We start from the raw sequence: 60,948 nt of genomic DNA, 5'->3' as shown, positions 1-60,948 counted from the left end.
TCTGGACCACCTCCTTCCACTCCCTACTTAGGCACAAAGAGCAGCCCTGGTGCCTTTCAGGGATGTGAACACCTTTCAGCCACTCTCCCAGAGCTTCAGGGACCGGACACAGAGGTGTCCTGCTGGAGGCTGGGCAGGAGGAACAGGCAGGGAGTGGGGCTTCCAGCTATGCCTTCACTCAGTATTTTCCTGCTGACCTGCTCCCAGCAGCAGCACAGAGTCCCTGGAGCCTGCTGGGAGGTCTCTGGCTCTCACATGCACTCCCTGGAGCACAACCCGGCATCAGCTCTGCCTTTTGCTGCAGGAGGATGCACAGATGAGTGAGGCAGGGCAGGGCTGGGCTTCCAGGGGCCGTATCTAGACATCATGTCTAGTCATGTTTTCTTCTGGACTGTCCCCAGAAGAAAACATGGACTAGACATGATGTCTAGACCCATTTGTGCTACAAATGGATTGTCCAGTCCAAAGCTCTTTTCCTAGTCCTGCTCAAATTGCACAAATGTCTTTTGTTTAGCTGGAAAGCTAAATGTGATAAAAGCACAGGATTCCTGAAAGCCTAACAATTCTGGTTTGTCTTCTTGAATTGTTTTTAACATGTTTCATCTTTTCAGGCAGGAGATAAGTTGTACAAATAAGATAAGCTGTAAATGTTTTAATTGTATGCCTGTTGTGTATATTGTGTTAGCTTCAGTCTGTCTGTTGGCTGACCCTGGTGCCCTCAGAGCTCTCAGAAAAAAACAGTCCTGCTATATTTGAATCTCTGCAGCTACTTCATATTTATTAAAGTTTCTTCTGCTTTGGCTAGAGGATGATACAGGCATTTTAATTCCATCCGATCTGTTTCCCAAATGGGACACAGGGTGACTCAGCCCCTCTGGCTCCTATAACATCTCATTAGGGAGCCAGCCTGATGTCTGTGACATGACTGTAGGTTGCTTACTGCTAATTCTTAAACTCCATCTGCTTTTGTTGCTGTTGTTGGGCTTTCTTTCTGTTGTTTGCTGTTGGGGTTTTTTTCCCTATCCCTGCTGAAGTATTTCAGTTTTAAGTACAGCATGTAATGAGTTCACTCCTCATCAGAAATGGTTTCAGAACTCTGGAAGCTGAGTCCCTTCCCCAGACCTGTGTGAAATGATGTCGTTAATGGCCTTATCACTGACTTTGTTTATACTCGAAGTCAATGATGCACTGCAGGTTTCCAGTGGCCTGATCAACAAGGCCTGCTGCAAATGCAGAGAGGCAGCACAGGATCTCCGGGAACACCTTTTGTGTCAATACGTGGAAGTGCTTCCCACTGATGTATGAGTACCCAGTTTTAGCCTAGGGTGATGTCTGAAGGATGTCTTATTCCAGACATCTACTGTGACTCATCTGCCCATGAGTTCCTTGCCCTTTGTTCCCTTCATAACAGGGGGGAGTGATGAAGGCTTTGGCAGCAGGAGGCTGGAGCGGGCATTTAAAGTACTGGGATGACTCTGCCCTGGAAGTGCCTATTGTGCTCTACTGTTAATTTAAATTAACATATGTAAATGTCCTTAATATTAACTTGAGTTAAATTGCCCTTTTTCCACCTCGAACCTGAAGGCACCAAGAACTCTTTGAATTTTCTGCCAATCTGCATCCTTTCATGACCAAAGTGATGCCTATGACAAGCAGTCACTACCAATTCTTTCTTGTGTCTGTTTTTTGAAGTGATGCTCTTCCCAACATCAGCCTTCCTGGAAATCATTCATCTGTGTTGGTTCTGTCACTGCTTTCTCATAACACTGTTTTTAACTGGATACTGCAGGGAACTTCTGCTCCGGGGTGACAAGTTAATGCTGATCCCTTTCTTTCCTGTTTCTCTCCCCTGGAAAAAGGGCTCTCTTTGCTTGGGTACCATCTGTGCAACTACACCCTGACCAAAAGTGTGTTTAAAATGGTTACCTACCAGGAGTCCTATGAGAAGAACACATCCTGTGGAGGGTGGATCCCGTGGATGGTGTGTCCCCGGACACACTACAGAACACAGTTTCACATGGTCCAAGTCCCTGAAACCATCACTCTCACAGATTGCTGTGAAGGATATGAACAAGTTGGACTCTACTGCTCTCTAGGTAAGTTTTAGTCAGATTAAGAGAGGAAATAAATGCTTCTTAGGGAAGAAGATTCACTTCAGCTGAGATGTGTAAAGGCTTAATTCAGTCCTAGGCCACAGGTTCCTATTCACTAAGTAAATGAGTCTGCAAAAATGTACAGTAAACTTTGTCCAGCATGGCAAGGAGTAGACATAGCAGATTAAAGCTCCTCATTCTTGCTCTTTGCCACCCCTAGTCACAAATTCACTAAACTTCCAGGGGAGCCTGAGGAAGGCACCTGCTTGTTACCCCTCCAAGGGCTCATTACCTGTCTGGGTTCAGGCCAATATCCCTGGCCAAGAGCAATAATTCACTGCCTGGTGCAGTGTCTGCTCTGAGCCTGCCTGCATTTACACCAGGAGCTTTCTCCTCAAAGCTAATTCAGGATGCACTTGGTATAACATCTCCTTTGATGTGGAGCAGGGTTTGTTCCCAGATTACAAACCCAGTTTTGGTTCAAATTTAAAACAACTTATCACCTCAGGGCAACTTGGTACCAGATGCTTTCCAACCAAAACTGCACTAGGACCCATTTTCTTAGGGCTTCTGTGGTTACCTGGGACTATGTGGGAGGTCTGAAAACTGGTGAACTTTTTGGTGGATCTGATCTAACATCTGAGTCTTAATGAGACTGCTCAGGAAGACTTAATCACCTTTGTCTCAAGATGGGAACTTTTTCCCCTTCCCACATCAGGGTTACCAGTTGTCAACCAGAAATTCCCAATTTTATCAGAACTTGAGATGTAGATGGAGGGGATTCCTTGGGGAAAAGGAACTTTCTTTCTCTAATGGATAAATTTAGATGCTCTTAAGCTGAACAGGCATCTTGAATTATCTAAACTGTTGAACTGTTCTGTCATCCAGAAAAGTTCTGCAGGACATAGTTTTGTCTCCTATTTTCGTATGACATTGCATTTTCTCTATTTCCACTCTACAGTAGGGCCCTGGGCATTTCCACAATCACACACAGGAACACCAGATTGAAGGGAAAGGTCCTGTTGCAGCCCTAGCCCTTGTTTTGGGTCATAAGACTTGGGTGACTCAGATCTGTGGGAATGTCCCCAAACCTGCTCCTGCACCGAATCATAATGTGGCATGAGGGGGGATGAGCTATATGTCCTGTCATGGGATCTGTCAAGAGCAATGTGTTCATCCCACATTTAACTTGCTTCAGAGCATTGGAAAAATGCTCCAAACTTTTTTTTTTCCCCAGGCATTTTCTCCACAGTCACAGGTAGAATATTGTGTCTAGCAGGATTTTAACAGAAGGAAGCAAACACAGAAGTGGTCGATGTGTTTTACTTGTTCCTAAAATGATTTGCTAGAGAAGAGAAATTAAAGCATTATTTTTAATTTACTGTATCCTGCCACTGTTTGGCTCCGTGGCTGTTGTGGAGTCTCAGCAAAGCAGAATTTGAGCTGCAGGTTACTGTGTGTCCAAGCAGATTTATCAGACAGACAAAGGACCTGCTGTTGATCATCTGTATTTTCCAAGCATCAGTTTCACGCTGGGGAAAGTCTCCAGTATGTCTAATTATGGTTGAAAAGTTACTTCAGTGAAGTCTTTTGGATATACAGGCATGTGCATACATGTGTGCCTGTAAGCATCAAATGGCAAGACTGAGGTAACCAGAGAAAAAGGCTTTTTAATGCTGTAGTACAAGGAAAGAGCTGTGCCAGCTAAATGTGAAAGAGTCACCGTGGTTGTCACTGTTTGCACAAGAAATTCAGGTGTTTCTGAACCTCTGAAAATCAAGACCATCTTCTTGTGAGGAAAAAAAAAAAGCATCCTGTTAATGCTTGAAATATTTTTCTCCCAGTATAATCTGTGTCTCTTAAAAGCATCTCTAGGGATATTTTAGGCTTGAGAGCTGTTGATGATTCTGTTTCATATAGCAGGAACAAATCTGTAAATCTCTTACTGCAGAATTTCCACCCTGCCCTTGCCATGTTGTTGATACACTGGGCAAGTTTGTCCATGAAATACTGTGGTCACCCTGACACTTTTTCCTGTCAAAGTTAATTTGGGAATATTTTAAACCATTTAAGGATTTGTATGGCTTCTAGGTGATTTCCGTGTTTACATTATTCTGGTATCTTTGCTTTTCAGGGCATTAGTCATAAATTCTGTGAATGGTAATGCACTGTCTAGACACAGTCTTAAATAAATGATGAGAAGAGAAACTGGAACTGCAGAAATTACTGCACAGCACGCTGTTGAACTACGGTTATTTTCTTCTTGATGTTATCCATGCTGACGTGCTCTCCATCCTGCCAGGAGTGGAAAGGTCTCCACGACCTTTCACAGCAACCTGCTCCTGGCCACTGTTCACCTTCTCTTCCTAGAAGGAAACATTTACCCCTGCCTGGGATATGGCAGGCCCTGCTTTTATTATTTCTTTACTGTTGGGGAAAAAAATGTCCAGATCATTGGTCAAGTTGCTGTGGTATTTCTCACTAGTTGTGTGTCTATCCATTGGGATAGTGTTACAGATACATACACAAATGACTTTGACATTTTGAAATAACAGCTGGAAAGTTAAGTATCTAAAAGTTAGGAAGTGCTGGAATTAATTCTAAAGGTAGAATTAAACAAAACAGCCTTCGTTTTCTCTCTTTGTGCCCGTGCTCGCAGATTAGTGAGTTCTTTTAATTATCTCATCCAGCTTTGCAGTGCCCCAAGGACCACATTTCCCTGTGCCCAGGGATGATGGAGTCCCTCTAAGGAGCTCCTCAGAGTGTGCCATCCTGACCTCCACATTCAGTGCTCTGCTCAGCCTCTCACTGAGTAGAGAACTATTTATCACCTCTTAAGGTGAATCCTGGGGAATTCACAGGCAGCAATTTGTCTTCATGAAGCCTGTGGGAAGCGAGGGAGCTTCTCTGTCTTTCACAGATGGGCACCTGTGCTGCAGAGAAACTGAGATCAAACCATTCTGTGTTGGTTTCAGACCCACTTTCAGACACCTTGGGTGCAGCTTTAATTTTTTCATAAATTTATTCTGATTTTCATGGTGCTTAGTGCTGCTTTTAACATGTGTGGTTGGGGCACAGGGCTGCAGGTCAAGCTTGTGGACCTGTGAAACCCACAGCTCTGAAAGGTTGTTTCACCATACAAAACTTCTCCCTGCATCTTGTCTTTTAGGTAGAGATAGGATCCAATTCTCCAGGCTTGCTTTCAGCTGCTTGAATGGATGGTATGGTTACTTCTCCTGTGACTGGCTTGCTGCCCACTTTCCAGCATAAGATGAAACCAGAGAGCTCCTTATCTGCCATCTAACCCTGCCTGATCCCCAGCTGGGGAGGGAAAGAGTGCATCAGCACGTGATGAAGGCTCGTCTTTAAGCACACATGTACAAAAATACCTTGAAATAAGAAGGCCCAAGACAACTTTAATTGTGGAGTTTTTTGAGAGCACTTGATTTGCATTGTTAAGGTCACGCTTTAATCCGAGTGTGCTTTGTGTGCACAGCTTCCTAAGGTTTTCAGAAAAATGTCTGCAAAGTAAAAAAATGTTCATTGTAGGTGCCCAAGCAGCTCCTCAGCAGTGCTGGGACCTTTCAGAGCTGGCACACAGATGTTCCCATGCTGACTGTAACCGGAGCAGCAGGAGCTGGGGCACAGCTGTCCTGAAAGCCAGGGACAGTGGTGTCACATATGGGCAGCACTGCAGCTTCAGCCTGGCGTGGGAAAGGTGCCACAATGTCCTATGGGACTTCACCCAGAAGCAGGTGGCTCTGGTTGCCCTGCAGTTTGGGTCCCTTGTGTGCCCCCAGCAGCTGCAGAAATGGGATTGTCAGTGTCCCTGCCTGTTCCCAGTGGTGTCTGCTGATGGGAATTCCTTCTGGGAATTGCCTTGTCCCTTTCTGAGCCCACTGAAGCTGTCTGCCTCCACACGCCCTGTGCTGACAAATTGCAGAAGTTCCCTCCCATTTGGGTAAAGAAGTGAGTTCTTTCACCCATTTTATTCTTTGGTGAAAACCGGCTCTGCCTTCACCTTGCCTTTGGGATTTTGTAAACCTTGATCACATCCCCCTCAGCCTTCTCCCCTCCAAGGCAAAAGTCCCATCCAAGAAGGGTGCTAAGTATTTGTCAGATGCTGGACCAACATAAAACTCTGTTAGCCCCTGGAGAGGCAATCAAGATGGAAAATGTCCATCTGAGCAAGCAAAGCCTACCAATGCTCAAAGACCCCAAAACCAGGGTTGTATGATGAAAACTGCCAGCCTGCCTTTGGAACAGACTTTCCCAGGAGCTTTCTCTATAATTTCATAGATTTGCCTCCCCCTTCTGATACCTGAGACAAATGCAGGGTGCTGGTCCCTGGCTCTGCCACACCTTCTGGATGAAACCATCCCTTCCAGATGGAAGGAGGGAGAGGGAAGGGGTTATGGCTGAGTTAATGTTGTCCCTCAGCATCACTCTCCTGGGAGATGGCCCATCCTGCAGTCACAGCAGATCCAGCAGCTCTCCAGTGGGCAGGCTGGCAAGTGACCTTTGGTTGCTAAGCTGCAGTTCTGCTTCCATACATTTATGTAAATAACGGAGGAGAAAAGCCTGTACTTCATCCAAATGACAGAGGAGTTGGCTGGCTTGCTCCTCAGTGCTTGCTTGGTAGGTGACTGTCCCCAGCATGATTGAAGAGGAGGGCATAAATTGGATTTCCAAAGTGCATCTGGTACAATTAGGCAGAAATGTGAAGTGAATCCATCTCCGCTTCCGCTGATCCGAAAAGGATGACCTTTTGATTTCAGATAAATATCTGCTGTGGCACCCAGCCAGGATTCAATAGTGTTTTCTGAGATTGCATGTGACTCATTAAACCATTTACACTGCAGTTAAACACACCAAAAAAAGAGACCCAGGTGGGAAAAAAAGCTGCTTTGAACCTCAAACCTGCTTGAACTGCACCTGAGTCTCAGAGCTGGAGGAATTTACACGCCTGGGTCCAGCTTGCCAAGATCCACCTGGTTTGAGCAGTAAGGAGCACTGGTGAACAGGGAATTTCCTAACACAGGGCAATCCCTTGGTGCTTGTGTTTGTGCAGGCTCCAGTGTGAGAGGCTGCTTAGCTCCCTGCCCAGGAGGCTGAGAAGGAGCAATCACAGGAGACTGGGAATGCGTGTGAGACTCAGCTAAGGGCAACCGAGGCTGTATCACACCTTAATGGGGCTTTTAAAATCAGGAGGGATATTTCTAGGAGAAGGACCTGTTTGGGGGAACCACCTGTAGTGCCAGCCCCAGAGAGAGGAGGACCTGGAATGTGCATGTGGCAGCAAGTAATGTAGATTTAGTTTAAATCTTGATTAGTCAAGATAATTTCCCTCATTAAGAAGGTTACTTTGCTGAGGCCAAAAGTGCTAGATTCACTATCCCCTCTGCTTCTCAGAAACCTCACATTTACTCTCATTCAGAGCCTTGGGATGACAGAAATTGGAAAGCCACAGAACTGACTGTTCATGATAGATTTATAGTTTGCAGTGAACCTTTCACTTGCTATGGGCTTTATGACGTCAAACGTGGTTTTCCTGCACCACAACAGTTTCTATTGCAACAATCAGGTTCCTTTCTCTCCTGGCTGACTTTAATTGCCCAGTAAAGGATCAAAACCCTATAGGTGCAAAATGAATGGAAAAGAGAATTCTTTCAGGTTGATTAGAAAGACCAGAGCTGAGCATTACTTGGAGCTGTGTTTGAGAGTGTGGGTAAAGAAATGAGTTTGTAGGGCTTGGAAATATTTTCTCTTTTCACAGAAGAGATTTTGTGCTGGCACTGACCCAGGACCACTGTCTGCCCTTGGCTTGGGAAGCAGCAACCTCCTGCCTTAGCTGCCCTCTCTGCAAGGCTCTCTGGCATGGGCTACCAACCTCCTGGAGTGGCCAGCTGGAACAGAATTACTGCAACTAACATTAAATTTGTGCCACAAAATGTTAAATGAAAGTTCCCAATTTCTATCTTAGACAGTACCTGTTTCCTTTATCATTATGTATTATTTGGATTAGTCACAGCTGACATCAGGCACATTTTCTGTTTCACAGTGCTTCAGTGTCTCCACATTTAGAAACGTAACTGTCCACCCATCCATCCATAATTATTAATGGAAAGTTATAAATTCAAAATTTCTGTAACAGAAACATCATGGACAAGAGAAAAATCTGAGAATATTTACACCCTTGGAATGAAATAATGATATTTTAGGCTGCTGTTTTCTCCCCATTAAAACCTCGGAACAGACGTGCTTCTAAAATGAGGAGGAGGTGTTTGCTATAAATTAAATATCACAATTTTGTGGAAACAACTTTCTGTATTTTTGTTCTCAGAAATGTTTTTGTTACTTAGCACTCAATAGATCCAGTGTATTCTCCTCAAGACCTGGTATTTGTCCAGTGAAGGATATGGAAACATCTGATTTTCCTTGCACGTTCGATACTGAATGTCCAGGACTGAAAAAATGCTGCAGTTCTTCCAAAGGAGCAGGCTGTGTGGATCCCATGCCAGAGGGTATGTTACTGATAAATTCAACACTGCTTCTAATAGAAATATCCTTAATTTTCCCTTCTGAGGGTGGGAGTGGGCAGGAAAACTGTTACCATAGCTCTTCCTAAAACAAATATGGGAATCTGCCTTGGTTGAATTCCAGGATATTCAGCTTCAGCGCTTGCACCCGTGAGCACTGAGTGGTGTGTGGGTGCTGTGGGTCCAGCAAACCTTCACTGGCTCCCTCCCCTTGGCTGGCTCCTCTGCCTGTGGCATATGGCAAACGAGGCCCTAGCTGGTGGCTGTTCGTGGGCCCTTCACATTTGCCAAGTTAAATCTTGCTTTGTTTCCTCAGAGACTCCCTAAAGCTCTGTCGCCTTCTGCAGCACCAGCCCTCAGATGACTTGGCTGTTTTATTTCCTACACTGCAGGGAGGACGTTCTGGTACAACGTGACAGTGCTTGTGAAAGTGGATTTTAATGAATTAATCCGGGTGGATTCCCACCTTCTGAATCATTCCCGCCTTTTGCACTCCGTGGTATGTACAAACACAAATGCTTCCCTCGTTGTGCCCATGATTCTGTTACTCAGGGGCCACTCTTTGCTCCCCCTTTGTTCTGCCACATTGATTTTTTTTGGCCCTATTTCTGATTATTTCTGTATTTCTGATTACTGAATGCCAGCTGCGTCCTTAAGCAGCTCAAGTATAATGAATTTATCAGCTTCTTTAGCAAATTTTTCAGGTCTCTTACCAGGGCAATTTAAAGACATGCTGAAATAAAGGGGTTTTTCCTGCTTAGGTGGTGCTTGCTCCAGTTCTGTCTCAGTTCAGTTTTGGGACTATGACAGACTGGGACCAGACTTCAAGACCTTCAAAGCACGATGTTTTCTGATATGGAATTCCCAGTTAAAGTTTTCCAGAGACAAACCTATCTGCCATGATGTGCTGGCACTGATGGGCAGGAGAATAGAAATGTTAACAAAAGCATGGGTGTAATTCTTCCTCCTATTTGATTTCCCCTTCTCATATCCTAAAAAAGCAAGAAAGCCTGGTCCTGTTGCTGTGTAGTAGGGAGTAGAGGACAAGGATCCACCAAGGCTTTTATATCTTGGTATAAAACAAGCTATGTGAAAGACAAGCACTCAAGAAATGGGGAATTGAGGTGGAGCTGTTCAATAAGCTTCTTCTCAGAGTGTCCTGCTGTCTGTTCCACTGACTCCTGATGCTCAGCCCAGCTGGTCCCTTCTCTCATTCCTGACTCTCAGCTGGGATGGTTTGGTCTCTCTGTCGTCTCTCTGTGGCTCTGAATCCCACCCCTCATCCTGAGTCTATTGCTTTTCCTCTTTTTCTTTCTATTCAGTCCTTCTGCCAAAGCATTTTGAGTTCAGCTCCACACCCCCCTTAGCTTGGCATGTCTGTAACATAAATCTGTTGTGAAATGGGGTAATAAGAAGAATTCACCTTGCATAAATACAGGCCTAACTGTTACCACTTTGCCATGGTGTCTGAATTTCTTTCTACACTCAGATTATGATAATAACCATTCCATAATTCATGTGCTGGGAAAGGAACAAGGTGCTCCAGTGTTTGCTGCCCTGTTTTGCAGATTACTGGTGCACTGCAGCACCTGAACACCTCTGTGCACCACATCCAGAGTAATTGTGGGGAAACCTATGCTGGGACAGTGGCCTCCCAGGTTCTCCTTGGAATGCACCATCCAGCTCCTCTGGCAGAGGTTTCCTCCTCCCTGAAGGCCATGGTAAAGCGCGTGTATGAAGTGATTGACGCTGAAGTGCAAGGTCCTTGATTGTAATTCTGTCATATTTTAGGGGTTTTCATCCCTCTTCGGTTGGGATCTCATTTACATGACCATTAATTTGCTTTCAAAGATAGCATAGAGGACCTTGCAAACTTTGCAAACACGGCCCTGACCTTTCTGTTAGCAGATGGAGAGTTGATGATTATTTTGGAGTGAGTAGTTTGGAAGGGAATGCTCCTGAACCCTCAATTAAATTTATTTTCTCCCAATAACATAGTTTTTCAGGTGAAAAAGCAAATAGGTGCATATTTGTAGCACAATCATTAGTTGTATTAAACAGGCTCTTAAAAAAATCTGTTTTCTTGGGAAGCAGATGGACTCTGTTGCCATGTTACTTCCAGTAGCTTGCATGAAACAAGTCATATTTACAGTTTGTTAATTACTATAGCATACTACTACATACTACATTTCAATAGATTAATTTTAAATTCTGTCAATTTACTTATTGCTCTGTATTTATCTGAACATTTTCACTTCTGCAGTGCTTCATAAGCACCATTTTCAACTCTTCTTATTCTGTGTTTACTCAGTCCAGCTTTCAGTGAAATCACTGGGTAGTTCTCCTTCCTCCTGTGCTGACATCTCAGGTTTGGATGGCATCCTACAGGTGCAAGCAGGAGCTGCCCCTAACTGTCCTTCAATTCCAAAGAATTGGGGTAAAAACTGATTGGGTGATAACATCCAGAATGGCTTTAACAGCATTAGTGCAGATTTACACTGAATTTATCATACCCAGAGCCTGATCTACACACATCAGTCAGACGTGTGATCAATCTTGATGCTGCTCTCAATATCTGTGCAAGGTGTGCTGTTCTTCCTAGATGTCAATGAATGCTCCTATGCTGAATTCAATGCTTGCCCTGAGAAAAGCAGCTGTGTAAACCTGGAGGGTCATTACAGCTGCCACCCTCAGCATGAACATGCCGGGGTCACCCCTCACCAGCTGAGCTCAAGAAAGGAAGGTAAGAAATGGAGGTCTCACCTTGGGAAATACTGAGGATGTTCCTGCAGGACTTTGTGCTCCTTCACAGGAGGCACCTGCTGGGATTTCTCGAACACGAGTGCCCCTTCTCCTCCTGTTGGGAGAAAATGCCACATAAACCTGTTACCTATTTCTGATTGAAGAGCAGGGTATTAATTTCACAGTTTGCTGTTTCATCTATTTCACCCTCAGCTGTCCTCACTCACCTGCCAAAACCTGTTAACTCCAGACCCTGACTGCTTCTCAGAGCAAGTCACTTGTTGTCAGTGCACCTCCCCAGCCTCCTGAGAAACAATTAATGGCATTATTTCTACTATTTTCTTTTTTCCTGTTTTGACTGCAGCCCAGACTCAGTGGTGGTATGGTCCCACCCCAAGCTGCTGCACTGCTGCTGAGCCCTCTGCTGCAAGCAGCTGGAGTTTGGCACTGGCTGAAATAATTCCTTGTGGTACCAGTTCAGCAAAATATACTTACAGCCCACAGACATCAATGGGCCTGCTAATAGGCTTGAAGCTAATGAGATTAATAACTGCTTGCAGATTCGATGCTTTAGTTAGAAAACAATTTTACAATCCCTTAATCTCAAAAATTAAGGTAATGTATTACTTCATGCTTTTGTGATGTGATAATACTTTTATTTTCTATTTATATTACTTCTATTGCTGCTCTTCATGTGGAAAACATGAATGGTATTATTTTGGATTTGCTTTCTTAGAAATACTCTAACTCTTTGATAATATAATTTTCCCCTAGGCATTGCAGCATTTAGTCCAAGTTCAGCAGTAAATGCTGTTAACACTGGCAGTAGCTCTCCTTCTGTAAGGAAATCAAATCTCTTGTCCATAACCAACCAATCTACAAATGCTGGGTGCTGTAAGTAACCTTGGATTTTAATGAATGTTTTCTTGATTTGTGATGGGAACAAACCTCAGTAGATTTGTGCTTCTACGGATGATCCAGCCCTTTCAGGCAAGAGTTACCACAATCCTTTTAACAACACCCTGTTCTTCTTGTGGGAGGAAATAGCTTTAAGTGGTTCTTTGAGAGTTCAGAGAGACAGACTGGATATTCTTGATCTTCATCCACAACTTCTGATCAAAGCTGAAGCTAGAGGAATTAAACTGAGGCCCCTCTAGTGCAGGGGGGAGTGGCTTTTGAGGCATTTGGCAGCTACTTGGCTCAGAGTGCCGGAAATAACTGTGTTCTATTGAAGCAATTTATGAAAACAACCTTTTTTTCTTAGTCTAACCGTCAGCATGAAAGAATTGGAGCTGTGGCAGCAGCATGCCCTGGTCTCTGGCTTAGCACGGGATGTGATGCTCATGTTGGCTGGCCCCAGCTCTCTCCAGCAGAAGTGTCTAGGCTGGGCTCTCTCTCTCTCTCACCAGACAGACTGGCTCTCTTGCAGGGCAACTCACCCTACCCAGTTTAGACACCTCCTCCTCCCAGGAGAGGAATCATCTCTGAAGGGCCCTGTCTTTTCCCATTGACATGACAATGATTGCACTGGACTGGAGTGGAATAAGAGGTGAAGTTCTGCACGCCACTCTGCCCCCAGCCTCTGTTAGTTGGGGTCTGTGTGGGTTTTCCAGGATAAATCCAGGCAACCTTTGCCTGAACAGGTGCATTTTGATGATTAAAGTGACAGGAGGCAAAGCAGGTGTCAACACATGTAGAGTACACAGAGTCACTCTTCCAAGCTTATTCCTGTTGCTTGCACCTGTAGCTCACTGGTTGGTTATTTGTGTGACTGGAGATTTGGAGGAGATTTGGTTGTCCAGAGGAATTGTGGCTGCCTCATCCTAGGAAGTGTTCAAGGCCAGGTTGGATGGGGCTCTGAGCAGCCTGTCTAGTGGAAGGTGGAACTGGATGGGCTTTCAGGTCCCTTCCAACCCAAGCCATTCTAGGACTCTGTGATTCAGTGGAAATGCATATACTAGAAGGAAATAAAAAGATTAAGCTCTAAATCAGTCATGAGGGGACCTGGTAATGTGAGAGGGGAAGATTCTGTCCTGACATAAAGAGGACCTTACCCTATTGACTGTCAAAGTGCTTGTGTGTAGTGGATTCAGAATAGCACAGTTTACAGGAGAAATGTTGCTTTTTCTGTGCCAACTCTTCCTGGGACTGCAGCAGATCCCTCTGCAGTTACAAACCATCGAATCCTCAGCGTTACCAGCAACAGCTTTGAAATGTCCTGGCTTGTCAGTTCCACTCTGAACCACACTTTCCAAGTCCGGGTGCTCAAGGGCAATGAGACTGTGCAAACCCTGAAGACAGAGGAAATGCAAATGGATGTGTCTCACCTGGAAGCAGGTGTGATGTATTCAGTAGAGATCAGTTATGAAGCCTGTGGAAAAACCATCATCTCCCGTCAAAATGTTAAAACAGGTAAAGAAACACTTAAAAAAAAATTTAAAAATATATATACATTTTTTCTCCTCCCTTCTCCTCCCTCCATCCCCACTCACAGTTCAGCAATGATCCTGTGCTCCTCACTGAACAACATTTCCCACCTTCTTCAGCACTTTTTATCTCATCTACTCCAGCATTTATCCAACCCAGAATATCAGGCAGCAGAACTTTGGCCTTAGTTGATAAAGCACTGCTGGAGCTGATTAGACTATTACAGATATCAGGCTAAGCTATAATTATTTTTTTGACATTTATTTCTTTGGTGCCTGGCACTGCTTTCTGCTGCCACCTATCTCCCAACAGGCCTCATTTTTTCCTGGTTGATGGCTGTGGCCAGTGGGAAATGCAGGCAACCAGTTTGTCAAGGGCTCAGCTGAGCTAACAAGAGTGCCCAGAGGAAGGGCAGATTCTGCTGAATAGAGGATTAAAGGGAATTACAAGGGCTGAGTAAGAAAGCTGCAGACTACCTGCCCAGTTCGGTTCAATTAACTGGTGATGGTAGCTTCCTGAGGCCCTAGTGTGTTGATCAAACATAATTTTGCTTTTCCCCTAGTCTTAAATGATTTCCTAAGCCTCTGTGCAAATAAAGAAATAAATCTCTCCCCATTTTTTTCAAAAAGCAAGCAGTGAACTATTTATTCCTGACCACAGTGAGAATGCTGCTGTTCATGTTTATCCCTAAGAGCCTTCCCTTTGATCAGATGAGGGATGACTCCAGTTTGGGTCAGAAGGGAATTACTCCTTTTGTGGAGGGAAAGTAGGAGGTCTAGTGGTTATGAAAACAGAGGGCTGAACTTCAGAGTATGAAGTTGGAGCCCTTGAAAAAAAGAAAAGTTTTCCAAGGATCAGTCCAAGGAGTAACAGCCTCGGGGTGTTTATACAGGACAAAGCAGTTAGAGATTCCTTGGCTCTTGGTTTTGGCTCCTGTGCTCTGTACATTATCTGTCAGGGCTCACCACACAGACAAGGGGCATGCACTGCTTTTTGTTGTATTTTCAGTTTAAGAATGTATTTACTATCCCCACTACCAAGATCAGGAAAATAAATAAAAATTGTGACTGGTGGGCCAGAGATGAGCCCACAGGCAATTCAACCCTGAGTGTAACTTCAAGGCAGGAGCTGCGTAGGGCCAGGCCCAGGTATGTGTAAACCCACACATAAAGGTATGTGTACACCCAGTTCTCATGCAGTTGCAATTAGGCACCTAAATATCTCTTTAGGCTTGACAAAAGTGCATGTTCTCAATGTATCAGAAGCTTGTAGGACCCTATTGGCTTTATTTTTTTGATTTAATACCGATCTTTCAATCTTGTCCTCCCTTCTTCCATCGTCAGACATTTGTTCTGGCTACATCAGTTTAAACTGAATCCTTTCCTACTTTGTCAGTGTGTTTTAATGTTGTGTCTACAGAGGCCAAGATATTTGCTGTTACTATGAGGATTCTCAACTACAACTTCACTGATGATTTCCATAATTCCAGCAGCTCAGCATATGAAGAATTTTCAAGACTGTTGCTTACAGAGGTAAAATGAAAATATCTCTGGGTGATGCAGATTTTTTTTCAATTTACAATTGATTTAATCAAACAGAGGATTTCATGCCTGGATGAAATATTCCCTCAAAATCATCACACTGTTTCCTGTGACCTTTCTTTATAATTAAAACAAAATTCAACTGACTAGACAGATCAAGCCCTTGGCCTTGTTAGCAATGAAGCCAGTGAGAATTTTCCCCTACAGAAGAGTGAAGGAATTATAAATGCAGGCATGCAACAGAGGCTCCTTTCCTTGGATCTTTAATTTGGCAATAAACTACCAGTAAATTAACTTGAGGCTTTTTAATGGATTATTGAAATGGCATTCCTGGCACTCATTTCAGCACAGTCTTCTCAATAAATGTCTTACTTCTCTCAAAGCTCTTTCTTCTTTTAGGAAAAGTGTCTGGACCAGGCTTTCTTCTCCAGCCCCATTCCTTGCCTGCACACATGTTGCCACTGTCCACAGTCAGGTGTAATCAGCCAGAAACAAAACTTGAGTCATGAAGTCTAATACCAGCTCTCAGCTTCCCAAAAAAAAAAAAAAAAAAAAAGCTGGAGCAATCTCCTACAGTTTTGTTGCACAGAACAGGGCCCATACAGTGGAACTGGGGGGATCTCCATCCAAAACAAGGCTTCCCCAAAGCAAAGGGTGACTCATAATCATGTGTGAATTTAAATGCAACAGAAAACCCCAAAACAATAATGGAGCTTTACAGTCAAGGGCAGCAGAGAAGAGGCATTTGCCCTAAAGAAATTGCAAGTTGAACCTCCCGACGTGGTTTTATTTCCCATAGTTGCAAAGTGTTCACTTTTGTTGTGTAGGAGGATTTTGGTGAGTGAGTCTTCTCTGAGATTAATGCAGACCTGATGGGCTTCATCGGGTTGGGAAGAAAAAGGAGCATCACCCATCTGTGTTGCTGCTGCCTCCTTGGGTGTTGGGGAGCGCAACATCCCCTTCTCACTTCTTCTCTCCTCATTTTCTTGCCTTCCTACCCTGATATGAGCCTGGACCAGTTAAACAGCTTGTTTGTAGGAATCTTTTTGAGCAAGCTCTGACTGAATAGGAACAAAGCTGTGCTGAATTATGGCTCTGCGATTCGTGCTCCAAGGCATGCTCTGAGGTGTATGCAGGAACAAAAGGCTCAAGCAAGGAGCTGCCTTCTAGACATGTAAGGTAAAACTGCCAGCTCCTGCACAGCTCAGATATTGACAGCAGTGTGCCAGCTTTAACTTTCAGAGTAATGCCATTTGTTCAGCTGAAGTGTCTGCTCACTGGTTTGGTAATTAACCATGATGAAAGTGTGATACTGCCTTGAAGCTGGGCTGTCTCAAACACTTTTTTTTTTAAGTTACCCACCTCCATTTTTCTGGTCTCTCATCCTGAGATTTCTTTGTTTTTGGACTCGGCTGCAGGCTGAACTTGAACTGGGGAGTTTCAAATGCTCCCTGGGAACTAAAGCCATGCCCACACTTGTAAATAAAACGTGTATGTGACATATAGGGATAACATCAAGGCTCTGCTGCATGCACTTACCAGAACAGTTCAGCTCTGTTGCAAGCAAACAGGTCCAGGGGGAATTCTGCTCCCTTGAGCCAAAATTTGGAACTTGGTTTGTGGGACCAGTGCTCAGATGGATACAGTTTTCAAAGGTGTCATAGAATCATATAGTCACAGAATGGTTTGGGTTGGGAGAGACCTTGAGGATCATCTAGTTCCAAACCTCTGCTATGGGCAGGGACACCTTCCACCAGACCAGGTTGTTCAGAACCCTGTTAAACCTGGCCTTGAACACTTCCAGGGATCCACAGCTTCTCTGGGCAACCTGTGCCAGGGCCTCACCACCCTCGCAGTAAAGAAGTTTTTCCTGATATCTAATCTAACTCTACTCTCTGTCAGTTTGAAGTCATTCCCCTTTGTCCTGTCACTCCAGGCCCTTGTAAATAGTCTTGCCTCATTTTTCCAGTAAGTTCTCCTCAGGTACTGGAAGGTCACAATTAAGTCTCCCCAGAGCCTTCTGTTTTCCAGGCTGAACAATCCCAATTCTCTCAGCCTTTCCTGACAACAGAGCTGTTCTGATCTTGGTGCCTCCTCTGGCCTCCCTCCAGCAGCTCCACATCCTTCCTGTGCTGGGCCCCAGGGCTGGGGCAGCTCTGCAGGTGGAGTCTCACCTGAGCGGGGCACAGGGGCACAATCCCCCCTTTCCTGCTGCCCAGGCTGATTTTGGTGAAGCCCAGCACAGGGGGGTTTTCTGGGTCCCAGCACATACAGCCAGGGCATGTCCAGCCTCTCATCCACCAGCACCCCCAAGTCCTTCTCAGCAGGGTTGCATCAAGGAGACTCATATTACTTTGTGCCACAGTAATCTCTGAAAAATAAGACTTCTCAAACACTTTGAAACTTTTCTTTTTACAGCATCTTCTATGTTCTGTTTATATAAATATTTAAAGAGGTACCTGTTGGCTTCCTCATTCTCAATGCTTCTCTCCCTTTGTTCAGCTTGAGAATTCATTTCCACCCAATATTTCTGCCTTGTACAAATCTGGGAAGCTGAAAATGAAGATTGAATCCCTGGCAGCAGGAAGCATCATTGTGAGGCTCAGGATCACCGTGCAGGATCCTGAGTTTCCAGTGGACGCCTCCACGTTTGCCCCAGTGCTTTCCTACCTGCACAATGGCTCTGTGCTTGTGGTGGATGAGCAAAACACTGCAGTAGAAGGTAATCTTTATTATTATTTTTTCAAAGAAGAAAGCAAGGCTTGTGTTTTGATCACGTGCAGTATCACCAGTATTCTCCACAAAATAGAGAAACAAAGGATGTGGTTAGTTGAAGAGAAAACCATGGTGCGAGAATTCTTCCAGGGGTTCTATCCATAAGCCCAGAAGGGCCAGCCAAAGGGACACTGGCTGTCCCCAGGTACCTGCAGGCACTGCTTCCCCTCACTGTGTTTAACCCAAGTGGAGCCCTTGGCTTCCCTATTCATTTTCCTCCCTCTCCTCTCTGTCCGTGGCTGGAAGTTTGCCATATCTTCTGGTGCTGAATGGCAGACAGGATTACTGTGGAATATTTGTAGCCTTTAGATACACACACCCTCTAGACAGTGTTGTGCTCCAAGACTGGGGGACTGTATTTGGGCCAGGGTTTAAGAAAAGAAATCTAACATCTTCACTCTAGAAACCCAGCCAGAGAAATTCCCAAATGTCCTTACTGTGAATAGGACTGAAGAAATATGCATGGAATTTACATTAAACCAGGCCTTTGTTTGATCTTCAGTAATCAACACTTTTATCTTCAAAGGACTGAGTTCTGTCCTCAGGTTTCCCAGCTGGCAGAGACAGCAGAGTTCAGAAAGTTGCCTAAGCCAACAGAATGGGTTATTCTTCTCTCTCTGTGTATTAAGCCTTTAAAAGCTTAGTTACTGTGAGCAGGAAAAACTCCCTTTGGAGTTGCAGAGCATACGGAGGTTAAGGAGAACAGGACAGGAAAAAACCAGGAGACAAATTGCACTCGAAGCCTACAAATATCACAGTGGCAACAGAGACTGAACTGCAAGATGCTGATGTGTGCCAAAATACTTTATAAATGTTATTGATCCTGGGACCAAAAGGCTGAGGAGGAAGAAGGCAATAGCTCTGGACTGTCACTTTAGCTGCAGAAAACCAAGTGGCTTCCACACTTATCCAGGAGCACAGCCAACAACTCCACTCCTCCTTAGGGGCTGAGAAAAGGTGTTGCAGTGCTAGGTTTGGTTTAGCAAGCTGCAGCTTTCCCAGAGAGCACAGCTGGGCTGCTTAGGGCAGGGCAGATATTCTGCCCTCCTGTAGTCCTTTTGGTTTCCCTGAGCTCCTGCTCTGGCTAGCTGGTCTCTGCAACACAGTGATGGCAGAGGAGGCGAGAAGGGTCTCTCCATCGGGAACCTTTATTGTTTCCTGTTGTTGGCTGGTTCCCAGAACCAGAGTGCCCAAGAGAGGCCTCGTGGTCGGGCAGCAGAGGGGTTTTCTCAGGGGCCCAGGGGCAGTACATGGGCAGAGCTGGGGTACAGGAACCAACAGGGAGAACCCGAGGGAGTGGCCAGGGCTAGGGACAAGGGGAAGGGGAGGAACAATGTGGAATAAGAAAAGCAGTGGGTAAATAGACCACCACAAAAAGGGGTTTATTTCTTAAGTCTAACCAAAGAAGAGTTTCTTCAACGTGAGTTTCCTAAGTGGAAAATAAGGAGTGAAACACACGAAGGAAGGACTTGTATAATGGGGTGTTTTGCTTCCTGGCCCCGGAGAGGCTCAGGACATGACGTTTGGCAATAAACCCACCCAGATCCTGTCCCCTGGATCCTCCCTGCAGCCTGGCCACCACTAGGCTTTGTGCTTGGTTTAGTGACAGTCCATTTATCTGTCAAAAGCAGGGATGAGAAGTCAGAAGGGACAGCACAACAGAAGGGAGTGGACCAGATCTCTTCGAAGATTCATAAATTGTTGACTGCCATGATGAAGAGAAACAATAAAATCTGTTGCGTGGGGCATGGTAAGAGAAGAGAAAGGGATGTGTGCTGAGTCAGGCCCAAGATCCTTCTAGCACAATGTCACGTCCTCAGTACCAGCCAGGAGCCAATTCCTGGAGAGGCATCGCCTACCACTAATAATCCCTTAGCCAACAACTGTTTTCAGCTCCAGTACTCCCTGAATCCAGAGGGATTTCTTTGGGTTTCTCCTCCATGAATGTCCCCCATGAAATCAGACAAATCTTTAGCATCTGCAACATCATTTTGGAGGGAATTTCACAGATTTTTACCCTTTGCACATACCCCTTACGGGTATAATATGTAATCAGAATGTACGCAAAGGTGGCTTTTTAAAAAATTTTTGGACTAAGACTGTTGGTTGAGGTGTGTGTGTAGAGAAGTGCCAAAGGTGAAAGGCCAGAGAGGTGCCAAGAGCACAGAAAGAGAATCCAAAACACATCTTGGCTGAGATGTGATGGTTTAGAGAGGAAAAAAGTGCAGTGTGTGTGTGTGTGTGGACGTGCACAAGTGATGCACCAGTCAGCACCAATGTTTTGACCCGATGCATGATTGAACGTGGCCATCAGAGGTGAAGGAATTTGCTTAAAAAGCCGTGCTAAGTGAGGAGAAAGGAAACCCTCAGAGACAATGGAGGCAGTGAATGTAAATGATTTGGCAATTAGCATCTCTCAGATGGTGTTGGAAGCCAGCAAGAGTCACAATTACTTCATAGCGAAGTAAGGAATTCAGGAGATTTCATCTCTGGTGTTCAGTCGATCCCGCACCCTTCTGCATTCCCTCTAAGTGGCTTAGGCTGGAATGTAGTATGGCAGCTGCTGGCCACAGGCACATGAAATTGTCTAATGGAAACTATCATGGACACAGCAATTACCCAATGACAAAAAAAGTAAAAAGAATTGAAATACTAGCTGGAAGGCAGGAAAAGCAAGCAGCAAGATGAGTGCATGTATGTGCATACACAGGGAATGGGGCACTCCTTTGTTTCAGAGAAATAATCATCCTCATTAATCTGCAGGTTTGCAGGACGAGGACTTAATGTTAATTTGTTATTCAGAACAATTTTCTAGGCTCTGATCAGAATGATTTGTCCCAAGACACGGTTTTTAGCCTCATTTGCTGCTCTCCCTCTCTCAGGGCTCTGAGGCAGCGAAGGTGAGTGCACGAGGGAGTCACACAGGGAGGGCTCACCTGGGGTTCACTGGCATTGTTCCTGTTCAAAGGACTAACTCAGCCTTTGCAACTTTTCTGGAACAGGGTGTGAATGGCAACACAAGACTCCAGATATAAATTCCTCAAAGGAGAAGAGACTCAGCAATAAAATAGGTCTACAACTGCATGAAAAGGCATCTCTAACTGATTCAGAGCAGCTGAAATCAAACATAAGGAACACTCTTAGAGCATCTTCATGCATTGATGAATCAGGATGTCTTTTCTGATACTACCAGAAAGAGGCTCACAGTTTTACAGTACAACTTTTGAGAAGAAAAATTGTATAAAAAGAGATTTTGCCCTTAGCACTTCCTCTGTTAAGAACAGAAGAGTGCTTCCCGTGGGAGTTACTAGCATTTACTTTTTATTTGAAGCAGAAGATTATTTGGATTAAGTCTCTATTTAACGTTGTATCTGCTGGTAGCTAGTGGTAACAGATCTATTAATTACCTGATACATCTGGAGGTGCTGTACACAGAGTTTGGTATAGTGAGTGCTTTTGATATAATTGTAGTACAAACCTCGAGCATTTTTTCACTTTAAATGTGTTTACTTCTAAAAACAATTATTTAAAAAGTCTTTACTCAGAGAAAATACTTTTCAGAGTACAAGAACAAGAGAATAACAAAACATAGTGTTCTGCATCACTCAGAACTTGGCTGACAGGTAAATGATGAAAAAGGAAGACCACATAAATACATTTAAAAAGGACTACTTAATGATTATTTCTAGCTTAATGCAGCCAGCAGGGAGGCTCTCTGACCCACGTTCTTGTTTTGGTCCCACAGACTGGGATGAATGTGCTTCCCAAGCTGAGAATGACTGCTCTGTGTTTGCAGAGTGTATCAATTTGATGGGCTCCTACCTGTGCAGATGCAAGACAACCATGGATACCAATCCATCCCAACCTGGAAGAAACTGTGAGGGTGAGAAAAAGGCTGGCATGTAGTTTTTCTTTGCCATGAAACATCGGAATAAGTTGTGGGTTTTCACATCTGCTTTTATTGCATCTGTTCATATAATTGCACCTTTGCAGTCTGTGCCTGAGGGATTATATATGACTGATCTGTAACTTTACTTATTTATTTATTTATTTATTTATTTTATATATATATATATTATATTTTCAGATGAAATCTCCCTGAGATCCTCCTTGATAAGCCTGATAACTTCAAGGAGTACTTTTCCCTCTTTGCTATGTCTGTGGCTAATTTCCTCCTGTTGAGTTGATCCACGGCCTTGCCAACCAGACCCAGGAGACCCAGGAATCAACTCTGCTTCTTTGTGTCAGCACAAGCCCATAAAAATCAGATTCAACCCCATAAAAATCACAAATTCTGCAATGCGTTCATGAACATCCAGCACCTGTTTTTGTAATGCTGCCACGGGTGCTTGAGTGGCCTTGGGGCCATTTTCAGGCCAGGCCCTGGTGCCTCCTCACCCAGTTTGAGGTCCCATTTCAAGGAGTGTTTACTGTGTTGCAGATGAGATTGTGGATCCTCTCACTGAAACCATGGCTCCTGAAATAAGAAACAGCACAGACTTCACTCTTGAAGAAGGAAGCCCTGCAGGCCCTGCTCCCACTGCCACCACCGGGACAGTGGCTGCTGCAGACCCGGAGTCAAGCACCGTCACACTCCTCCCTGCTGTGCTGCCCCTGGGTGACAAACAAGCATCCCACAGTCCCACCAGTGCCCCTCCAACCCCTTGGGAAAAAGGTCTGGCCCCACAGATGGGTTTCAGCAGGGACAGCAGCCCCACGGCCACGGGAGTCACACCCAGCGGGGCACTGGCCATGGGCACAGAAACCACAAGCCCATCACAGCAAAGCTCCGTGGCCAAGGCTGCTCTCCCAAATGTGCCCATGGGCACGGCCAGGCAAGAGCAACTCAGTTCAGTTTGGCTGTCTCCAAATCAAACAGCCTCTGCTGCCACCAGGACTCACACGGGAGGTGGCCTTGACACAGCTCTGCCGGGCACAGGGAACATTCCCACCCTCAACGCCACTCTCAGAGCAGATGGAGAGGTGGGGAGAGAGAAGAGCTCTTGGTCTGAGGAACACACTGGAGCCCTGGGGTCACCTGCTTTGCCTGGCACCTCTGCAGCCCCCAGCCTGGACCACAGTGAGTACACATCCCACGGGATCTGCACATGTGGGAATTCAGCTGGGGGAGAAGCGAAGCCTTGCCCAGAGTTGGGAAAAAGGCATCTAAAACTATTTTTTCAATGTCAAAATAATTTTCTTGTTGTCTGCAATTTTTTCTATATCAATGATATTTTCTGCAGGAATTGGCACTCTCTCTTTTCTAAATCAGCTTGTGAAAATGATTCCTCTTCCTGGCAATTTAGCAGTTGCTTTTATTGCTGTTACATTTCTTCAGCTCAAAGAGGAGGAAGCACATCAAAGAGTGCACTGCGAGTGGCTCACGGCAACATTTGCTGCTCGTCCTTTTGCCACACATCCTGGTTTTTCCTGCAGCCTCTGGCACCAGGGCACTGCAGCAGCAGCTGTCTATGGAGTTAACTTAGGCAGCTGGGGAGGAAAAGGACCTGCCTTCCCATTCCTCTCAGCAGAGGATGATTAGTCAGAGTCCTTCACAAATCCCCTGTGAGGCAGGAGCTGCCTGGAAACCTGTGAGACACAGTTTCAGGAGCTGTAATTGAGAGCAACCAGGCTGGCAAAGGTTTCATCTGTTTGGGTTTGGGCAGATGTGTTGCAGCTAATGAGGGGATTTTTCTGTTGATTGGAGCCGAATCATATTTCAAAGAATCAGATTTGGTCTTAAAATTATGGTTTTGTTTGGGATAGGACAGCTGCTGTCTCTGCCCATCACTAAATGTATTTTTTTTCTGTAGTGTGTCACTATTCAGTTTGGCTCTATCAGTTCTGATTCTGCTTGTCTTTGTTGTGTCTCTCATGCCCTCCACATCTCTCTGATCCCAAGTCACACTTCACTCTGCTCTTTTCTCTCCCCCTCCCCTGTGATCTCGTGTTCCTGGTGGTCTCCACTCATCCAGCCCCACTTCTGGTTCTCCTTCATTCCTTTCTCCCTGGAAAATGCCTTTTTCAGCCCTGTAAGGCCAGTTCTGCTGCTTCTCCAGCCTCTCTCCTCCCCCAGCCCTGCTCCCCTCCTGCCACCCTGCCCTGCCTTGGGCAACTGTGCCAATGCCCTGTTCAGCTCCTGTCTTCTCTCCTCCTAAAAAAATGTGTTTGGTTTTTTTTAAATGAAAACAAAGTGAGTTTGGGGTTTGTTTGTTTGTTTGTTTGTTCTAAGTATAAAATTTGCTAATCGTAACTGACAAAAAACCCCCATAAAGGTTGTTTTCTCCCAGCTGGAAAACAAACGGAAGGATTCTACACAAAAAAAAGTTCCGTTTATAAAAACTTGTTTTATATTCCTTATGAGTCAAATATTTATCCAAGAGCTTTTGCTGGGAAAGAAGCTTGTGAAGGGATTATGCCTAAGGAATAAGAGCAAGAGCCACCAGAGTGGCACCTCACTAGCCCAGGGCAGCAAATTCAGAGGGCAAATGCCCACATTTGGTGAAGTTTCATGTGCAGCTCCTCCTTGTGGCATCATCTCTGACCTGGAGGCTCAACCTCAGGCAATTTTTCATAGTCTGGTCTTTTAAATACCAGGGGTTTTATTATTATTTGAGAATTGTTCAGAACATTTTCCCCTCTCACCTGAGATGTGTTTTATCCCCTAAATACCTGTGTTCATGTGACAGGACAAGCGATGGCAAAAAACCCTGCCCAAATCCTTTGATCTGACTGGTGGTGGTGAGGGCTCCTTTGGGATCAGAATTATGCTGGGATAAAGGAACCCTCCTTCAGTGGCTTGCTTCAAGCGGGCAATTCTCCCCTCCTCTGCAAAGCTTTACCTGATTATTTTTTCCTTTTCTCCAGTATCTGTCCCAGTTCAAATGATTATTTTTCCAGTGTGAGTAGAACTCTGATGTAAAGTCATCCACAGAGCTTACGCAGAGCTTTATAATTCCTGCTGCTTCAAGGAAAGCAGCTAAAATGGGAGATGAAAACTGAATATAGGAGTCTGACAGTGTCAGAGCTGGAACCTGGTGCCTGGTATCCTGTGGAGATGCACTCAGGTGTGTGCAGGGAGGAAAGCTGGTTGCTACACCAGAAAGTAAAGACCGGTAACTTGATTCACAATTTTAAACTGAATCCTTAGCCAGATGACAGAGTTCTTGAAGTTTTGGGTGAAGACTATCCTATATTTATATAAACCATTGAAACATTAGGTCTTGCTGTGCCAGGAGTGATGATTTGTTAGCAGCTGGGGGCAGAGTGAAGGCAATTTGTTGGCAATGGTCACAGTGTTGGGTGATAGCAGTCATCACTAAATGGATGCCAGGGGTACAACCCATGCCTTGAGAAGCCCTTTCTCTCATCTCTGATCACCTCCAGTGTCCACAGTAACAATGCCAAACCCAGAGATATTGGGAAACACAGAGAAATCAGGAAAGAAACTAAAATGTTTGAGTCTGCCTTAGTGCCATTCAGCAGATGTGAATTAATGGGGATGTGCACACCCAGTTGGGATTCATCTTGTCCCACCACAGCTGTCCAAGGTGTGGATGTCTAAGCCCAGGCAGCCACCCAGCCTTCCTCTGAGGCTGCAAGGAGGACTTGGTGCTGCAGTGGTTTCCCTCTGGAGGGACTGGTGGGACAACCAGCTGAGCCTGGGAGAGCAATTCCAGTGCCCGAATAGAGCAGCATTTCAGACATCCCAGAGCATCCAAGGCAGAGCTGGCAGATATAAGACCTACAGGAGGTCAGTGCCTTTCTTGAGAATCATCTGGGGCTCTGACAGGGCAGACTAAGATGCCGGATGTCTTCTTTTTAGACTTTTGGGGTTTTGGCTACATTTCAGAGGGCTGGCCTTCTGCTGCTATGAGTTGATGCGTGTGGCCAGGAATGCTGGACACTGTCACACACCTGTCCATGCACTACAGTCCATAAAACACGTATTTAAATTGTCTTTTTTCTTACTTTGCAGCCTTCCAGAAGCTTAGTGGCACAGTTTGGATAACAAACATGGAATACTTTCCAGGCTTTAGCAATACAAGCAGTGAGGAATATCAGACCTTTGCACAGCTCTTTGTTGATGAAGTAAGTGGGGAAGGAGGACGTGACCTGTTACCTGTCTCAGTAAAACCCCGTGTATGGTCTTTTCCCCCAAAGCCTGGATAACTCATGTGTGTCACTTGACATACCTGTAGGGTCTGGCTTTCCCTGACTGCCTGAGATGAGTGTGAATCTTTAGAGGGAGATCAGGATTTTGGGATTCTCTGGCGCCTCCATGTCCTCTGCTTCTCATGCCTGGTTATACTGAATTATTGATCTCCTCCAGGGGTGTGGTGGAAAGTTAATGGAACTCACAGAGTGCTCTGATACCCTTGCCCTGAACAGCACTATACTAATTAGCTGAATGATTGTTGTTATCTTTTGCAGCAGTACCTCCAGGCTGGGAGTTCTTGTAATCATCCTGGATTTTGTAGCCCCATATCTGGAAAGGGAGTGGTTTCTTGAAAAGTCACCTCTGCCCTCACTTCTAACTAGAGTGCAGGATATCAAAGCACAACATAATATCTGCTGTGCCTTTAACCCTCTCAGGATTCTCGGGCATTGCCTTTGACAGAATCTAATATTGTAGTGAATTTATCAGAAGTTTGCTCCTTCTGGTGCTCCCTCAAACACATCCATGCCTGGAAAACTTCTGGTTATGCTGGGCTGCTTTATTGCCTTCCTTATCTCCCCTTCACTGTCTGTGTTTTCAGAGGCCTTGATAAGTGTGGTGATAAATCCATCACTGGCAATTTTATGGATTTTCAAATCCTGCAGAAGCCTCCCCAGACTTACTGGGGACAGAGCCACGATGTGCCACTGGAATACAGCTGGCACAGGGGCACAGGGCACAGGCCAGCCCAGCCTGGGGTCACAGACAGCTGCAGGGAGGGAAGAGGGTGATCCATTTATCCTTCTTGGACATCAGTTTCCCACTGGTCCTGACTGGTTTGCACCTTTCTGGGTGTGTTAGGAGAGCACAGCTTTCCTGGAGCTGTTTTGGCCCCAAGCTGTCACATCAGAAAAACTGTGACAAAACGAGAGTGACGTGATTAGCAAAGTGAAAAGGGAGCAATTCTCCATTGACCTCGCTCTCATTCAGCACCAGGCTCTGCCCGAGGCTGTTTCAGAACAGCACAGTATTGAAATGGACTGAAATTAATGTATTTTCTTCGTTCAGTCAGGTATCTTAGTCCAGAAAATCAGGAGTATTAATGTAGTTAGGAAAAATTGTAAAATGGTTGCGTAAAGGAACAAAACGAAGTTTTTTGTCAGTTTTACCTGGGTCTCAAGTTTTCAGGCAGAAAGTGATTGCTTGTGATTATAAGGAACTAACTCCTTTTCCCAGCACTCTGGTTTTGTGGATCAGCTGGAGAGATGTGTTAGTGTTGATTCCTTCCACCTCTGAGCCACTGTATATGGGCTATAATTGCATAGCTGCTGTAAATAATATTACAAATATTGCATTTCTAGATGCCAAAGAAAATTCAGGAGACTAGAAAAATCTGTATATTTTCTTTTCAGGTTATGAGGACCAGAAATGGGTCTTTTAAAGTAAATGAGGAAAGTTTTATGAGCTTTAAAAGCACTCTCAGGTTCCAGTTAAATCCAGTTTGGCAGAGATTTTTTTTAAACTTTGGACTCACCATCTACAATTCAGAGGATTTATAAATCCTAATGTGTATAATGTTCTTTAGCCCCAGCACTTAAGTGCCATGTGGTTAAATTGGCAGCACAGCAAATGGAAACATCATCCTTTAAATAATGAGTAGATGAGAAGGAGGTAAAAACTTGATGTTACAACTTGCACTGTCATTGTCCAGGTCAGTTCCACCACCTTCCTTGTAATGCAACTTAAAAAACAACATGGCCAAAGGTAAAAGAGTATTTAAGTCCTGGGATTCATTCAGCTTGTGTTTTACAACACCCCAAAAAGAGTACCATGGCTTGTCCTCAAGAAAATCAGTCGGGAAAGCAAAAGGTTTGAGTTGAAAACACATTCACTGAGGTGCAATAAATTCCCAAGTGGAAAGCTTGTTTTGAATTTGGGTGTCTTAAACTTAGCTGAGTGACAAGAGGTGTGAAACTAATAAATGATAATGCCTTATGAAAGTGACCACCTCATTTGGAAGGCACAAAGCCTACGTTTGTGTAGCTGAATGCACCTAAAATGATTGCAGTTAAAGCCATCTGAATATGGGATGAGTGTTGGTACAGGGATTAAGGAAGTTTCACTATTCCAGTGTAATTTCACCCTTTTTTTTTAGTTTGAGTTTGCCCACATCCACATCCTGGAAGCTGCTGGTGATGGTGGCTGGGCAGATGTCTGCTCCGGTTCCTTCTTCCTGAAGGTGCAGCCAAACCACAGACAGTGGGGAGGGATTTTTAATCTCTGAGTGAAAAAACAGGCTTCATGCAGTTTTCTGTTCAAATTAATTTACCTTTTACTGACTTATTCCCAGTTACCAGACTATCAGTGCATTCCCTGCTTAGGTTTCCTTTGTGTGCTACAGAAATTGCAGGTACAATGACAGACCTGAAGATAATTTCTCTTGTAAGAAAACCCCATACTCAAGAGTATTATATATTGCATATTTCTGTCCAAAAGTTCAGTTTCCCCCCTTTTTTTTCTAGCCCTGCTTCATCAAGCATTATTTTGACAACCCAGGGTGTGGTACCTGTTGGGAAATCCTGGAGTCTCTTGGCTAAAGGGTTTTGTAGTGTCACCTAGTGGCTAAATACAAATACTGTGAATGTGCCCCGACGCTTTTCAAGCTCCGAGTCCTGCTTTGGGAGGAAAAATAGGAATAAGGACAGAAACAAACCAAACAAACAAACACTGTAGCCAGCTGGGGGCCGGGCTCTGCTCCCAGGGAACAGGGACAGGAGGAGAGGGAACGGCCTCAGGCTGGGCCAGGAGAGGCTCAGGGTGGACACCAGCAGGAATTTCCTCCTGGAAAGGGTGGTCAGGCCTTGGAAAGAGCTGCCCAGGGAGGTTTGGAGTGCCCATCCCTGGAGGTGTCCCAGGAAGGGCTGGATGTGGCACTCAGTGCCCTGGGCTGGGGACAAGGTGGGCATTGGCCAAAGGTTTGACTCGATGATCTCAGAGGTCTTTTCCAGCCTAAGTGATTCTGTGATTCTGTGAAAAAAAAGAACTGATGAAATGAAATTTCAGGATAGACAGTGAAAGAGGATGAAATCAGGGTGGGCTAAGAGGATGTCACAGCTGTCTGTGTTTAAAGTTGAGAATTTCAGACAAAAACTATGAAAGCTGAAAACTTAGGTCTGACCTCCAAATTCCAGTACCTGCTTGTGAAACAGCAGAAAGAAAGAGTCAAAGGAGCCCAAGAGGCCCTGTCTTAGTGAAATGGGAGATTTTGGGTCTGACAAGGCCAACCTACATTCTGCCCAGGTTTTTAGACAGGAGTCAGCTGTCTCCATCCTCCCAGCTCTGCCTGCATGCTCCGCGGGGCACTCCAAGCTTTGCTGTGTGGGACTTGCAGGCCCATGGGAGCCCTTTCCAGGGGCACACGTGGGGTTTGCTCTGTGCCATGTTACCTTGGCACTCAGCACGAGAAACACATCAGCTCTGGTGACTCAGGAAAGGGCTCAGGAAAGGGCTGCAGGACACCTGCAAATCCTGGCACCACCTCAGGGCTGGGTATCAGACAGCAGGGAAGTCAGGGCTGGGTAGGGCACAGCAGGCAGGGCACAAGGGGTGCAGAAGCTGTGAGAATCCAGCACTAAATGCACCAGGCTCTGTGTGTGGGTGCAAGGCAAACAAGGATGCTTCTCCTGATGCCTCCCAGTGCTTTGCCTCTTCCCCGGGCTCTTCCTGGTGGGAATCACTGCTGGCATCCCCGAGCATTACCACTGAAATAAACTTGGCCTTAAACTCATGGCTGAAATCCAGCCCTGCTGCTCCAGAGATTTCCTGCAGGAATCATGCAGAGGAAGATGTGGTTGGAGGTGGCCACAGTGTAGCCCCCATCTGCCCCCTTAATACCCTGGTCTGGGCATTTAAAAAGAGGTGGGTTTTGCTTGGCTCTGGTGAGAAATCAGCTTTAAAGCAAGGCTTGAAGGTTACCTGCTCTAAGTCGTAACACTTCTGGGCTGAGAGAGCCCTCTGAGGCAGTGTGGAGTGTCAGGAGAATCTTTACTTCCACCAGCAATTCCTTGTACCGGATTGCTCTTCTCCCCAGAGGCGTTGTGAGAGGCTGAACATGGGAGCGTCCCTGCAGCCTCCTCCCTCCCTTTCTGTTAGCAGAGGCAAGGTCTTGTGCCAAATGACAGATGAGATAGCTTAATCACTTGGCTTGTTTAATATTCATGCTTAAATATGCACCACATCCTTCAGCTGCTCTGGAATGAAAATGTTACAAACCGAAAGGTCAATTTTCTGCTGCTTTTCTCCAGAGAAGGAAGCACAACACTCATTTCTGGGCAGTGTACACAGCCTGAAATGTAATTGCTCCATCTGCCCACCTCCACATACATTTTGTTTTTATTCCAGGTGCATAAATCTCTGCCCCTTGAGGTGCTTCAGCAGATGGATGCTGGTCTGATTAAAGTGCTGGTAACGGGTGTTACTAATGGGACCACAGTGGTAAGTTTCAATCTGCTGGTTGCAGAAGATGTGGATGTCCACCATGTCATCACCACTATTCGTGAGGCCTTGGAACACAGCTCCTACTTCACCATCGACAGGAGCAGCCTCTCCATGCACAGTAAGGAGCAGCTTGTGCCCCAGTAGCTCTTCAGAACTAGACAGATGACAAAGGCTATTATTAATCTGTATCTTCTGAGGTGAAAGCATCTGTAAAACACATGGATGAAAAGCCTTTCTCTCTCCTTATATTGCTCCTGCTTATCCATCCAATAAGTTTTTCAGAGAACACCCATAGGTGATGTAGGAAGTGAGGTACCACTGATCCAAAAGGATAAAACCAACTGGTCTTTTTGCCTATATCCAGAATCAGTTTTAGAGAGAAAAAGGTAAGGGGATGTGATGCCTTTTCCTGGTCTTAAAATCAAGAATCAAACACGGTTAGGAGGGAAAAAGGGATTTTATCTTTGTATTTATTTTAAGGATCCTTAGGTGCACATGTCCAGGTTGAATGCACTCCAATGCACACTGCAGTGCACACACACAATAGATCAGGTATAACATTATAGGTGTTACTAATTAGCAGATCTATCGAAGATTCCCCAATGAGAGGCTCGAGTGAGCCCCCCTCCCCAAGGAACCTTCCCCTGGATGGTTCTCTCTTGGTTTACAGAATGTGTTCTGGAGAGGACCTTGGGCTCTGGGGCACACTGATCCCTGGCTACGAAGCTTCTAAAATGTTGAGTCTCTCAGCTTGACAAACAAGTCCAAGAATGTAGGCAAAAAGCACTAAGAATACAGAAGTTGTAAAAAAGGTACAACAGGGGTATAAAAGAAAAGGCAAAAAATCATAATGGCATCAGATGTTAGAAAAAGTGGTCATGACTTGAGGGGTTTATAAGCTACCAGTGGAAATGGGTCCCTGAACACAGCTGTAACTAGCACTGTTTAAAATCCTTCAAGAACACATTATCCTGTGCTTTGCACTGATAATTTTTCCATGAGACAGAAATCCCAAGAAGTAAATGAACATGTGAATTCTTCTGCAGTGGGAGTAGTTGTTTCCCTCACACACCTGTGGGTCTTCAGGTGAAAGCCCACGCTTTGCCAAGCCCAGCATGATGGCTGATTTTACAACTTCTTTCCTTTTGTATGTAATTGAGGTAAGTAACAAGAAACATTAGTCTCCTGACTAAGAGAATTCTGCTGAATTCTGTTTCACAAGTCACCTCCAAAAAAATTACCAAATCTCTGACACGACCCAATTGTTCCAAAGAATGTTGTTATAAGCTGTCAGTAAGAATCTCATGCAAAATTACTTCAGAAACATGTTTATGCTCTGCTCCATATTTCTTTTTGCCTGCTACACTCACAGCTGTAAATCTGGAAATTACCTATCGTGGGAATTAGTAGGATCACAACTATCTTGTGGTAGTGCTTTGTAGAGTGCTTGCCTCCTTCAAACCTGGGCTAAAATAAAGGGTTTGTTGCAAGGACAGGTCCCCATAGAGCAGTGGTTGGTGCTGCTTTCTGAGTCCTGCCTATGGTAAGGTTTGCTCTGGTTTTTAGACTTTGGAAAGAGAAAGAGAAGTAAAAGCATGTTTCTCCTCTCAAAAATGAAAATTTTGGCCAGGTAAAAATTAAGACAGCAACTAGACTGCAACCTGGACCAGTCACACAAGCTTTCTACTTCGCTCATGCTGGGCATTTACTCAGCATCTCCTCAGGAGTGTGAAATGGGGAAAAACTGAGGAGGCCCCTGGGGTTAGAAGCATCCCCTTGGGCTGTTGATCACTTCAGGATGAGAATGTACTATATTAATATTTAATGCTGTAAGGTTCTATTAACAGTTCTGTTTCTCATATTTGCCTCAAAAAATAGACAGGATTGCCAAGATTATTGCTGATTTTCATTAGCAGAGGCAGAGGGGACAGAGGAGGTAATAGAGAAGGTAACAGAAAGTACTTGATAGGTGGCTTGACCTCTGTATTGCAGCAGGGAGGAAATGCTGGTATTACAAACTACCTTTTTGTATGAGCTGATTCCTCTGGCTTCTCTCTTTCCTCAGGCCATTTGTTAGCTGATGTATGATGGGTCTTTAATCTCCTAAATTCTCTTAGGCTTCTTCAGTAATTTATATTTGGTTTTGTAACCACGGCGATAAAGAACATTTTTTACTGAAGCCACAGCGATTTGTCAATTGACACCAGCCTTTGTTCAGTTTTGTTTAACTAAGATATTAATGTGATAGCAAGTTTCTGGGAGATCCAGCTCTGCAGGAGCTCCAACTTTATTTTCTTTCCTCTATTGTGCAAATCAGCAACTTTTTCATTTGGGGCATTTCTAGAAGCTGGGCAGTTCCAGAAGGATTTATGTATGTGTACAGATTTTATATATTGTTTGGGAAAGAGATGGTATTTTTATGTTTAAGCCACTAAAATTATTTAAGGGAAGTTTTGAGCGATGAGACACGTTGTTCATGCTTCCCTGAAAATGGAGTTTATTATCTTGATTCTCTCTCAGTCAGTAATGGGTGAATACTCAGGGTGTAACCAGGGAATTACCCCAGACCTGTGCTGGATGTTGGGTGTTGGACACACACATTGATCTGAACCTGTGCTTCCCTCTTTGCCCACTTTTTCTTCCTGGAACCATTACTGATTGCTGCATTTGTTCATCAGTCTGAGGAGACACTTGTGCAATATGGGGCTGCCACAGGAGGTTTGTCCCACACTTCTCCCAAAATGGGTTTTCCAAAGCACTCAAGGTCCCATCTTTTGGGTAGTAACTGGTCACAAACGAGGCCAGGTTTTTTATCAAACTCCTTTCTATGCCCCCAGCCAGAACTGGGCAGTTTACTACAGCTCCAGGCAAAAACATACAAGCACTTGTTGAGCAACTTCCAGTGGGGGGTACTGTGCAAGTACTGATCTTCCAAAAGCTGTATGTACATGTGTTACACATTAATTATTGCAGCTGCCAGGAAATAAAGCACTTCAGCTTTACTGATGGGCACTTTATGTGTCTCTTGGGCTCCTTTTTTAAAAAAGCCCCAGCTTTGGCAGTAAGTAGAGCAGGTTAAAAGAACCAAAGAAGCTAGTTTCCTGCCAGTAACCGTGAGTTTCCTCCTAAGAGTTTGCTTTTGCCTGATGAGACCAATCTGAACTTGTAAATTACAACAGTTCCTTTATTTTTGGCACTCTTCAGCATTTCCCGTCAGCCAGAAGGCAACAGTGACGGATGAGAAACCTGTGAGCAGCACAGTTCTGCCTGTGACATCTTTGCAAACCTCAACTCGTGTTTCCTCCCCTGCTTCACTGGACTTCTCTCCTGCTGAGCATGAAGCTCTGGAGGACACCATGTTCTCCAGCACAGTGCTGCCTCCTCTCACCATGGATCCCATGGCAACTCTTGATGTTTCTCCTCGAGCATCTCCAGTCCCCCTTGTCAAACCCACCCAGGAGGTTTCCATTAAAGAGGCAGTGAGTGTGTTTTGTGAAATTGAGAGGATCGTCCTCACCATCCAGAAGAGATTCTTGCAGCAGGAGTCTATCCCAGAGAGTTCCTTGTTCCTGGGGGAGCACCAGCAATGGCACCCACATTGTGCTGCAGGCAGGCTGGAGCGACTGTGGCACCCAAGTTGAGACCGTAAGTCCTCTGATCAAGGGAATGCCAACAAGCTCTGGAACACTTTTTTTTCTCTTTCAGGAGGGGAGAGGCAGTGGCAGACCCTTAGTTGGGTGTACAGTCTATTAGTTGCTGAAATTCCTTTGGAGAAAGAAATCCCCTTCCTGCGATGGAAAATTACCTCTCAGTGTGTGATGAGAAGCACGAATGAGAAGGGGACTCTTTGAGGTCAGGCAGCAAAACTCAAGGGCCTTTCCAAACTGAGAGACACTTACCATGCCTCTTCTGGGTTCCCTTTGCAGCTGTCTTTTCTTAAAAGCAATTTCATCGTCTCATGCTGACAAATACTTCAGTTGCTACCAGGTATGGGGACAAAGAGTGCTAGCTCTCTTCAGACCCCAAACCACTGGCTATGCTCAGATCATGCCTAGGTACAGAAATTCACTTCTGGAGCAATGACCATTGCTAAGCAATGATCATTGCCCCATCCCTGGAAGTGTTCAAGACCCAGTTAGATGGGGCTCTGAGCAACCTGGTCTAGTGGAATGTGTCCCTGCCCATGGCAGGGGGTTTGGAACTTAATGGTTTTTAAAGTCCCTTCCAGCCAAAGCTGTTCTGTGATTGTATGATTCTGTGTTATGGTAAAAAGGAAAAGGGGGAAGACTGGTGGATTTTCATTGTCTCCCTGTGCAGCAAGAAAGATACTGGAGGTTTAATCTGTTTGATTTTTGCCGTCAGGAGAGTGGGGAACACCCAAGCACCTGAAGATGGAAAGCTCTGCTACCTCCCTGGAAACACTGATGTTCACAAGCTGTGCTTTCTCCTTTCTGTGCTGCAGAACATGACTACTACAGTAGTGAAAACCACCCTTCGGAATGAGGTTTCTGCTCAGGGAATAACCCACCACTTGAACATTGCCAGTCCCATTCACTGTGTGTTCCAGAATGATGTCTTGACTTCCTCTGGGTACACTGCAGAAGGGTGAGGAACAACTCTCTCTGTTTGAAGTGCTGCTGCATTGGGAAAACTCCCAGGGACTGTAGCTGTATCCAGTGACAGTTCTTGGATCAGTCTGCCATCCTGAGAGTGCTGTGCTCAGGAGATCCCTGCTATGTGCTTCTCTCCTACTCCAACTAATGTGCCAGGAGTTCCAACAAGCTTGGCCTTTACCTGGCTAAACCACAGGTGAAAATAAAGCTTTGGGAACTGCTGGTTCAGGAGTCAGAATTCCTGACTCCTCTTTGCCTTCCTGGGCAATCCCTTGTAGAAATAACAGCATTTTCCTGCTTTTGGAACATATCATATATCTTTCCACTGATGGGGGCCTGCAGACTGCTGTGTGGCTTCTGAGAATGGCAATTTTTAACCCCCCACAAATCCTTATTTGGTCAACTTGAAAAACCAGAAGATACATCATGCAAATACTTTTTTCTTGTGGAAAGCCCCATCTTCAAGTAAGATGGAATCAGAGCCACACTTCACAGAAAATCAAAGCCGTGCTCATAGAAAAATGTGACACCACAAACTTTGCTCTCGTGGGGAGTGTTCTCCCTTCATACAAGTGCACCTCCTCTCTTGCCTATCATCGTGCTTCAACTCTTGGCACCAAACCCAGTTTCTGTTTCCTAGCCCTGTCCAGAGATTGTATTTTCCTTTCTATTCCTCAGCAAAGTCTTTGTCAGGCCACTTCTCTTTGAGCTCTATAATTTTCTCATGCCTTTCACTTTTTCTTCAGATTCGCCCTGTCTCATTTTTTTGGCTCTTCTCTTCTGCACAAAGCTTTTACTGTCCTTATTTTGAGCTTTCAGAGAGGTCATAGTCTTGTTCCCCTTCTGCTCCGCTCAGGCATTTCTCTCTGCCCTATCTGAATTGCTGAGACATTCTACCCTTTGGGTTTTCCCACTTGTGTTTCCATGCTCTCTACCTTCCCAGCTGAAAACTCGATGCATTTTCACCTTTCCTTTTGAACAGTGTCCTGACACCCTGGACTGCAGATAACCCTTCGCTATTTAAATGTGTGGAGTCATAGGCACTGATTTATGACTTGCTGAAACTTACAGTCAAATTGTTGGTCTTTAAAGAAGGATCATTGATTTTTCAGACTTTACACCATCTTTGAGGATTTGCACGGATCAGGACACTTCAGAACAGAAATGCAGTTGTTTATTGGAAACTCCCCAATCCCCCAAAATTTCAGCGTCTCTGCCAGTGAGGACGTGCTGATCGAAGTGGGGATACAGAGGGCAGACAGCAAGCTCAAGGTGGTTCTCACTGACTGCTGGGCCACTCCAACCAATAATTCAGTGGATCCCCTGTCATTTGTTTTTATCAGCAACAGGTACAGCAATGTCAGTGGTACATGTTATATTTTAAATGCCTTTTGCGTGTGTTCTCATCATTCACATGCACGGTCCCTTTGCATTTGGCCTGGTTACACCTTCTTTGAGCAAGAAAGGTAGATATGAAAAGGGATTTCGAAGGGCCATGTGGAAGTTTCTTGAGTTTTGTTGTCTTCCCTACAGTTTTATCAGGGAATTGTGCTTCTGACCTGAGGAAAACACTTGAAGGTGATTTTGGCAGTCAGTAGTGAAAGAGCATTTGAAAAGTGGGTGCTTTGTCTCCTTCTCTGTGGTTCAGAGATTCCTCTGGTTTCAGCTTTACCAAGAGCTTATGTGCCTCTTGTCAATGAAGAAATAGGTTATTTGATTCCTCACACATGATATTTCACAGCCTCTGGTGAAAGAGGAGGTTTGTTCCTGTCTTGATCTCTGATCTCACCCCAATGTCATATTCCTTGGGCTCACCTGCCACCTTAAAATATAGGATAATCCTTTTGCTCAATAAAAAAACCTATTTCTTTTAATATTATGTTCTTTCAGTTTGTGTTTGGTGAAGCCAAGTTTAAATCCTTCTTTCTGTTACTCTTTCCCTTCTTCTCCAACTCTCCAACCACTTCTCAAATCTCTACCTGGTTACTGTGAGAATAAAGCAGCAGACAGCCCCTTATCACCACTGCACTGCCAGAACTGCTTCATGGAGGGTCTGGCTCTGACTTCCTAGAGGAAGGAAAGCCTTGAAACCCAAGTTCTGTGCTATAACCACAACCTGCCTTCTCTAGCCTTAACTGCTCTGTGTGTTTTTTGTCTCCCTTTTCAGCTGTCCCATCCCCAATACTTATACCACACTGCTGGAAAATGGGAATTCGAGCAAAGCACAATTTAAGATGAAAATCTTTTCCTTTGTCAACAATACTGTGGTTTACTTACACTGCAGGATTCGTATTTGTATGGAGACACCAGGAAGCGCCTGCAGGACTGTAAGTGTTTTGCTCTAATACACCGTTTTTCCCCCCAAAATATATTTTTCTCAGTGCCATATGGAGTCCTGCAAAGCAATGGAAGGAGTAATGTTTCCAAACAGGGTTTAAAACAACTCTTGAGGTTTCCTTTGTTCTCTGCTGAGAGCAGAGAGGAGTGGGGAAACACTACAGCCATATGGAAGTGTCAGTCTTCCTTCCCGTTCCTCATCCTCCTAGATAAAAGCATGGAGCTTGCACAGAGCTGGGGAACCCGAGAACTGGACCTTTCACCTCTGCACAAAGGGATGACTAAAAAGCCATGAAATTAGGCTGGTTGGAAAAGTATCAGCTGAGATGGATGTGTCATAAAATAGGAACTCCCAGAGTAGCGGTGTCAGAAGAATGTCTGAGTAAATTGATACATTTTTCTGTCTTTTTTTTTTCCCTTTGCAGATTTGCTTCTTCAGCTGAGAGTTTAGGTGCCAGGAAAGGAAGCTCAGTGTCTTTAAGTTTCTAGGGCTGTGACTTTAATAGAGTTTACTATGGCTTTTTAAAGCCTGAGTACTTTTTAAAGCAATAAACCAAGCCATGTCCTGATAAGAACTGCAGTTTTTAATTGTCTGTGCTACAAAGCATTGCTTTGTTTATTTTCTCTTCCAAGTAAGTGATACACAACTTTATCTAAAAATGTGTTGCTAACATAGAAGTAAGAAAAAATATGTTTTACTGGTGGCTTTTTTTTCTTACTAGCAGACACTTGAGAATTCTCCTCTTCCTCTGCCAACCTTCCTGGCTCTTTTTCTATCAAGGATGTTTTCATTAGCAGTTTGGTGTTCCCCCATTGTTTAACACTTTCCTCTAGCTCTAAATAACACAGTTCAAACCAATTATAAAGCAAATGATCTCTTCCTAAAAGATTAAAAAAGGCTACCAGAAGATGCTTGTTTCCTTTCTCAAAGTATAAGGCTTCCTCCAGATTTTTAAAAAAAAAAAAACAACCAAAAAAAGTAGGGACAGGAAACATGACTGACAATGGTAAGATGGCTCCAGTTTTTGCAGCTGAGTATGAATATAAATATATATGATGCATTGTTCTTTCTCCTATGTAAAATTTACCCCTTTGAAAAGTCAGTGAATTCAGTGTCTTAGATTGAGGTTAAACTGTGATGAGGGAAAGACAAGCACCAGGCACATCTACACAGGGTGAGCAATGGCTTTCCAAAGAAGGGGAGAGGAGCTGCAGAAGATGCAAAGATCAAGGAAGATGAGCAAGAACGGAGGATATTTGTAAATAATGTAAAAATGGCTGGGAAAGTGCCCCGAGTCTGGCATCTGACCTTCTTATCTGTTACTCTGGGGAAGACTGACTTCATTCAGGGCAGGTTTAGTTCATGCAGCTCTTTACCCACAAAATTGAGACTTACATCTTGTATTATTTCCTCTTAGTCTATTTATTCTTTGTTTTCTCTGTGGAAGAGAGTAAGGTGCTCTAAAGTTTAGAGCTAAAAAAATAGACAAGTTGAAGAGTTGTAAGAAATGAGTAAGAAACATGACTTTGAATGGGAAGAGGAGGGATGTGCCACCACCATGCAGATGTTTGGTGGAACGTGGCTGCTCCATGGCCATGTGGAACCAAAAAATCATTGTCATCAGGGAGCAACTCCATAAATGTGTTCTCTAACAGACCCACCTACCTGGGAAAGCTATTTGAGGGCTATTTTTCTGGGGGCTGACCCAGGCACTGTTGCTGGCAGTGGATTGTAGAGGTTTTCCAGTGCCAGACTGGTAACACTGGTGAGACATTCTTGAGTACACAAGCTGGTAAGACACCCGCTGGTTTTGCTGATCGTGGCATGATGCTGCAGTTTCTCTGGGGATTTTTTGCCCTTCCAGTATCCATTATTCAAAAGCGTCTTTTGAATAATGCCAGTGGGTTTTGGTTCCCATCAGAGACCTTTAGGCTGCAACTTAAAACGATAAGGTAGCAAACAAAAAAAGGAAGTGTGCAAAAAATGCATGTGCAAGTGCTGTTCACACAGAGCTAAAGCAGCTAACCCCCAACATCCCACAGGACGGGGACTCCAGACTTGCAGTTCCCAGATTAGTTGTTCCCATGTCACTGAAGTTGTGGGTAGCTTCAGAATGACATGTGGCTCATCAGGGTCTGAAAGCTGCTGCTGCTTTTGCTGGTGCTGGTTGCAGTATCTGCTGTGCCTGCCATGGGCAGGAGAAACATCCAAACAAAAGTGCTTACAAAACCCTGGCATTAGTGATAAATTTATTCTCCCATAAGATTTCTCTAAAATAAACAGAAAGTTAATGAAAAGGTTGTCTGTGCGAAATGTCTGTTCACAGCAGTGTGTTCCAGTGTGATTAATTACAGATTTTATACTGATTTTTCCCTGATGCCATTTCTTTTGGACTTCCTTTTGATGCTAATTTCAGTTTAACAGAGCATAACATTAAGAAACAAAAGCCCGATGGTGAGAGTAGCACTGGGCTTTCGCAAGCTCATCAGAAGGCTTTGTATTTTTAATTAGTAAGCCACATGACTTTTTGGAGTTTGAATTGATCATTGCAGAGATGCCATGCAAGGGCTCGACTCCTGAAGGCTGGAGAAACCATCGCTCTGCACAGAACATCCTGGGGACCCCTGTGTAAATCAGCTGGTGAGTTGCGAACAGATGCCTCAAAAGGGGGGCACAGCATAATTATCATGCCAAGATTATTTTGTACTGGCAAAGGAACCTGAAGGCCTGTGATACACAAGGTTTTTCTGCCCCTCTCTATTCCTTGGGAGCAGGCATTCCTGCTGGAGCCATGTGGCAGCGTGGAGAAGCACGTGCCCTCCTCGGAGCAGGGACTGTCAGGCTGTCAAGGGAATGTAGAAGGGAAGATAAAGTGCCTTTGTGTAGCTGTTTGCACAGGGTAGCAAGTGCAACAACCACAAAATGAAACAATTATTTCAATTGTGAAGTGTGAAAGCAGCATCGATCTTTCAGATTGCAATCGGTTTTCCAAGTGTTTACACTGCTGTTAGCCTGCGATTATTTTGGGCTCTGAAGTCCCAGATCGGAGGATGTAAAAGATTTCATTGTTGTGTTTCCTTTGGCTCCCTGGTATTGACTTCATTACCACGGTGAGGGGAAGTGGCAGAGCCCAGCTGATGCACAACACCTTTGGTTAACTTGGTGCAGCACAGGTTAATTGAGGGCAAACAGCAGCACTATGGACAAGCACGGTCTAATTTGTTATGCACCTGCCTTTTCTGCATTTAATCTGAGTGATGCTTTCCAGGGCACCTGAGGTCTCTCATGTTTGCAGTCATTTGGTCCCCTCCAGCTTTACATTTATAACTTATTAACATAAAACACTCACTAAAAGTGTTTTGGCTCACCAGTATCAGAGTCTTAACATGTGGCTACCGTGAGTAGACAGTTCATAATGTTCTTTTGGACCTAGGAACTGACTCTGACTTAAAAGAATGTATTTTTCTTCCATTACACGGTCTGTTCAAATAGGCCCTCAGTGCTCATTTCTGAATTAGTTATTAAAAAAAAAAGTAATTAATGCAGCTTTCTTTGTTTAGCTCTTACAACAAGTAGCTCTCACTCCCATTTTTGCTGGAGATCCTGATGCATTTCTAATTTTGAAAAATGGCCATTTGCCTAAAGGGCCTCTGGTGAGGGGAGCTTTATTTGGGTTGTACTATGTTGATTTCTAGGCAAAGGTAGCACTACTGGCTGCTGTGTCCTGTGTCCAATTTGGATACTCACACCACATTTTAAGTGATCTACATCTCTGTGCTGAAGGAGACAACGTGAATTATGATGTCAGGTAAAACAGGTGTAACTGCTGCAGTGAAACATGAAAAAGCTTTACCTGCTCTGCCAACACCTGGTCACATGTTACAGCAAAAGCCACTGTTCCACATCCTCAGGAGGGCCTGCTCTGTCTATGTCTGGCTACAGGCTGCCATTTCCACTGTGCATGTTCTGCTTTATTCCTTTGTTTTATGCTGAAATTCAGAAATAAGACTAAATATATTACACAGCACTGCTTTGCCCTGTCTTAGAATGATGCCCTGGGTGTTGTGTAGCTTGGACACTGCTCTTACTGACCTCTGTGGTCGCTAGCAGTGCCCTTTGGCCACAAATCTTGTTCCTAATTGTAGGCATGTGTACAGTGGTATTTGTTTTCTGTGTACCTCAGGCACCACACAAGTGCCTGGCAAAACAAGTGCTGTCCTGAAAATGTAAGCAAACAAATGCATGTTTTTGTAGGTGCATCGAGCCTTTGCAAGAAGGAATTACAAGAACTTGCACAAACATGAAGAGAGGCACAATGAAAAAGGGAGAGGGGTTTCTGCTTGCAGATTTGGACAAACATATGGAAGTGGCTAAAAGGGAACCAGGAGAACACTTTCTGCCTGTGGTCTGTGGTGCCTTGGGAGGCAGTTGGCAACGTGGGACTTGACTCTTGCCCACACTGGGGTGTTGGGGTCCCTCCCCTGCCATGTAGCCCTGGGAGAGGGGCCCTGAGGGCACAGACACGGGGCTTCCCTGTCCCTGCTCAGCCTCGTTCCCATGGGTTGGTTTGTGTTCCCTGCGCGGGCAGAAGGACCCTTGGTCCCGTGACTGGAGCAGTTCCTCCGCTGAGCTCTGGCCATGCGGCTGGAGAAATAAACATCTCTCTGAAACATCTAGCAAGAATCTGTCTGTCCGTATATATTTCCTTTCCACGGGACTCCTGGTTTGATATATGCGTGTTGCAGGATCCCCACTGCAACAAATGGTGGAGAATGCGGGCAGAACGATCCCCGATCCCTAAGGACAGCGACTGATTTGTGTGAGTAAACCCTGGAAACTTTGGATTCCTCTTCTTGGTTTTGCTTTGCTATTCCATATCTAAACTATGGAGGAACCGTGGGAAGACTCTTGGCTCTCAGAGCCGCATATGGACATTTATCTTAAACTTAAAATGATTCTTGAACAACGATTTGTAAATTTTAGCTTGATTCAAGCTCAGAAAGAACTGAAACACTTCCTGGCATGGTTGTTTAAGAACTTTTTCTATGTTTCTTGGGATTTAATTCTTACCAAGGGCTTTTGGAAAACCGTTTGGACACAGTTAATACTGGAGTCAAAATATATGCCGATGGAAGAATATTTTCGTGAATATTATTTAGTTACCGAGACTGTTGAGCAATGTCAGCTGTGTCCTGGCGAAGGGAAGCCTGGCGCAGGGACCGTGCGGCCCAGGCCACGTGCGCCGAGCGCTCTGCGAGCAGCAGCGAGGCAGTTCCCGCGCGCGGGCGGAGCCACGCGAGCCGCAGTGTCGGTGGCGGAGCGAGGCGCGGCGGGAGCGGCGGGACCCGGCGGTGCCCGCCCGGCCGCGTGCAGCGCGTGGTGGAGCGAGCCCCGGGAACGCCCGACCGAGAGGGGAGGCGCGCAGGCGGCGGCGGGCGGCAATGGCGGTGGAGCGGAGCCGCGCCCAGCCGAGACGCGCGCTGGAGCGGAGCGCGGGGGGGGTCGTCGCTCGGGGGCCCGGCCGAGACGTGGGTGCAGCGCCCGGCATTGGCAGCGAAGCTGCGACCAGAGGAGGCGACGCACGGAGAACTGAGCGGCGCGGCCCGGCCCGGCCCGCGCAGCCCCGAACGCGACCCCGGGAAGAGCGCGCAGGCACCAGCAGCCCCGACAATTCCAACACGGGAGCGACCGAAGGAGAGAGCAAAGACGCAGCGAGACAGAAAACAGCAGCCACTCGGAAAAAGGAAAAGATCATAGAAACTAAGATCTTAGGGATAGTAAAATGGTATAATGTTAAGCAAAATTATGGTTTTATAACAAGGTGTGACAACCAGCAAGACATATTCGTGCATAGAACTGCTAATAAAAAGAATAACCCTGAAAAATGCATCCCAAGCTTGGGAGATGGAGAGGTGGTGCAATTCAAAATTATACGAGGTAGAAAAGGGTTACAAGCATCGCAGGTCACTGGGCCTGATGGTGTTCCTGTAAAAGGCAGTATATATGCAAAAAATCGTAGTCATGTTAGACAGTATCTCTATTGTAAGGCCCCCCTACAGTCTCCCTTTCCTAATCCCACCTTTCCCTTTTACCCTATGTCCTATTACCCCCAGTGTATTCCCAATCCGTTTTTTCATCCATGGTTTCCCTCACAAAACCATGCTTTTGCCAGTTGTTTCCCCAAAAATCCCTTTCCAATGCCGAGTGGGGGATGAAAAGGGGGAGGGAAGAAGTTAAACCCTCTCTTGCCTCAGTTTCCCCACAAAGCATGCTCAGAGTTCTGTCTCCCTTCTGTCAGCCCTAAGATGTTCCACAGAATCTGTTTGGACATTTATAGACTCAGGAGGGTGGCTTGTTTTGTTTTGAAACTGTTCTTGTTATGTTTATCCAGTTGTTTTCATTCTCCTTTTATTAAAATAAAACGGGTGAGGTGTTGGGGTCTCTCCCCCGCCGTGTAGCCCTGGGAGAGGGGCCCTGAGGGCACAGACACGGGGCTTCCCTGTCCCTGCTCAGCCTCGTTCCCATGGGTTGGTTTGTGTTCCCTGCGCGGGCAGAAGGACCCTTGGTCCCGTGATTGAACAGTTCCTCCGCTGAGCTCCGGCCATGCGGCTGGAGAAATAAACATCTCTCTGAAACATCTAGCAAGAATCTGTCTGTTCGTATATATTTCCTTTCCACGGGACTCCTGGTTTGATATATGCGTGTTGCAGGATCCCCACTGCAACACTGGGGCACTTGGTGTTTGTTCTTTCCTCCCCCTCGGAGTCTGGGTGCTATTCCAGCAGAGCACAGGTCTCCTGCAGGTCCTGTGCCCTGTCTGCCAGACTTGTGCAGACACTGCAGACAACTTTGGGCTGTGCAGTTGGCTCTAAATAACTGCTCAGGTGCAGAGTGGAACCCGTGGTGACCAAGCCAGGGTGACTCCAGTGACCACCCCAGCCACACCTCTGCTGGCTCAGCTGGGAGCTTAGAGACCCAGCACACAGAGAGAATCCTTCCCCCAATACTCTGTGTTTGAAGAGCAGTTACATATATGATAAAAGCAAATCCAGTCAGTTGTATGATCATAGATGGATGGAGGCAGGACTAAGGTAGGAGAATGCTTCACCTCTAAAGTCCTTCTGAAGGTAAGGCAGCATTTCAAAAAGTCACCAGCGCTGATTCTTTAATTCTTATTTTAGCTGAAGATCACACTCATGTCTGCAAGGACTCTACACTTGTATGCAAAAAGAGAACAGGGACTGTTCTCACACCCTTTCCAAGAGAATTACCCTCCCCAGAAGGCTGATACACTTCTGTAGCACAGTTCTGTACTGGCATGTTGGCCAATTTGTAGGCAACTGTTTCTCTCCCCAGTAAAAGATTTAGGAATTTCAAAGCTTTTTTCTTTCACCTCTTGATTTTTTTAATTTTTTTTTTTTTTTTTTTTTTTTTTTTGCATCTGGTATGAAGAGAGAGAAGAAGGCTGGAATGGGAATTTGGTACATTGTCCTCATAGCCCTTGCTGTGTTTGGTTTTGTGCTGGGAGTTGTGACCCTTCTCATTTTCCAGTACCAGCGAAAGATGGGAAGATACAACTTCAGGATCAAGTCTGACAACTTCAGCTACCAAGTGTTCTATGATTAGTGATTCACAGATTACCACATGTAAGTACTGAACTATGATCAGTTACATTTCTTACCTGTTTATCTCTTCCTGAAATGGTGAAATACTTGTAGATGATCATCCTTATTTTGAGAGTGTTTGAACTTGCTGTCCTTTTTGCTGTGGGTAAAGGCCATATAAGTAAGAAAGAAATTCCTGCTGTTCTTTCCTGTTTTCAAATACTGCAGACTGTAAGAGGAGGAAGACAGCACTGTGTCCTTCATCTTCCTTCATGGCTTTGATCTCAGTCTGAGTAAATGGCACATCACTTTAGAAAACACCAATAAGCATTTCCACAAAAAAAAAACCCATATAATTTTTGGGTTTAAACCAGTGATTAGTATAATAAAGGAGAGAAACTTTACCACTCTCTTTATAAATTTTCTTCAGAAGTTATCCCTTTCTGCAAAAGCTGGGGTTTAATTACTATTTTTTGAGATTTTTTGAGAAAGTAGTGGGATGTTAAATATAGAGAGCTTGAAATATTGATGATGCATAAGCAGTGCTTACATGTGCCTGCAGAGAGTCTGAAAAGACGGCTCTGAGGAGACTTAACCACTGCTACATTTCTGCCTCTGAAACCTGGGAATTCAACACTTTTCCAGGATACCACAGGATTCAGCACTTTTTCTGTAAAATTAGTGTGCTCTGGCAGCTCACCATCATTTGCATGCTTGTGTCTTTAAGAGGAGGAGAGAGAAGTGAGAAAGCTGGCAGGCTGAAAAACAACACCTAACGCTACTTCACAGCTCAAGGATGTTTGCTGTGGGTCGGACTCTGCTCCCGGGCTTATTTGCCATTATTGCCAGAGTTAGTTAGTCAGTGACCCTTCCCTGGTGCTGGCCTCACACAGGACAATGCCCTGGATTCATCACGATGGCATTTGCAGATATTTCATTTCAATTCACCGAGCACAGTAATGTTTTATATACACCACAGGGAAAGGGCAGGGAATGCTGTCCCAGCTTCCTGCTTGTAAATCTTGAATAGTCACATTTAGCTGTATTTCCCTGTCTTTCATCCCACAGACCACCCTCTTATCCATCTCGGGGCAGCTCCTGGGAGATGGCTACAGGTGAGGGTGATGCTCTGGTGGCTTCCTAAGGGCTGGATGTGTCAGGAGTCCCAAGGGAAGGTACCTGGAACTCCTTGGTACAACTCCAGCAGCTGTAGTTCCATCAGGGATACACATCCCACCATGGAGCCAAAACCCAGCATAAACGGCATATCGAGGTTCATTAAATTAAAACCTACACATGAAACCTCTGAGTCTCTCCCCAGAGGCAAGAATGGCTCCTCCTGCATTCATCATTCTGCTCTCCTGAGTAATACCTCATAGTAGTGGGAATTCTGGAGTTGTGCAAAGAGATTGTAGCATAAAGGAATTAGCAGGCTCATAACGCTTATACATCATGTTGGAGTCTCAGCTAATGGCTCCTTTTAGGAGCTGGAGCTGCTCAGCTCTTCTTTCCTCTGTATTTACTGTCTTTGGAAGGTAGTTGATCACCTGTCTCAATCCTGATTAATTTGATTTTTATTTTTTTTCCTAGTGGGGATCATGTCTCATCACATGGAGAACTGAAGTTTGTCTTCACTCAACATTTGGCTCTCCTTGCTCTACACAACACTGACTTTTCCAAATTAATGTCATATATAAAAGGTTCCTATACCCCCTTTCCCCCCCTCCACTTCTTTTTTCTTAGCAATCTGGTTCTTCCCTGGTGTCCTAAGAACTCTTTGTGACAACAGCTCCAGGTTGAAGTGAATTTTGGTGGTTTGTCCATGGATAAAATAGAAGGGAAGAAAACAAAGACCTCTGGTTCTCTCTTCAAGTTCCAAGATCTGTCTTCTCACTGTGACACATCACTATGTGCCCATGTTAGCATCACTTGTGCCATTAATATTGACAAGCTGCATGTTTCCATAGATATTAGAGAAAGTAAATCAGCAAACCCCCATAAAGATCTCTTTTTCAGTTTGTAACTCGCTATTTACTTAGGGTGAGGTTGAAACTTTGAGCTGCAACAGCGTTGAAGACCTAATTGTGCAACGCCTTAAGTATACAGAAGATGGGAAACAAGCATTGGATTTGCCACCAAGTAAGGAAAAGCCACTGTGGATCTGGGGCTTAACCTACTCAGGGTGTCCTTCAGCATGAGTTTTTAAATTTTATTCATTCTGTAATTGACAAGGACTCAGTGGAAGAGAAAGAAAAGAAAAAAGAAACTATTTTTGTTGCTGGCAGCTCATGTTTTTCCAGATAAATCAATTGGTACCTGTGTATTCTGCTTAATTAGACCCTAATGATTGTGCAGTCAGGCCACACAGTGCTGCCCACCTAAGAGAGAGCTCTCCAATTGCAAACAAAGAGTTATAAATTTGACCTGGGTTTTTCCTGGCTGCAAGACCACCAGTGCAGCAGCACAGGCTCAGTTTACATGGTCCATTGGGTACAACCACAGTCTGTTCAGCTGGATAAACTGGAGCAAAAATCTCTTCCATGCAGTCAGCATCTCCTGCAGGGCTCTTTCCTGGGCTGCTCTTCCCTGCTGCCCCAAATCTCCACCTCAGCGAGTGTGTTGGAAGATGGGGGGTGAAGAGGAGTCAGTAACCTGTCCCACCACCCCTTGGTTCTGTTTGCTGCACTCACTCCTCCTACACAGTGATAATCTGCTGTGCCTGGGTCACATCTAACTCAGTAATTTATAGACAAACTAATTCCTCCTTAAGCTCAGTGGACACCATTATAACTAACTCTTAGTGGGAATTGGTCCTTAGCTGGAAGCCATGAATGTTTCTAGTGGGCATAGCATTAAGTGCTGATTTTTTGGTACAGAATAGCACAAGAAAGTGGCTTTTCTATCTTCCTAGTCCAATTTCTATTAGGTAGTAAGATTACTGGGTAAAAGACTTTCACATTTTGCAAAAGGTTGTAGTGATTGATTTTAGAGCTTTTATATATACCTTTTAAATACATCAATAAATTTCAGAGTAATCATTTGCATTCTGCTTTAGACTCAAGGGACTCTGTAAGGAGTAAGACACTGACTTGCCTTTTCCTTGTGGAAATAAGAGTTACCAGATCCCGATCTAAAAAACCAAAAATCCATTTAGTTGCAAGGGGTGAAACTGTAAATTATCTTCTCAGTCTTAGTCTGATGAACGTGGAATCATAGAATGGTTTGGGTTGGAAGGGACCTTAAAGACCATCCCATGGGACACCTTCCACTATCCCAGGTTGCTCAGAGCCTCATCCAGCCTGGCCTTGGACTCTTCCAGGGGTGGGGAGTCCACAACTTCTTTGGGCAACAACAAAACCATTAGTTCTTGTTATGTGGGAGTCTCTTAACTCTTGCTCAGCTTGCTGTCAAATGTGACCTGTGTTTGCCTTCTGCAGTCAGTGACAGGATCAGCTATTTTACTATAAATATTTTTCTAATTTTTAGTACTTACAATCCTGAACTTCTTGGAGGTGACAGGATGAGAGATCTGCCTGTTTATTTTGGTGGAGCTGTGCCATTTACAAAAGCTGAGCACTACTCCTCAGGATTAAATGTGAACCAGTTGCTTGTATTTGATACCTTGCATGCTCAGTAGAAACTGCTATTTGTATCTGAGTCTATTTATAGGAATTTTGGTATCTTAATAAAAGCAGTCTTGTAACTTATTGTTGACTTCTGTGCTGTTATGTTTTCCTGTGTGATTTAGTCACAGGTATTAGGATGATGCTCTTGGTGGCTGTGGCAGCTTCTGAACCATTCAAGTATCAATATAATGTTCAGACATCACTGAAAACATGACACAGGACCTTATCCAAACCCCAGTGGACTGTAGTTACCAACAACTACGTACATGCACTTCCTAAGGGTCTCTTTCTTCATCTTTACAAAGGGTAAACATACTTTTTCATGCTTTTTAGCAGACAACCAAATGAATATTTAATGTTCCCAGTCCAATTTATTGCAATGCATTGCAACGACGTGGTGATTCAATCTGAAGCTACTGTCACACCAGCCTCCCTAGGTGTTTAACTTGCACAGTTCTGACAGGTGCTCCAAAAGAAGAATTGAGTGTTCTTTGCTTGCAGAAATAGGTTCTTAAAGAGTGGACAGCTCTGTACAGCTCCTTTATCCCTGAAGGAAGTTGTCCAGGGGGTCCCATCCACTGATTCCTTAAATAACTGCAAGTTTGCTCTTCTAAAATTCAATGTTCTGACTCTTTGCCTGGCCCATATACCTCAGACTTGTGAAACCCACGAGGGCGTTGTCACTGCAGCCCAGGCTGCTGCCAATATTGACATCTCTACCATTTAAAAACATAAATGTAACTAAATAAATATATAAACATATAAACATAATTAAATATAAACAAAGTCCCCAACATTTATTTTATCTATGCTGGTAAGCAACAGGTGTAGTAATGCTTCCTCTCTTTTCGCACAATCACCTGGATTAAGAAATTACCCTTGTTGCATTCCAAGAGTGTCACGGATTGCTTTCAGATCCTGTGCTGCTTTTTCCCCTTTCCAATCTGGCATTGCCCATATTTTGTTCTTTCAACGAAGCACTGGCTCTAAATAATTATTTAAAACAATGGATGAAAAATATGTAGAAATGAAGATTTAGTTTTGACTTCTCACACTGTTTCCTAAGAACCACTTCAGGCCAGTGGTGTGCATGTCCAATGTCCCCATTGCTCACTGAGAACACAACACTGCTGACACCTGATGCAAAACATCACTATTCCTTTCCCCCATATCATAATGCTGCCAAATTCTGGCCCCAGTGGGGTCGGGAAAAAGCTGAGATAATCGGAAAAATTCCTCGTCCATTAAAATATAAACAAGACTGGTTTTTAATGCCTGTTTGGAGAGTTTTCTTGCAGGCTGCGGAAGGAAACAAGTTAAAGGAACTGAGAAAGTTTGGCTGCAAGTGAGGTAAAACCATGATGTTGGCTATGATTTAGTCAAAGCCTAGAGCAGAGAGCCGCCTAATGGCTTCCCTGATCCACAGGTAGAAAATTTCCTTCCCTGCCTCTCCTGCCCTTCTTTCCCCGGTGATTTTCCCTCTGAAATCCACAGAAAGAAGAGTTTCAGAGAACTAACACAAAGATTTATACACTAAAAACAATCATAGCACAAATGTAAAAGAAGAATTGAGAAAAAGCAAGAATATTTGGAGATGGAAAGGAAAAGATCAGAGCAATGAAGTTCAAATTCTGTGTGGAAGTTTCACTAATAAAACACTGGTGTAGTGCTTGCAATGGATCTCAAAACATCCACTCACAATATTCCCTTAAAATCAGCTGGTGCTCCATCCTATCTATGATGAGGGCTAAAGGAATTGGGATGGTCAGGGTAAATGAGTGTTTCTGCCTAGAAACTGGATTTGTTGAAATAATAACTGTAAGGGAAAATACCAGTTTTATCAAACTACCTTTTTGTGTGTTTAGATGTGTGTTAGAGAAAGTTCAGCACATTTAGGAATACTGCAATTTTACAGTGCAGTATTTCCCTTTCCCTCTCCCTGACCTTACAGAGGAAATATTAGTAAAAGTGTTTTTTCCCTAGGTAATTTTCTCACATATAAAAATATTTAATACCTTCTGGAAAATTACAAGTATTTGTAGGAACAGTTGAGGTAATAAACCTCTATTTAAACAGTGATTTTCTGCTTTTCCTGCTTTGCTACAGAAGTAATCAATTTCAAAAGGGACGTGGCATTTCTCTTCCACACTATTTCTGTTTAAGCCCATAAAGAACACAATCATTTGGCAGTGGCTTTTCTTTGAGATGTCTGGTGTCTGGTTTTGCTACAGGTAACTCTGAGGGGGACCAGAACCTGAGGAAAATGAGAAGAGAAAATAAGCTTTGATTAGTTTATTACTGATGCAGTGAATGTTTGGCAAATTGCTGCAGGAGACTTTTTACTCTTTCCTCACCTGGATGGAGCCTTTGGGAAAATCCAAGGAGAAAGTTGATATAAGCATTGAGGAGTTCTTGGGACCTCCAGGTATGGTGACATTAAGGAGTTACTTTCACTGGTATTTGGAAGCAGATCAGACAGGTTTCGGTAGGATGTGAGGAGCAGCATTCTCAGCAGGCTGGCACAAATCCATCCCAAAAACCTTTCTTCCTCCAGGACTGTGAAGGTGACTCTGAATTCCAGGAAGAGGCTGCCTTCCTGACAGTCATTTGGGTAGAATTTTCATTTAGGTATAATCATTCCTGCAAACAATATCACCACATCCTTGGGAATGTGCTGGCAGCTAGTAACACTACAGACAGTGTGGGTTCCTCATGGCTTATGCTCAGTAATACTGAAATGCTGCAAATCCACTCAGGAAATGTCTGGCTTTGCCTCTCAGAGTGTCTGGAGCTTTGATACAGAACACTGGCCACAAACAGTCCTCTCATTTATTAGCTGCCTTTGGCATCTGGCAATTTGAAAAGATGAAGGAAGGGATTCACAGCAATATTTTGAACAAATACAGCTGTTATTGGTACATGGAGACAGAAGGGTCTTGTGTTTGTTCTAGTGCCAACCTTGAGAGGCTAATTACTGACTGTTACATATGAATAGCATTCTCAGCCTTGTTCCAGCACATTTAGTTGTGCTCTGTATCATACCTGCCCAGTGAGCAAAGTTGTCCACTGGGTTACTCAGCCATAAAAGTGGAAATATGGAGGAACTGGAATTCAGAACGTCATGTTTACTGAATCCAACTTTAATTTTTACCAAGCAGCTCTGGGGCCACACCTTTGTCTGTGTCTGTAAGGAAACGTCAGGAGTTACAGATGAACAAGATGCTATTTGCTTCTGGGCATGTTTCTATTGACCCAGCAAGATTTTCAGCTGATAAGTTGTTTGAGATTGTATTTTGAAGCCCATATAAAATTCAGCTTAGTCACAGGAAATGGTAGATACTGCCACAAATTTCCTGAGTTTCTTGGCATTTATTTGACTACCTGTTAGCATTTAATTGACTACCTGCTCTCCTCCTTTTCATTTGTTTGGCTACAGCTGTGACATCAAATTCTTGAACAAGAGAAAGGCACCTCTGTTTTCTGAAAGACCTATGAGAAGCACGACCTTGTAAAGTTTAGCCTCTTCCCTGGAAGGGCATCCAACTCTCACCTGACTTCTAAGAGAGCCAAAGTCAGTATGCCAGCATGTCCAGGCTGTGTCCTTGTCCTGTATCTTGCTTGTCCTGTATCCTAGAATTCTCTTATGAGAGAATACTGCCAAAGATAATGTATTTCTTATGTTCTTATGTACCTCTTCTGGTACTCCCTCTACAGACCACTGGAGGCTGTGTGGCCTCCCTGAGAAAATACATATTTAGCATCTTACAGGTTTGTTATTTCTAGCACTTCCCCCAACATTTTATTTCTTAAACTGATACTGGGATTTTCATGGAATAAAGTCATACACACCAGAGAAAGGAACACCTGGGGCAGCCTAAGCTACTGATTTACTGCCTTCTTTTGTTGTGACCACAAATGGAAGTGTCTTCCCCTTCATATGAGCAACTGATACTTGTGCCATGTCTTGGTGTGGTGGTCCTTTGCTCCTTTGCTTTGAGTTCCCCAGCAAAGCACCAGTGCCACTCAGATCCATTCAGCTGCTGTGAGTGCCTCAGGCGCTTGTCACTGAAAGCAAGATGTGACACACATTTGCCTTACAGCAGCCTTCATTCAGGCATGTGCAGGCATCTGCTCAACTTTTTCAAGGAAATTCAAAATTAAGTGTAAGAGATGCAATTTGAGGTTAATGTGATGGTGCCTGGGCTTTTTGAAAGTGGGGTGCTGAGAGAAAATACAACCTCCCTTTGTGCAAGTTATTGATATTTGAGGTTAAGTCTTCATGGCAGCTTCTTACTGGAATTCCTGCTGCGTTTGGCAGATGATGGATGAAGCAGGAGATACCATAAAGGATGAAACAAGGCCTTAACTTGTTTCTGTGATTGCACAGCTTTTGTTTGCTTCAGAACAGGTATTAGTGACTGTCAGCTGAACAAATTGTATCTGTGTTCTAAAGACACTTGCTTGGAGTTTGTTTTCTTTCCCAGTCTCCATAAAGACACAAACAGATCTGTCTCTATTTTAGCACTTCCTCGGGGAGTCAGAGGGACCCTGCTAGCCTACATCTGACAGAATCCCTTAGCCACGCTCTGCACATCGAGTGACACAGGTTTACTCACTTGCAAGTGTCTAGTTACACACAAAATCTGCAATTACTGCTGCTGGAGTTAATAAGTGCTTCATGGTGTCCTTGCAAACCAACCTTACATTATTAATATGTCCAAATAAAATCTCATGGAAGGTTTTACTGCATTTTGCCAGCCAACGCAGCCTTGACCAATTCACTCAGCACAACCAGGTGAGTTAATTTTGTGTACCTGTTTCCCAGTGCTCTGAGCTCTCTCCTGGGAACTCAGAGCGGTGCCTTTGGCCTCTGCTTTGCTAGGAGAGGATCTGCAGTCCCCAGAAACAGCCCTTCACAGTTGTAAGCAGCTGTTTTGAATACTCAGAGGGATTTGAACTGGCAGAGACCAGGAATCTGGCAGCTGATAAAACACCTTCCTCTGAGGTCACACCTGATAAAACACACCTTCCTCCTGGAGATGCCCTGGTTGAGGATCAGCCATCCAGCCCCTGACCCCTGGGCTGGCAGTGAGTGGTGAAGGGAGAGGGCAACTCTTCCTCTAACTTTTCACACAGAAAATGTTTTCCCTCCTGCCAACAGGGTTTGGGTTTGGGGTTTTTTTCCCTAACCCTGCCATTGCTTTGCCATGTGCAGGTGCCAGTGGTAGGGGAGCACCCAAGGCAGGCAGAGGATACTGTGAGGGTGGTGAGGCCCTGGCAGAGAATGCCCAGAGAAGCTGTGGCTGCCCCATCCCTGGAAGTGCCCAAGCCCAGGTTGGACAGGGCTCTCAGAAACCTGTCCTAGTGGAAGATGTTCCTGCCCATGGCAGGAGGCTGGAAATAGGTGATTTTTATGGTCTCTTCCAACACAAATCATTTTATGATTCTAAGTCCTAAAACTAATCTCCTATGTTTAATTCTTGCCCTGTTGTGTGACATTGCAAAGTCAATTTCCTCCTTTTCTTTCACAGATTTCATGATCACAAAACCAGGAGCAGGCAGCTGTACTACACATGCCAAGGTGAGCCAGCACTGAGTTACACATGGACAAAGTGCTTTTGTCACATTTCTTCCTTGTCACATGATTTGGCACTGATGGACTTTCCTTCCCAGCAGAAGGTGGAAGCTGCTCAGCATCTGAAACGAAACTGTTGTTTCATTCTCAGTACAGTATTTCATTCTGCAGTGAGAACTCTTTAGCAATCTGGCCAATTATTCCTGTTTATCTACCAAGCAGAAGACGACATATAAATAACTGTTCAAAGTAGTTTGAAAGCATGTCCCAAGAATACCACAGGTTCCTACATTTTTTTACAGGCAAGCAATAAAAGGTTTGGGTTTTGGTAGGGTTACTTTTTCCTGTTGTGACCATACTTATATTTCACATTCAAACTTCTCAAAATATTAGAATTTCTGCCGTATTTTAAAGCTCAATGACTGTCTATGTCTTGGCAGAATGCATTTATTACTGCACACTGTATGTCATATTCTTTTGTACCACAGATATATGTAAATTCTCAATGTGTGGTTTTAGCTGACAAAGAGAGTTATGGAGTCGTGCACAAGAAATGCACGTGTGATCAAGAGATCACACACAAAACATATAAAGAGCATTCTTCCAGAGATGCCTGACCTGTAACTCCCTCTCAAGTCTGTGCAGGTGGTTCTGACCACAGCACAGAATTTTTTTACTCATTCCTCCACACCTTTCTCAAGTGCTCCCTTTAAAACAGCAACATATACAATAATTCAGTTTTTCACAGTTTGTTGCTACTCGCTGTGTACTTTTATCTGGTTAACACACATTGCCTGTGGTTTTCTCTTTCTTTGCCCAGTGGAAAATGACACATTCCCATAGAGATCAAAAGCCATATCACTTTCTTTATAGAACTGGATACTCAGTTATTTCTACGTTTCTTCACGTGGAAATGGCTTTTGTAATACAGATCCTGTTCTGTGGCTTGAGTCACCCAACTGAGCAAATAGACTTTATATAGGAGCATGTAGTGATAGGACAAGGGGGAATGGCTTCAAAGGGAAGGAAAGTTGGTTTAGATTGGATATTAGGAAGAAATTCTTCCCTGTGAGGGTGGTGAGTCCCTGTCACAGGTTGCCCAGAGAAGCTGTGGATGCCTCATCCCTGGAAGTATTCAAGATGAGGTTGGAGGGGGCTCTGACCAATCTGGGATAGTGGAAGGTGTCCCGGCCCATGGCAGGGAGTTGGAACAAAATGATCTTTAAGGTCCCTTCCAACCAAACCATTCTGTGATTCCATGAAATAACTCATCTCTAATTGCAGCCAGTGGCACGATCTGAGAATTCGTGGTCAGATGGGTTGAACTCAAAGAGGAAATGCAGCCCTCTGTAGCTCACAGGATGACCTCTGGTAGCAGTGAAGGCCCAAAGCTTGGAGAGAAAGGGTAGTGCAAGTCTTCCTTCCTGTAGCTTTTTCTCTGCTGTGCACTTGAATCTACTCTCAGGAATATACCTGAGTACACTCTCAGGAGACATTCCTGCTCATCTGTCCATGACCTCTCTGGAATGCATCCCATGGCCTAATGAGGATTTGAGACCTGATGCATGTGGGCAATATTTTAGCTCTTCCAACTACTGCATTCACAGAGGTGCATGAGCTTGCACTTTGTACTTTCCCTTATTTATATGCAATGATGAATTTATTTGTAACTGATCCTTAGAGATGACGTAATTACTCTTTTTATAGTTCCAGTTTCTGTTGATAACCATCTGGTGAAGCTGTTGGCTCTCTCCTCACATTGCTGCAGGGAATTTCCCCAGGTTGGGGGGACAAGTCAAGGACAGGCATAAATGAGGTGTGTCATTATTTCTGTCCTTCCCCTCCGCATTTTTTACCCAGTTTTGACCAGCTAGAAGGGCAACAGAAACTTTCTTAATTAGAACTGCATTATAGGTGTGCCTTTTTGAGGTATCTTACTGTGTGATTGCATCACTACTGAAAACTGCTTTTTCATTTCTGCTCATTCAAAACTCTTCCTGTTCACTTCTTTCCCCCTTTCACCTGGGGTAGACTCCTCTCCCTCTTCAGCCAACAATTGTTTGGCTGAAAATACTTTGAAAAACTGTAATACTGGGTTGTCACAAGGCTGAAGTGTAGCTGGTAAACTCACTATCCCAGCAAGATGAACCCACTCATGGTGTCAAGAAGCCAGAGTTTGGGTGGTAAATTTAAACAAAACCAGAACTCTCCTTGGTTTTATTATTTTATATACAGAAAATCAAAGGTATTCTTTACTTGGAGAAAGGAGGAAAAGCTTTGGGATTTTAAGGGAGTTTGAAGAGCCAGCCACGAAGAGCCAGATCTCAGCCTTCATGGGATAAGAGTGAGTCCTTTCTGGAATCCTGCAAGAATATCTTTGCATCAATTGCTTAGTGGAGAGAAGACCAGCCTAGGATAGAAAATACGTTTTTCCAGTCAGATAATGAACTCCTAACTGCTTCTCCCTCCACCCCCTCTATTTCTGTATTGGCAGCAATAACAATAACTATTAATTTCAAGTGTCATGAGTTTGGGAAAGTGTTGCTTTCCAGTGCTATTATGCAGGAAACAAGCAAAACCACAAGCCTGTCTATAGACAGATAATGAGACTCTTTTTCCAGCCTGACCTCATGGAGACCTGCTGTGCTGTGTACTTTAGCCTGGAGATTGTTTTGTCCTGCTTACGAAGAGATCTGCCACTCCTGGCAGCTGATCTGGTTACCTGTCCCCAGGTGACCCAAAACACAGCATCTTGCCTGCATATGAAGCAGTGAGGTGAGGGGTTTTACAAAACCACATTTGGGACAGGGAGAAAAAAGCTTTTAAGTGTCTGCACGTCACAGTACAAACCCAAGTGCTTATAAAGTGACTAGAGCAAAGACAAATTTTAGCACATCACCTGGACATGCCAGTGGGACGTGCTCTGTTTCTAGCTGGGATCGACCTTCTGGTGTTTGGAGAGTTGGGCTGTGACTGAGCCATGGTTTCTTTCCAAACCTTCTCTCAGGCAGTGCAGTCCTGGTCCCCTCCTTCATCCCTCACGTTTACCTTACAGTCAGCCACAACGTGCCACCACAGTAATGGACAATGGGAAAAGCCCTTAACAATCCTGCTCTCAAGCTGGGCCATGAGGCACTTACACCCAGGAGCAAGGAGAAAAGAATGTGCTGAAGAAAAAGCAAACACAGATCTGCAGTGATAAGATCAGAAATGGCAACGGCGTTTTTTGTTCTCAAATGAATGGAGGTTCTGACCTTTAGGGGTTAATTTTGGAGACTTGACATTGAATTCCAGGTAGTGTTGCTTGTTTGGAGAGCACCTGTAGTGAAAATTGGCATCAGGTTTATGAAAATACTTTCACTCAGCCAACAAATCCCACAGTTGAATAAGAAATCTATAGGGAAATATACTTGAAGAGTATTTGAATAATTGCTTTTCATTAAATATCCAGGGTGTGCCCTTTTCTTTTACATGTGTATACAAATCTGTCCCCATAAATGTTTTTTTCACCTGCTGTTTGAGGCACTCAGGTTAGAAGGTAGTTCTCACCTGACTATTAACATTGCAAAGTGATGTGTGGATTCAGGATTGCACTATAAAGGAGGGGCTCCTTCCTTGGCTTATCCCCCCCTTCCCTTTCACCTCACCCACCAGTGTAATTTCCCCCATCCCTGTTACATAGCAGAGCAGAGCAGAAAGTTGTCATGGAATCAGAGAATCACTGGATGGTTTGGGTTGGAAGGGACCTTAAAGATCATCTCGTTCCAACGCCTGCCATGGGCAGGGATACCTTCCACTATTCCAGGTTGCTCAGAACCTCATCCTACCTGGCCTTGGACACATCCAGGGATGGGGTAGCCCCACCTTCTCTGGGAAACCTGTGCCAGAGCCTCACCACCCTCAAAATAAAGAATTTCTTTTAAATATCTAATTTAAACCTACCCTCTTCCACTCTGAAGCCATTTCCCCTTGCCCCATCACCACCTGCCCTCACAAAGTCTCTCTCCATCTTTCTTGTAAGCTGAATTGTCAGCAGCTTCTTACAAGACTAATTTAGAATTTGTAGCCAGTTTTCACTTCTTGAGACTGAGTTTATGGCTGCTTTTGTGTCTTCAACAGTAACTGGAAGACAAAGGCAGTAGAAATGCCAAGCAAGTGGGTTTAATCATTTGTGTCACAGTAGAGCAGGGGAGGCAGATTGGCAGTGGAGTCACTGTGCTTGGTGCTGACACTTTGTAGGACATGACTGTCCCTTCTCCAAGGAGACCACAGTGCAGTAAGTGACAGTGGAAGAAATAAGCTGTATGCAAAACACCCAGCTACTGATCTAAGAAATATTTATGGGGCTTTTATGCCATGCAGCAACACGTCTCCCATGCAGTGATATACGTGGCATCACAGAAAAGGAAATTACTTACCAACAGCTAGAGGACTTGGTGGTTTATATTTCACATGTGCATATATTTATGTCTTTTCTCTATGCTGTACCTGTAAGGACACACATGTCACGAAGACCTCAGCACTGAGGCTTTTTCATTTCAGAGACTTCTGGACCCACCTCCCATTATGTTCCACACAAAGGGGCCCTTACCACCCTCCACACCCAATCTGTTTTGCACACTGGTTTTCATTCACCTTCAGAAACCTGTTAGACAGACACGTGGTGGAGAATGAGCAATAAATGTGCACATGGACAATGTATCTCAAAGTACTCTAGTTAGCAGCAGATAACCATTTCTTCCCTTCTTGAGGAAATACATTTACATCTTCTCTATTTCTGTCCACCTACATCTCTCCACAACTTACCTTGCTATCATAAAAGTAAATAAATAAAATACATATCCTCACATTGTTTAGTCACTTAAATTTATTTGGATTTTAAGCTTTCTTCAGGGAAATAGAAAGTTTTCCAAGTGCTTGCAATTTCAACACACCAGTTCTTCACCTCTTGTGGTACCAACTGATCTGCTGCACTAATTCATGTGAAAGCTTTCCGTGCCAGATGTGGGCAGATTTTTAGTCTCTGAGGAGTGGTATCCATAGTCTGCAGGAAATCTTTGTGGAAGTACTTGAGCCAGCTACTAACCGCTAAATTTCTCTGTTAATAAAACCAGGGAAATCCATCTCAGAGAAACCCTTGGGGAAGATGAATTATGAAGTGTAGCCAGATCATGTTTCCAGAAGATTCTGAACATCTCAAATGGCAGCTGCTGTAGAGATGCAAACTTTAAGGTTGTTTCATAATCCTTTGGCCTTGAAATAAAATGACTGCCAATGTCAACACAAGCTTGGAGGACTTGAGTGGATATTTTAAATTATTTTAATATTGTTTTATTTGCTAGTGATCATAGATCCTCTCATTACCCTATGCACTCTGTACTTGAGATACAGAATCACAGAATATCCTAAGGTGAAAAGGACACACAGGGATCATCCAGTCCAACTCCTGGCCCTGCACGGACACCCCAACAATCCCACCCTGTGCCTGAGAGTGTTGTCCAAACTCCTGGAGCTCTGGCAGCCTTTGGGCCGTAACCATTCTCTGGGGAGCCTCTTCAGTGCTCAATCACCCTCTGGAGGAAGAACTTTTTTCTAATATCCAGCCCAAACCTCTCCTGACACCACTTCATGCCATTCCCTCAAGCCCTGTCACTGATCAGAGAGAGCAGAGATTAGTGCTGCCCCTCCACTGCCGTGGTTTGCACTTTGTCACATTTATTTTCTTTGCAGGGCTCATACAGGAATTTGAAGATTTGTTTTGTGATGATTCATTTAAAGAACTGGTGCTTTAGAGAAAGATCATTAGTTTAATTGCTTGGGATAAGATCCCTTTGTTTCTGGGTATATTCTTGCTAGATGAATGTGCCAGTTTATCATATGTTTATTTTGAAAGCTATGGACAGATCAGGCTGGTGGAGGAGAAAGTCTCCAAAGTCAGAGTCTAGGCTAGAAAATTATTGAATTAATATCCCTCTGGAAAGCAAACCAGACCAAATTATGGCAAGGAAAGAAAAGAGCATTCTAAGGAACTGAGACAGAAAAAAATAACAGCAGAGGACAAGTCTTAGTCATTGATCTCCAGCTGGAGCCCTCAAAGGAAGACAGCAACAGGGAAACAGAGCCTTCCATTATATTCAGTCCTGAAATGAAACAAAACAAGAATATGGGTCCCACCCTCCTCCCATGAATGCTGGCAGGCCCCAGAAGAATAATTTGCATTCCAGCCAAGGCCTTGTTCTCATGTCTGACTTGCAAAATGGTTTCTCACAAATAATGCTGGAACAGGCACAGAGAGCTGAGCCCACCTGGCACTTGGATTGACTCAGAAAGGAGCTTGATGTCTTTGAGCTGCCCCAGAGCTGCCCCAAATCACAGGCAAATCCAAAGTCATCTTAAGCTAAAACACCTTTCACAAACTTA

General features: G+C 44.5%; 1 protein-coding gene across 1 annotated transcript; it reads left to right on the top strand.

The window, feature by feature from the left end:
- Positions 1 to 1,854: 1,854 nt before the first annotated feature.
- On the top strand, positions 1,855 to 49,034 carry LOC116439877 (uromodulin-like 1). The gene is given in 22 exon segments (XM_032099918.1): positions 1,855 to 2,096; positions 8,456 to 8,617; positions 9,025 to 9,131; positions 10,201 to 10,393; positions 11,235 to 11,375; positions 12,149 to 12,268; positions 13,532 to 13,786; positions 15,221 to 15,333; positions 17,845 to 18,064; positions 21,863 to 22,000; positions 22,559 to 23,197; positions 26,096 to 26,208; positions 30,677 to 30,890; positions 33,977 to 34,349; positions 34,351 to 34,417; positions 35,235 to 35,377; positions 36,498 to 36,734; positions 37,553 to 37,712; positions 40,276 to 40,363; positions 42,271 to 42,284; positions 45,176 to 45,369; positions 46,918 to 49,034. Coding segments are annotated over 21 exon segments (3,849 nt in total). The 5' UTR covers positions 1,855 to 1,918; the 3' UTR covers positions 45,350 to 45,369; positions 46,918 to 49,034.
- The last annotated feature ends 11,914 nt before the right edge of the window (positions 49,035 to 60,948 follow it).

This window comes from Corvus moneduloides, chromosome 2, assembly GCF_009650955.1.
Source record: "Corvus moneduloides isolate bCorMon1 chromosome 2, bCorMon1.pri, whole genome shotgun sequence".
Classification (NCBI taxonomy): Eukaryota; Metazoa; Chordata; class Aves; order Passeriformes; family Corvidae; genus Corvus; species Corvus moneduloides.
This window is presented reverse-complemented; position numbering and strand designations above follow the sequence as displayed.